This window comes from Mercenaria mercenaria, chromosome 4 (genome assembly GCF_021730395.1).
Source record: "Mercenaria mercenaria strain notata chromosome 4, MADL_Memer_1, whole genome shotgun sequence".
In the NCBI taxonomy this organism is placed as follows: Eukaryota; Metazoa; Mollusca; class Bivalvia; order Venerida; family Veneridae; genus Mercenaria; species Mercenaria mercenaria.
The window spans coordinates 53873596-53945684 of NC_069364.1; the positions used below are offsets into that span (position 1 = coordinate 53873596).

A 72089-nucleotide genomic window follows, 5' to 3' on the forward strand; every position below is an offset into this window, starting at 1 on the left:
CGCTGGGGACAAATAAAAAAGGGAAACCCCGCCTTTATTCAAATTTGCCCTGTAAATACTATCAGAGAAATTGTAATGCAAACAATTGTTTTAAAAGCAATGGCATAAACTGTACGCGATTAAATTTTAAGGTATTGTTTCCCTTTAATAAAATTTTTTGTACTCCTTTAATATCTTAAGGGATGGCTTTTGAACTAGCGTCCCCTACATTTTTGGTACTTTATTTACCCAAAAAAGGGCATATACACCTTGCGGTTATTTTTTCCATTTTGTAAGCTAGCCTTGTGGTCATAGCACTTTGATTTAAAACCCGGGGGATTGTACGGGCCCCTTAATATATCAATTTCTAAAATTAAACCATGAGCATAAAAGTTTTTGACTGCACATTATAGCAAATCATTTATTATTTTTAAAAACAAATTTAAATTGGCTCTCACCCCCTTTTTTAAAAAGTCATGTAAAATATTCCAAGGGCCAAAACCCTTTTTCATGTTTTAAATTTTTTAAATTGTAGTTTTTTAAAGTGTTTGGGTTTTTAAATAAAAAAAGGGAAAACCTTTAAAACAGCCTGTGCCCCTTTTAAAAACCGGGCTTTTTTCGAAAACATTCAATAAGATTTCTCATTTAAAGAAGAGCGAAGTTTGCTAAAAAAAAAACCCTGCTTTTATTGTTCATAAATTTTTTATTATAAAATTTTATGTCCCAAAAGGGTAATTGGAGTTTGGAAGCAACCATTCTTTTACTTTCAGAAAAAAACCTTTTTTTGTTAAAAGATAAAATTAATTTTTGACAAAATAAAGCTACAATTATTTAACTGTTGCCTGAGGTTTTCTCATCATGTTTTAATACTAAAAGAGCCCGACAAAGTAGTGTTTTGTAAACCTGCTTCATCCCAGCGTTTGCAGTCCGGATCCCCAACGCCGAGCAGACGCCGACGCCGACGAAAGATGGCAAAAAAAGCTCTTTGTTGAAAAAAAGAAATGTACTTTCCAAAAACTTTTGAAAGTTGAAGCTTTGCTTTTTCCTTTCCAGAAGTTTGTACACATTACGGGTCGTATCCCCTAAAAAACGTGTAACCGTTTTTACAGAAAAAGCGTGGCTGTTTTGTCGAATGTTGTTCCTTTTGGGGGCGGGGAACTTGTCCGTCGGGGAATTTTTTGAATTCCCACAATCTGTTTAAAAAGTCACTTTAAGAAAATTGTTTTAAAAATTAAGTCATCTTAAGGAAGACATTATTTTCCCCTTTTTCAAAAAACCCGGCAGAAACACGAAAACGATTTTTTTGGCAAAATGACTGTGGGGCTTATGTCTCCCCACCTGTATCCGCCGAAGCGGAAAACCAATAAAGGAGGAAAAACATCAAACTTAATTTCCCATCAACTTTTTAATCAAAAGGCCCGTTCCGAGAAATACTTGAAAAATTTTATTCCTCTGAATTTTTTTTAAAAAGTTAAAAAATCCCCCCCCATTTATCTATAAAAAAAGGAAAAATTTCGGAATAAATTTTTTAAAAAAGACCGGTTTTACATTTTAATTCCTACAGTCCAAATAATCGTTTAATTTGACCCCACAGAATAATTTCTGTAGACGGGAATTAATTCATAAATTATTTCTCGGGAAACGTTTCCCTACACCACTGTTTTTTAATTTATTACGGAACAGGGTTTAAACGTTACTTCAGTCAACGACTTTTTAAAGGTCGGCCAGTTTCTGCATGTTTTTTATTTTTTTTACCCTCCAAAGGGAGGAATTTTATTTTTTAAACTTTTCCTTTCCGTTCGTTGGGTTCTTTTGTTGGGAAGTTAGGTTGGGTTCTTTCTTTTGGCCCACTTTAAATTTTTTTTTTTGAAGGCACTTTACTGGGAAAAACCACTGCCCCCAGGACCTTAAAAATTTTCCGTGTGATAGTACTTAAGAGTACACCAGCCCTACTGCTTTGGGTTAACCATGAAAAGGTAAGGTAAACAGAGGCCAACGTTACTTTTAGCTGGGGGCACTTTACCCCGCAAAACCATTTCACCCGGGGCCCTTTAAACTTCACATACTGATGGGTACAATGAGTACCCACCCCTACAAAAAATGGGGTTCCCCGGTCAAAGGTCACGGTCTAAAGGGGTTTAAGTTAACTTTTGCTTAAAAGGTAATTTTACTCCCCAAAACCAAACTTCACCGGGGACCTTAAAAATTTTTCACATGCGGATAGTACTTATTGAACACCCCCCTACGGACTTTGGGGTGGCCCGGGTTTAAAAGGAAAAAGGTCCCGGGTTTCAAAGGCCCGGGGGTTGTGCGGGGGCATATGCACCATTAGGGGAAAGCTCTTTTTTTTAAAAGTTAAAACCCTGGGAAATTTTTCAAATTTTATCTACTTCAGTCAAAAACAAAGGGTTCTTTTTGGAAATGTAAAAGGGCCCCGGATGTCATTTTCACCATTTTCAAACAAATTTTGGTTAAACCCTTTGGGGTATATAAAAAATACGAAATTTTTTTTTCTTTGAAGTTTTTAATTTTTGGCTGTTTCATTTAACAGTTTTTTTTTGTGGCATGAATTTAGGGCCCAAGGGCCCCCAAACCTCACGAGCTTTTTTTTTTGGCATTTTTTAATAACAAAACAAAAAAACCAAAATAATTTTTTTTAAATAGTTATCTTTCAAAAAATTATTTATGATTTTTAAAAGTTTGGATTTTTTTCATTACAAACTGAAATTTTTGGGGTCAGTTATCTTTAAGGCCCGGTCCGTGCTTTAAAAATTGCAATACATCCCAAAAAATAGCCGCTGTTTCTCAATAAACCGACCCTTTTTAAAGTTAAAGAATTTAAAAAACTTTCCCTAAAAGAAAGTGTAAGGAAACGTTTGTTTCTTTTTTACAGATTCAAAGAGTACTTGATAATCTTGACTTGTGTCCCCGAAAAGGTTTAAAATGTAAAATAGTTACGGTCAAAAAATTCCAACTCGTAGAAGCAGAGCTTTAAAAAACCCAAAAACGGGGGCTTTGAATTTTTTATTTAAATTTAAAACCAGGGTTTCCCTGAACAGACCCATGTTTTGGGGAAAAACTATCATTGTCAAAAGTGGGTTTAAATTTAAAAAAACAAGATGAAATTCAATTAAAGATAAGAGTTTGTTCTTGATTTTGCCTAAATAAAAGGGTTAAATATTTAAATTTTAAATGTAGATCGGTTACAATGCGTGCGTTTCCCTGAGTATGTTCGCCTTTCACTAAAAAAGGAAAAAAAAAAAAGAAAACTGATGGAAATTTAAAGAATTGAAACACCTTTCCCCTTTGGGTTTAATATAAACTTTATTAGTCAAATATCCCAAAAAAATGATTTCTGTTTTAATGTTAAACCAACCCAAAAAAGCATTGAAATCCCCAAGTCATTGGTTTTGTTTGCGTTCAATGTTAAAATAAAAACAACGTTATAAGTTTTTGGTAATTTAAAGCAAGGACAATGTACAAGTTTTATTTTTCCCTTGTTGTATTTTCCAATGCGTTTGTGTTTTAAATTTTGATTTTTAAAAATGAAGATGATATTTGTTTTCAGTTACCTTATCGATTTAAAAATTTATGTTTTTGGGAATTTGTGATGAAATATCTTTTGATATGGGCAGGTGCAGCATGGGATGTAAAAATTATTGTCACTTTGGTAAACATTTTTTTTTGAAAAACTTCTGTTCTGTGACTGTTATGTTTTTTAAAATTAACACTGATCTGGGGGATTAAAATTTACAAAAGGAAGTAATGTTTTCCCCCATTTAACAAAAACACATAATGGGAGTATCTGTTTTTTTCTTGTTGTGATATCTTGGTCTTTTGAAATATAAAAACAATCTTTTAAAAAAGGTTAATTAGTGCAATAAAAAACTTCTTTCTAAAGAAAATAAAATTTTTACCAAAAGTTCAAAAACTGCTTTTTTAAGGTTTTCTCAAAATGGGTGAATTGACATTTTTTGGTTTTTTGTTTGTTTTTATTTCATTTAAATTCCCCAAATACTTCCCTCTATCAAAGGTTTAAAAAAATTGAATTTAAAAGTTAAAATTTAAAACCTTTATTTTTAAATTTTCCAGAAAAAACCAGAAAAATTGACGTTTTGGGTAAAACAAAACCCCCTTTTTTCTGAAAAAAAAAACCGCCTTGCTATGAAATTAGTTAGGGAAATTTTTGCAATCACCCAAATTTTTTTGTTTTTCCCTGAATCTCAGTAAACATTTTTATGATCGCGAGGTCTAGAAGGCCGAAAAATGGGAGTTTAAAATTGCTTTGAGAAAATAAAAATTTTTTCCAGTATATGGATGTTTTTCCCCCAGGTAACTTTTTGGTTTTTGCTGGTTTTTTTAGTGGAGATGTTTGTAAAAAATTTTTAAAAAGTTCAAACTTTTTCGACCAAATAAATACATGGAAGGAAAAATGGGGAAAGTGTGAATCATGACAGAAAAAAAAGGGAAAATTTAAAATTGCTTTGTTAAAGGGTGGGACCTTGGGGACTGAGTTCATATTTTACATTTTCTTTTTTTTCTCAGAAAAAAAATTTTTACAGCTGGGATAAGTGTTTGCGTATTCAATTGTTTTATTTATGAAAAAATTGCTTTACAAATTCTGTTACTTTGAATGGTGATCTATAAAAGTGTACTTTAGTGTTTTCATAAATAAAACCCATTTTTAATTTTTGGGGAAAGGGAAAAAAGTCCCCAATAAATTTGAATTTGTCTGAAATTTTCTGGAAAAATTAGGAAAAATGTTTTAAAGATGGATATTTTATGGGTTTTCCCAAAAATTACTGCGCCCCCCAAAACCCTGGCCATTTGAAGTGATGATGGAGAGTTAAATTTTCAACTGAAGATAACAATAGAGATTTATATATTTTTAAAAAAATCATGATGCTTTTGAAATGCTTTACATTAGTCCCTTTGGTATAGTTCAATTTTCACATTTATTTTGATGTGTACATATTACGTTTTTTTTTTTTTAATATTTGGAGAAAAATATGATAAAGCGGGGTCACCCCTTCTCCACTTAGAGGGTCCTATGTAGGTTGGGCCCCTCACTCAGGGCTTTGGATTCTCCGGCTGGCTTACCTTCGGAAGGTCGGGGGGTTTTCTACCCGGGCCCCCGGGCCTCCCTGATAAAAAAAACCTTTTTCATTTTTGTTTGAAACAGGCAGGGGGTTGCAATGATGTTACAATTGAGAATTCTTCTTAAACCCCCAAAACTGCTCAATGTTTTACCCGTAAAAGGGAAAAAACCCATGGCAAATTTTGGGAAGTTTACGAATTGAAAAAATTTTTATCAAGGACATTGACGATTTATTTCTTTACAAAAAACCGCATAAAGTATTTAAAGTACATTATATAAATATCAATGACAGGTGGGGAAAATTGATATTGTCAATCCGAGGGTGAAATGTCACCCGAGGCGAAAGTTTCGGTTTCTTGACATCCCCCCTTTAAATTAAAGTTTCCTAACAGATTCTTTTCCCTTGTGTCCCATTTAAACTTTGCCTAATTTCGGGGGTTACGACTTTCATTTTTTTTTTTTTGGTTTTGGCCCCGCCCATTTAATACATGCACTTTGAAATAGTTTTTGGGTGATTCAAGCACTTGATGAGGGAAAAAAGACTTTGGGAAATTTTAAATTAAATATATCATATCAAAAATCTTGTTTTTCGCAATATTTCCCAGAGGTTTGCCTCTTTTTTATAATATTTTAAAATTTTTAAAAAGTATTATTTTTTTTAAATGTTTTTTTTAAAAGAATAACGGGGCTTTTTTAATTTTGAGGATTTTAAAATTTAAAGGAAAAAGTTTTAAAAACGCTAAAACTTAAAAAAAAATATAATTTATAAAAAAAACATTGAATATGCATTGGGTTTCATCCTCGAGAGGATAATATCTTCCGAAGAAAAAATTAAATGATTATTGTTCAAAATTTAGAGGAATCTTTTCTTTGCATTTTGGAAAGTTTTCCAAATTTTCAAAATAGATCCCTTTTTATTTACAAACCTTTATGGTTTACATGAGGGTCGACTGCACTCCAAATTCCGCCACCCTGGAAAAACCATCGTGACTCTCTTAAGACTTTTTCCCGCATTAATTTTATTCTATCATGAACCATTTCGTTGATTGTTGAATTTTTTGAGGGGATTTTTTGGGGTGTAGGATCACCAAGTCTGAAATATGTAGAAAAAAATTGAAGACGGGGTTTTCATTAAATGTTTTAAATATTTACATTAAACTGAAATACAAAGTAGTTAAGAAAAATATTCAAAATAAATTATATAAAATTTAAAATTCCAAATTTCCTTTTTTTTTTTTTAAATTAAAATTTTTTTTCCCTTCTCCATTTGTTTGTACATACAAACCCAAATGCAGGCTGCTCTTTAGGGAACAAATGTTGGGGGAAAGGAAAAAAAATTTTTTAAAAAGCTTTTTGGAAAATTTTGTTGGAGTCCGAACAAATCGGGGGCTGTTCGAACAGAATTTCGAATTGAAAAATAATATAAAAAGGGTTTTTGTTCGTAGTACGAACACAATTCTAATTGCATTTTTTTAAAAATTAAATTTTTTTTCATTTCTCTCATTTGTTCGAAAGTAGGGAACAAATGTAGTGAGAAATGAAAAAAAATTTTTTAAAGGCATTTTGGAAATTTTTTGTTCGTAGGGCGAACAAATCTGGGCTGTTTAAACAAAATTATCAGAAAAAAAAAAAAAAATTTTGGAAAAGGTTTTGTTCGTACGTACGAAAAAATTTTCCAAATTGCTTTTTTTTTAAGAAAAAAAATTCTTTTTCTTTTTCTCTCTTTGTTCGTCGTACGAAAAAAAATTTCCAGACGTTCGTACTACGAAAAAAAATGATAGGAAAAAAATGAAAAAAAAATTTTTAAAGCGTTTGGAATTTTGTTCTTTAGTCCAAAACAAATCGGGGGTTCGAACAGGAATATCAGAATTAAAAAAATAATTGGACAGGATTTGTTCAAAACAGAATTTTCCGAATTAAAAATAATATGGACAGGATTTTTTTCGTACATCCGAAAAAAATTTCCCAAATTCCCTTTTTTTTTTTAAAGAATAAATTCTTTTTAAGTTCTCTCTTTTGTTCTTTAGGTACGAAAAAATCCGGCGGGTCGTACGAAACGAACAAAGGGATAGTGAAAAAATGAAAAAATTTTTAAGCAGTTTGGGAATTTTGTTGTATTTTCCGAACAAATCTGGGTGTTTGAACAAATTTTAATTGAAAAAAAAAATAGGGACGGGATTTGTTCGTACGTACGAAAAAAATTCCCAAAATTCCTTTTTTTTAAAGAAAAAATTTTCTTTTTCAGTTCTTTTCATTTTTTCGTACTTTCAAAACAAACCCGGGACTGTTCGAAAGTCCCGAAACAAATGATAGTGAGAAATGAAAATTTTTTTTAAAGCTTTTGGGAATTTTGTTCTTTTACGTCCGAAAAAATTTGGGGGTTTTCGAACAGAATCTCAGGAATTAAAAAATTTAATTTGGACAGGATTTTTTCGTATTTAACGAAAAAAATTTCCCAAATTTTTTTTTTTTGGGAAAAAATTTTTTTTTCGTTCTCTTTTTGGTTCGAGGACGAACAAATGATAGTGAGAAATGAAATAAAAAAGGGAATTTTTTAAAGCATTTGGGAAATTTTTTTTTTTGTTTTTTTTACGTCCGAACAAATCGGGCTGGTTTGGGAACAGAATTTTTCCAGTTTTTGAAAAAATAATATGAAGGATTTGTTCGTACGTCCCGAAAAAAATTTCCAAATTGCATTTTTTTAAGAATAATTTTTTTTCCGGTTTTTTCATTTGTTCGTACGTACGAACAAATCCGGGGGCCGTTCATAGTATAAACCAAATGATAGTGAAAAATTTTGAAAAAAAAAATTTTAAAGCTATTTTGGAATTTTGTTCGGATTTGGGAACAAATTGGAGCTTTTTTGCAGATGTCGGGAACTGAAAAATAATAGGGGAATAGGGTTTTTGTTCTTCGTACAAAACAGCCGGGAAATTTGTTCGTACGTACAAACCCCAAAATTTCCCCAAAATTGCTTTTAAAAATGTGAAAAATGAACAAGATTTTGAAAAATTTTTTTGGGGGTTTTGTTCGTACGTCCCGAAAAATTTTTTGATTTTTGTTGCTGGGGGTCTGCGTTTTCTTCAAATTTTTGTGTGATTTTCCCGGGTTTAAAAAACCCCTTTTAGCGGCAAAAAAAGAGGGGAAAAATCCGGAAGATCCTCTTTTTTTCCGGAAGCAGATTATTTTTTATTTTTTTTCATTTGTTTTTTCCCAGGTTTTATTTTTGTGGGGGTACTTGGGATTTGCCTTTGTCTGCCCAAATCATCCGTATGTTTTTGCCGTACAAAACTTTTTAAAAACGTTTTTTAGAGTTATCAAACATCAAAAGATTGACATTTAGCGTTAGGTTTTTTGTTCGTTCCTTTTGCATTTAGTACACTAGATGTTCAGCAGTATTTCAGTTATGTAACAGCTAGCAGAATACCTTCCCGTTTTTCTCCCCGAAGCGGAAAAAGTATTTTCCGCAAGTAATTACCTACTTCTCCGATGATTTAGAGATGGGGGACAAATAATTTTAGACACAATGTCTTTTCACAATCGTCACAGAGAACATATACCTCGCCAAGGGATCAAACTCACGAACCCGCGATTCGGGGGGATCTGCATTTCCCCTTTATTGATCTGAGCAGGAAAAACATTTAGCAGGTAAAGGTTGTGCATCTCAAATTTATTTAAACAGGGGTTATAAAAACTGTATATGAATTTATTAAGGGTGAGTTTTGCATTTTGGGTTTTTTTAAAGGAATTTTTTTTGCAAAAACCAGATTTATGGCGCTTGATTTAGTCAAAATATTTAAAAAACCCCCTTTAAAAGGTTGGGGGTCGCACCTACCTCAAAAAAGTTTTTGACCTAGAGTTTTAAAAAGGGTTTTTTAAAAATGATGTTCTGCATATGAAGTTTAAAATTCCCCCAACCCCCAAAATTAATAATTTACTCTTTAATTTTTTTCCCTGGGGGTTTTTAGTGCCCTTTGCCCCCTCCCTGCATTCCCCCCGATGCTTATTGAATTTTCTTTAAATTTGTTTAAATGTCAATAAGTAACATACCTACCTACGGTCCCAGAAAAACGGGGAAACCTTTTTAGTTCTTAGTCTATTTAGAAAACAGCCCCATTAACCCAAATTTAGCCCTTTAAAAAAACCAAAAAACAAAAAGTGGAGATTTTTGTAGTGCTTAGTAAATTTATTGTTAAAAACCAGCAAAAAAAAGAAAGGTTTTTTAAACCACCACCCCAATTAAACAGGTTAACATACTGTTTTTTCAGTTTTAATGGTAAAAAAAGGACCTTGAAATCACGTGACCTTCTTACATACCCCATTTTTTTTAGAAATGATAGTATACTTTTTTTTCCCAAAAAAAATTTTCCAAAGGGTATTTAAATAATTCAAGGGCCCAGGTTTTTAAATTTTTTAAGTGCCCTTTAATTACTAAACATTATATTCGGTTTTTTTTTTGGGGTTAGCTTTTTAAAATTTTTAAATATTAATATTATTATTATACAGATTTATATTTAAGTTTGAGTATTTGAGTTTTTTAAATTTTTCAGTAAAAACTAAGTATTTTCCGAGATACCTGCTTACGTAAAAAACCTTGTTTTTACAAGGAAACTTTTTCCCCAATCTTTTTACTCGTCCTATGGGGTTAATTTTTTTAAAAATTTTATTAAAGACATATTTTTATATTTTAACCCCAAACCCAAAACGTTTAAAATTTGAAAAAAACAAAATTTCGCATTTTGCATTAGTGTTTTCCCATCCAGTGGCTGGGCAAATTACGTAAAAAATTTTTTCTCCAAACAAAGGGGAAACCCCGTTATTGCACACAAGGTGGGGGGTTTTTTCCAAATGGTTTGTTCCCTTTGCCGCATTAAATTTCCCGGGTTTGGTTTTGGCCCGGATGTCCACAATTCAATTGAAACCCGATGACCCAAGGAAATTCGTTAAGGCATAAATATTGTTATTACCCATTTACCCGATTAATAAAAGGAGATTTTAATTTTGACGTCAAAAGTATATCCCCGGGTAAATCAGCTTGAAAAATAGTGACACTGAAAATTTAATTTAATATTCATATCAAGTCATGCATTCGTGTTTACTATTCCGCGATTTTTGGGCCTCTTTTTTAAATAAATTTTAAAAATATATTAAAGTATTATTTTAAAATTTTTTTTTTTTTGAGAATAACGTGCATTTATAGTTGGGGTTTTTAAAAAAGTTAAGGAAAGTGAAAAAACGAAAAAATTAAAAAGTTAAAACTTTTTTAAAAAAAACATTCCAATATGGCATTAGATACATCTCGAGAGGATAAAAATTCTTCCAAAGGGAAGAAAAAAAAATGATTATTGTTCAAAATTTTTGGGGAAAATTTACAGCATGATGTAAGCTATTTCAAACTTCAAAATAGTTTTGCGTTTTTATTTAATACATTGGTTTACATGTTGGTCGCTTGCATTTCCAAATTCCGCCTCCTGGAAAACCACTGGGACTCCCCTGTAAGACGGGCCCCCGTATTACAGGGGGGATCTCTTTCACTGAACCATATTTTTGTTTGTTGGATTGGGGAGGGGGCATTTTTGGTGTGGATCACCACAGTTGAAATATTTTGAAAAATTTTTAAAAGACGGGGTTTCTTACTATGGGGAAATTTGTTATTAAACTGAAATACAAAATACGGGGGATTTTTCGAAATAAATTTGGCCATTTTTATCTGGAGACTTAAAATTTTAAATTTTGAAAAAAGGGCTCATTTAAATTGCCCTCGAAGTACCCCCCGTGGCTAAAAATGAAAAGGGTTTCAGCCGTTTGTACCCCATTTTTCTTAAAGGGGCGTACGGTACGCTGTTTTGGGGCACAGTAATGGTACTGATAAATTGGCAAAATCCAAGTGCCTGTGGGATTTGGTATTTCCCCCCAGCAAGGAATGTTTTTAAAAATTTCGGAAACAAAAAAAAAAAACCCACTTTGGGAAAAGGTCGGGGGAATACGAGGGGTGGGGAAAAAAACATTTATTTTTTCTTTCTTAAAAAAACGCCGTAATCCGGGGAGGGTTTTGCCCTTTTTCACCGGAACTTTTATTGCGATTTCCCTTTACCAGAGAAGAAGAAATTGGGATAACCCCAAAAATTTTTGCACTCAAAGAACGTTTTTTTCAAATTTTTGGGCGTTTGCTGTGTTTTTGTGGCACAGATCTTATTGCTAACCTTTTTGACGGGCTCAAAAAAAATGGACCCCCCCGGGTTTCCAAACCCGTGGGCGGACATTGGAAACTGCTGTTTGTCATTTTTGGGAAAAATTTTGAAGCAGCTTTTGGCACCTTTTAACCCCTTGGGCCCCTTTTGCCCCATCGGGCAAAAAGAGTGGCACCCATCTAGCAGAAATCTTTCTGGGCTTTTAAAAACTTCTTCAAAAAAAGGTGAACCCTTGGTGATTTGTCTCCCTTTTGGGGGCAAAAACCGAACTGTAAAAATTTGGATTTTCCTTCAATGAAATTCCTTTATTTTGGAAAAAGATTTCTTTTCGGATGCGATTTTCGCCTACCCGATTTCGGTGCTTTTTGATGGACCCCTTCACCGACTCAAATTTCTTTTTCCACCCCCGGGAAATGTGTCATAAGATTCAAGAAGGGCCATAAGCAGTAGAAAGTTCAGTCATCGTTTCTTCAAAGAACAACAAACTTTGAAACCCAGCTTTGGGTTTTAAAAACCCCTATTTCATTTTTTCTTTTTCGCGCTTTTACCAACCATTTTTCTACAGTGGTCAATGATGCGTTTTATTCAAAAGGGGAAATTTTTTATCTTACACTTAGTCTTTAAAATTTTAAATTTTATACACCGTTTTTGTAGGTATTGAATAATCCGTTTCAGGGGAGGTATTTGGTTTTTTTTCGTCCCACGAGGGTTTCGAGCTAGAGGGGCAATAAGCAATTCATATCGAAAACTCCTCCCTAGTTTTGTAATATTTCAAAATAAAAATTTTTATTTTATTCATTTGTGTTTCCCCTGTTTTATTGTAGTGGGGGCACTTTGATTTTTCCCTTTTTTGTCCATCCCTCCCAATGTGTGCCGTTCATATCTTATTAAAAAGTTTTATTTTTAGTTTTCAAACATCAAAAAATTTTTTTAGTTTGCGTTGATTTTTTTTTTCGTTCCTTTTGCAAATTTTGTTTCGGGGTGGGCAGCAGTATTTTTGGTTTTGTTTAAAACTAGCGAAAACCTTCCAGGGTTCTCTTTGAAATGCTGTAAAAATATTTCCCAAGTAATTTTCCTACTTCTCCGCATGATTTTGAGATGGGGGACAAATGTTTTTGACACATTTTCTTTTTTCCCAAACGTCAAGGGGAAACATATACCTCGCCAAGGGATCAAACAAAGAACCCCCCCGGGTTTTTTGTGGTTTTGCGCTTCCCTTTTTTGAGCTGGGGAGGGGAAACATTCAGCATGTGAAGTTGGCATCTCAGAATTTTTTTGCCCTAGTGTTATGAAACTGTATATGAATATTATTAAGGGTGAGTTTTGTTTTTGGGGTTTTGGTATAGGAATTTTTTTTAGCAGAACCAGAAATTTTGGCGTTGATTTTTGTCAAACCCTATATAAATAGGGCCCTTTAAAGGGGTTGGGGTCGCACCCACCTCGAAAGTATCTGAAATAGAGTAATTTAAACTTTGTAAAAAATGATGTTCAGCATATGAAGTTTGACATTTTCCCAACCATAAATAATAATTTTCCTTTAATTTTCTTCATGGGTTTTGTTTGGGTCCGGTCCCTACCTTTCACTCCACCCCAAGCTTATATGAAGTTTCATTTAAAAGGTTTTACTGTCAATAAATAACATAACCCACTATGTCCAAATAAATTGGGGGCAAATTTTGTTTCTTAGGGTTTTTAGATAGCGCAAAAAGTTAAATCCAAATTACTAATTTGGGCCTAAAAAAAAAAACAAAAAGCTGGAGTTTTTTGTAGTGCTTAGTAATATTTTTTGTTTTAAACCCCGCAAAAAAAAAGAAGATTTTTTAAAAACCATCCACACAATTAAACATTTATAAGCATTCTGTTATTTTCCCGTTTTTAAAGGGAAAAAAAAACCCTGTTCTCACGTGAACCCTTTTACATACGCATTTTTTTTTTTAAAAATTTTACGTATGCAAATGTTTCAAAAAAATCTACAAATGTTTTTAAAAAAATTTTCAACGGCCGTTTTTCAATTTAAAAATGACATTTTTACTAAAAAAATTTTTATTCGGTATTTTTTTGGGGTTTGCTATTTAAAAAATTTTAAATTTTTATTATTATTTTACCCGATTTATATTTAAGATGAGATATTTGGTTATTAAAAATGTTTTTTAAATAATAAAATCAAATTGTTTCCCAGATACCTTTCCCTTTCGTGAAAACCTTGGGTTTAAAAGGACAAATATTTCCCCGTCTTTTTTCCGTCCTATGGGGTTTTAATTTTTTTAAAACTAAGAAATATTTTAAAATTTTTTAAAACCAACCAAAAAAGTTTGAAATTTTTACAAAAAATTTTTCATGGGAGCATTAGGGCTGTTTCCATCCCGTGGGTGTGAAAAATTTCGTCATGGTTTTCCAAAACAAAAATGTAAAAGATAAATTTCACACATGGTGGCGGGTTTTTTCCAAAAGTTTTTTTCCCCTTTTCTGCATTGAACTTTTTTCCCTTAGGTTTTTTTGTCCGATGTCCCCCAAATTTAAAATTTTAAATCCAGATGAGCAAGGAAATTCGATTTTTTGCATGATTTTTGTTTTTTTAGCCATTTTTCCCATTAATATAAAGGGGACTTAATAATGACGTCAAAAGGATTTACACGGTTTAAAGGGGTGAAAAGAATAAATCAGAAGGATCCCCAAGGATAACATTTATTTGGGTTATCTCTTAAATGTGGGAAAACGAATTTTCCCGGCAAAAAAAGTTTCCAGAGCGTGAAAAAAAAACAAAAAAAAAAATTTTGTGTTAAACAACCTATTTTGCTACTTTTAAACAAAAATTTATAAAAATTTTCAGCAACAAGGGTTTTCACTTTTTTTAAGTTATAATACTGCTTGATCTTTAATTTTTAAATCCTCAAAATATATTTATAATCATTGTTTTTTATTTCCTTAAGTTCAAAAGGGAAACCCAAAACGTCATATTTTTCCTTTGACGTATGGGAAGTTTTTTTTTGGGTTTAAAGTGTGTCGGGGCGTTTTTTTTGTATTTTAGTTTCGTCCGGGATTTTCAATTTTATTCGGCTATAGAACGATTATGTAGACCGTATGTAATAACAAATTTTAAAGCTTTTGGGGAAATATGCATTCGTTCTTTGCGGAATAAAATCGTGAAACATTTTTGCTGCAGAACTCTTGCATATTTTTCCCTTCAAAGCTAAGGGAAAGTTTAAACAATAATATCTGCTAAAAAGAAGAAATATCAAATTTTTGTTGCTTTTATTTACAAATAAGGAAAATTTAAAAAATATTGGATATTACGGCTGTTATAATTTAAAAAATCTGTTAAACTTTCCCTATGGTTTTTCAGGCTGGCGGGGGTGGGACTCCAAGAGCCCCCCAGTTGACAAAAAAAAATAAGTGATTTTCCCCTTTAGAGTATAGCCCCTATTACATGTAAACTCTATTACGGAAACCAAATTTGAGTTTGGGTTTAAATTTTCAAAAAGGCCCAAAATTTTTTGGTTTTTGGATTTCACAGTCTGAAATTTTATTTCAAATGTTTTGTTTACTCCCTAAAAAAAACATTATCCCCAAAATAGAACCCTTTGGGAAATTTTGAAAATATTTTTAAATTTAATTTTAAAAAAAACAAATTTTTTATGTTAAATTTTTTGATGTTTTTTGTTATGTTAGGGGTTTTTCCGGGTATAGTTTTGGTGAATTTCGCCTCTTTTCGTTTGCCCTAGTCCTCCTATTTGGATGATGGGGGATAAAAAAGTTCCCTTTAAAGTTATTTCCCAAATTACAAAAACAGATGGTGGGAAATGGAAATTTGTCGTTTAAAACCTTTCTTAGTCTTTCCCTTTTAAAATTTTAAATGTTGGGCTTTCCCACTTCAGGGCAAGTGTTTTAGGACATTTGGGGTTATATTAAATTTTTATTGACTCTATATGCATCTTTTTTTTTATATATTTTCGTATTTTGTCACTTGGGGGAGAGACTTTCTTTAGCGGGAGTTACTTTATTTTTCTGTTGCCCCCTTTTGTCTAACTTCTTGAAAATGTATACGGTTTAGGGTGGGGGCCCCCCTAAAAAGTTTTTAAACCCCCTAGTTTCCCAAAAAACCCGATAAATTTTTGGGGGGGCCGTTCCAAATGGGTTTCCCCCTGTTTAAAATTGTTTTCCGTTTCGGGATCTTTTTTGTTGGTATTTTTTCCCCACCCCCCCCATCGGCCCCCGGGTTTTACTCCTGCTTTTCTTTTCCCAAAGTGTGAGGGGGGGGTTTTGTTACCATAATTTGGCTTGCTTTTTGGGGTGCTGTGGTTTGCGTTTTTTATTATATGTAGACTGGCGTTTTAGAGAGTGTCTTTCCCCGGTTTAAAAAATATCCCTTTCTTTTTTTCCACCTCCTAAATACCCCACCCTTTTTCTTCCCCCTTTTCATTTTTGTAATTTTGGGGGTTAAATTTTTAAAGTACTTTGGTTTGGTTTTTTTAAGAAATCCGTCAGCTACATTTTTTTTTTGTTGTTGTTGTTGTTTTCGGGGATGGCTCTTTGGGTATGTTTTGGGGGTAACAGTGCCCCGGGGAAACTATCCCTACCCTTTTAAATTTCTTCAAAAGTTATGAAGATAAAGGGGGTTTTTTCCCAAAAACCCTTAAATAGCTGAGGGGTATTCAATAAATACCCGGAAATTGCTGGCATTTTTTCATATATCTGAAAACTTGGTTTAACGTTACATTAAGTGGGAAAGGGGAAATGTTTTTAAATTAATATGTCAAAAAACGTTTTTTTATTTCGGACAAAAGTAAAGAAAAGGGTAGTCATATGACGTCATTCGTTTATTTTTTTCTTTCCCGACTTTTTAAAACAAAAAAAAAATTTAAAGGAATGAAAAAAAGGCTGGGAAAAAGCTTATTTGGGGGTCTTTTCATTAGTAATTGATCTATCCCGAATGTACATTTCCCGTGAAAAAATTTTATGTATTGGATTTTCATACAGTAAAATGACAAAAATAAAATTTGATATAAACAAAATTTTAAAACTAAAAGGAGAGGGGGAGAGAGAGGGGAGGGGAGAAAGAGAGAGAGAAATGAGGGGGAGAGTTTATAATTTGGAGGGAGCTATTTGCGTTAAGCTAATTTTTAGCCCGCAAATATTAAATCAATTCACCGTCCCTTCAATTGATGTATAATAGAGTTCCGCTTAAATTGGTTTCTAGGGGGCTTTAGAGTTGTTGGGGATATTTCATTTCCTGTCGTGAAAAGGGCTTTAATTTTAAAACCCAGGGCGGGCCCTTTTTTGTGGGTTGGTTTAAATTTTTCCCAAAGGTTTTTTTTACGTTTTTTTTTTCGTTTGTTTTATAAATTTTTTTTAATATAAAAATTTTACTCCCTATTATTTCCGGGTACCCATATTCCGGGAAAAATTCCCCAAATGACGCCAAAAGCACACACATGCGCAGTTTGTTTTCGTAAAACTTCCGGTTTTGCGTTTTTTTTACTTTTTCTACCGGAACGGTTTAACCGGGGTTTTCAAGGGCGATTATGTCATTTTTGCGGGTAAGTTATTATTTGAATTGTCCAAATCATATTAAAAAAAATTTTTCTAAAACTTTTTGTATACCTTTTCTTTTTATTTAAAACAGAAAAAAAGGTTTTTATGCAAGTATTTCTGCAACCCGAAGTGCCGTTTTATGTTGATGACGTCATTGGGTATCCCCGTCAAAAAATTTTTTATCTTTTTTTAAAAAAAACTTCCGACCCTTTTAAAATTTCTTAATTTTTTGGGGTTTTAAAGGGCACTTTTCCCTTTTCTTTTTTTTTTCATTTTTCCCAAACCCCAAAGGGAAGCCAAAAAATTTTCAAAAGAAAAAGTCCTTATGACCCCCAACTACTCCCCCTTAGGGATTCAAGAGAGGTGAAAAAAAAGGAAATGAAAAACCATAAGGAAACTGTAAATTAGGGGGTTCTTTCCCGCACTCTTTGTGCCCGGGTTTTGTGGCCCATGCCGCCGCCCCGGACCCGGGAGATTCAACAACCCCGGCCCCAAACCCACAGCCGGTTCTTTTGATGTTTAAGAACAGGGGCTTGTGGGCAAAAATTTAAATATATGTCTTTAATAGGATATGGGTACTTCGTGCAAAAAAATTTTTCCAAGAAAGGCCCATCTGATCCCTTTTTTTTTCTCCCGTCGGGGATAATTTGGTTTTATTTCCAGACAGAAAATCTGACCCCGGCAAAACCCCCGAAGTTTCTTTAGTTCGTGCCCCGGGGTACCCCAGAAACTGTCCTGGATGCCTATTTCAAAGGGGCTTGACTAAATTCTTAAAAACCTGGCCCCGTAGGACAAAAACCCGAAAAAAATATCGAATGTTGACGAATTGGGGGTTTTTTATGGGGCAATAGGCCTACCCAAAGTCCCTTTTTGAAAAAGGTTCTGTTTCCGCAATCTGTACCGTAGCAGGGGGCAAACAGTTTCCATAATTGCTGCTGGGAGTGTTGTTGGCCCAAAAAGGGGCCCCCCTACTTTTTTCTTCCCCGGGGAAAAAATTTGGGAAAAATTATTTCCTTTATGGTTTCTTGCCCTGGATTGCAGGAACAATGTTTGACTATGGAAAGGTTTAATTCTTTTTATTTTTCTGGACTATTTTAAAAATGTTCTTCAGCAAATATGTACCCGCCAGTAATGAACCGGTTTTTACTTCTGTTCCCATGGGCATAAAATTTCCCCCCTAAAAAGGGCCTTGAAAAAAATGGGGGGAATAAGAAATTTTTTGTTCTTTTTTATTCCCCCACTTAAAGTCGCACCCTTACCGCCCCTGGCGTTGGGGTGTTTTTTTGGGCCCGAAAAAAGGGGGAACCAAGCAGTGTCAGGCAAAACATGGGAGAAAAACCTGGTATGCAGATAAAAAGTGAATATCGCTTTAAATATCTGGGGGAAGGCTTTTAAAAAAGCTGTCACTCCGGCCAATCTTTATTGAGCCCTTTAAACAGTTTTGGATATATCCCATAAAAAAGGGGGGGCCAATTTAAACCCCCACAAACTGCCCCCCTTTTGCAAACTTTCAGAAAGCGGGTCAAAGCAGTAAAAAAGCAACTGAAGAAAAACACAACTGGGATGAAAATGAAAAAAAATTTAAATTTCTGGATCAAAGAAAAAAAACAAAGGTTTCTGCCCCAAAAAAAAAAAAAAAAAGTTCCACCAGGGCCCTCCACGGTAACCCATGTCACCAACCAAATCTTCAAAACAAAGGCCCTTTTGGAAAACAAATCTTCAAATTAAAAACCCGAAAAAAAAAACAAATCCCGCTCAAAGAAAACCCGGGAAGGGCCTCTAAACATGTTGAAAAAAAAATCACCCTGCCTGGAAAAATCTGGCTTTTAAACCCGAAAACCACAAGTGGTTTACCAGTGGGGCACGACTCAGACAGTGTCAGTTTTGTCGAGGTTTATGAAACCAGACAATTTGTTTTAAAGCAAAAAAAGCTCACCAGATGCATTAATTTTGTGTTTTCCATTGAAATTACAAGTGGGGAGATGTGCTCTTGCTCAGGATGGGGACACCTTTAAAATATTGTACCCCAAATTTGGGTTTTTAGGTGGATGACACATTTTATTTGTTTATTATGTGACAGGGGGAAATTTTAAAAGCAAGAAAATTGCTTCAAATTTTGGGGCGAAGTGCCCAAAAAAAATATCGGGAACATTTAAAAATTGAAAAATTTTTAAAGTAAAAATTTACCTTATTTGCGTTTTTAAAAGGGGGGATGTCTTGTTCAGGAGTATTGATCTGCCCTGCCGGGTTTTTTTGTCTTTGATTTGCTAATATCAAGTTTTCACGGTAAAAAGGTATATTGACTAAACAAAGGTTTGGGCCCACGTGGACTCGGGGGAGTTGTTAAATATTAGAAACATTTTTTTAAAGTTTTTTCACTTAATTTAAAAATTAAATTTCGCAATGTTATGATTTTTAAAATTATTTTAAGTTATTTATGGGCCTTGGATATATTGCGAGCCTGTTTTAAAAAATAAGATTCCCGGTAATTGGTTTTACCCAGTATAGTGAATTGTCCTTCTCTCTTAATTTCCATGTATCAAACAAGAGAGTAAATTCAGGAAAGGAAGGGTAGTGTTGTCGTTTTTTAAAACTTTTTTTTTTAAAGCTTTAAAATCTGCATTTAAGAAGGAAAAAAGTTCGTACCTTCGATATCAGGGCCCAAAAAGTGCAAATTTTGTTTTCTCAAATTTATTTCTATATAAATCCGAAAAAAATTTTTATTTTTTATTACGATTTAAGCTGGGAAGTGAGTACAGCTTTTTACAAATACTACAAATGTTTGGATACAAAGTAACTCCCCCCCCAAAATTTTTGGGAAAAGGATGGCCCCGACTTCAGATCCCAAATGTAAAAAAAAAACGTTTTGGTTTGGATTAAAAAAATTTTAACCAAAGTTTGAACCATTCAGCTTTTTAAATTTTAAATCGTATTTGTGCATTTTCCTGTAAAAAAATAACAGAGTTGTAGGCTGCAAGGGGAACTGTCGTCGTAAAACCTTGTTACTTTACCCCATTGAATAGATTTTTAAAAATATTAAGGGTCTTTTCTTTCCCTTTTTCACTCCTAAATAAAAGCTTGGAGCTTACTTTTACTTTTTTACAATATTGGGTGAATTTTTATACCAAATTTTATATCAAATTTAGCCATTTTTAGGTTTCCCCTGAATGGAAAAAAAAACAAAGCGGTCGATTGTGCGCTTTTATATTGATTTTAAATTTCGTTTACCTGCGCACAAAACACTTTATTGCTTAAAACAAAGTTTTTTAAAATGCTTTTTTTCCTTTCGGTAAAAATGGTTTTAAATTTATAAAAAAAATATTTATGTGTTATGACAAATGTTATTAAAAGAATTTTTGCTCCTTACCTTTACCAAAACAACATTTGTAAAGTTATCCCTTTTTCTATATCTCCATTATCGTGACCAGTCGAAAACCAAAATATTTGGGTACTCTTCCCAAAAATGATTTTAAAATTTCAAAGATATATATATTCCCGTATAAAAATAAGGTATTGGGAAATTTCAAAAGGTATAGCAAAAACACGGAAAAATTTTTTTTATTTTTGTTCAATAAGTTCTGTCATTGGTCTTTTTAGGGATAAAAAATTTTCATAAGCCCAAACAATTTTATTATCCCTTTCTTAGAAACACATTTTTTGGTCTTGACACCCTGCCTAAAAGTAGTATTCTTGGAAATTGTTTAAAAAACAAATTTGCAGAAAAAAAGGGCCCCCTTCTAGTGACGTACCGTTTACCTGCGGCATTTTCTTTAGCAATGGAAAATAGGAATAGGAAATTTGGGGGGGGGCACGAGGGCCTTGGGGGCAAGGGAATAAGGTTGGTGTTCAGCTCGAATAACCTTTTCTTCTTCTAAGAACGACTTGTCAATTTGACTTTAGTGGGCGAATGCATTGTCATGAATAAGTTGTTTGCCTTTCAAACCTTTACTTGTGCTTTTATTTTGACCTTAGTTTTTAAAATCTGTAAGAATTTTATTGTGTAAGAATTGCCTGTGATGTTTTTAAACTCTTTGCAAGGAATTTGTACTTGCCTGACTTTCACTCAGCCATTTTTATGCTTCGCCCGGTCTCAAGATAAAAAAACCGAAAATTTTTTCCCCGTGGCAAAATCGGAAATTGTTTTTTGGAATTTCAGTTTTTACGTTTGTTCCGGAGGGTTTGGTCAATCTAAACCCTTGGACTTTTCCTTTCGTAAAGAAAACGGGGGGGGCCCCTTAATGTAGCACAAACTTTTTATTCGGGGCGGTCGGTTTTAAAAAATGGAGACCGCCCCCCTTGAAATGCTTTCTGTGTGTGCTATTTGGGGAAAAAGGGATATTGACCATCTTCTTCTCCCTACCCTAACGCCAGCTTGTTTTTCCTTTTTTGTTTTAGGGAACAGATCTTCCCGGATGGTTATTTTCTTATTAAATTACTAAATTGTTATTAACGTCACTACAGAACTACCATTAAGAATATACGTCTTCACGTTTTATTAAAGCTTTGAAATGGAGCCATTGTATATATGAGTGTGTGTAATTCAACCTTGATCAAATGTAACTGGATTAAATCGATATTTCACATACATGTTGCGTAAACATTCGTTATCATATACATGAAACTCACGTGCTGTCATGTAACATTCATTCTATTGATGACCATTAGAGACAGAATTTACTGCCTCACCCACCATTGTATGAGGTTAATCTAGGTATGTCAGTGTGAAAAGCATGCATGCATATTTGTTACTCAACATCAATCATCAAAGAAGAGACATTTCAACAATTTTTGTTTCTTTACCTTAAAGTATGTCGTAGTGTGTACAAATAGTTGTTTTCAAAACCATTTTCGACCTTGATTTCCTTTTCTTCTAAAGACTACTTGTGCCGTCCCATTTCTATACCATTGTCCTACCGCGAGTCTATCCACATCTTCTCCGTACATGTAGTACCAAAATGAGAAACAGTACTTCCCTGCGTTCTGTAATGGACTCATCAACCAGGCTACACCACCTTTAGTTCCTTGGCTCGAGTCAATGTAGGCATATTGGCCATCTAATAAAACATTGGATAAAACTATTACAACATTGTTTCAAATATTTGTTGCCCACAATTCCTCTGCTGTTTTGGTTAATACTAATTTATTTTCTGTCGATTTTGAAACAATTTCTACAACTTTTAATCACTCTCGACGCCTCATTTCCGATGGAATCCATCGCCACGATCTTAGGAGAGAAGAGAATCCATCTACTCGTTTTTTTGTTGTTTTTTTTTTTGTGTGTTTTTTTTTTTGCTGTTTCGTTTTGAATATTCTTATCTACCAAATGTTTACAAGATTGTCATTTTCAGTTATATCTCACACTGGCTTCACATGCCTGTTCTAAATGTTACTGAGTTTTAGCATTGACAGTACGATTTAATGTCTAATTTAAACTTTAAGAAGCCGCTGTACACTCTTTGGAGTAAACAATTTTAAAATGCAAGCCTACATTGTTTACATGCTTGTAATATTTGAAGTGAATCTCGAACAAACACTGTTAGTTTTCTTTTGATAACCATAGCAGTCAAACAAATAACAGACATTTACTGCTGCTGACCTAGCATGACAACAATATTTCCATTTCATACATTTATTCTAAGACAACATACACAAATATTTCTGTGTACAGCTTTGAATTGAACACTCAATACATAGACAAACATATGATACGCTTGTGTAGATCGTAAAATAGAAAAAGTGGAAAACCACACGTCGTCCAACACGACATAAACGAAAATGTTGCAGGCTCGATTTGATTGTGCCTGTTCAAGGACGGTAGTGGAAATGCAGGCTACCGTCCTCGTCCTCAAGACCCGATTTGAGCAGAAGTAAATCCAATTAATAACGTTCAAGGAAACACTATATACATTCGTTTATCTGCTTTTTGGAAGCGTATTACTGACATAAAACAGGGCAAAATATTAAGTGTTCTAATAGACTGTACTAAACAATATTGCCAAAGTCAGTATATTCCACTATAGTAATGTTATATTTTTGATAGGATTTAGGTAACACTGTAACGACGACATCGGGTAAAGCTACACATCTTTTGTAACGGAAGAAATCATCATCAAATACACAACAATCTTATCAGCTATAGCCCTGATGGTAGCCGCCGGTTTCTTTTTGCCACGCCGGTATTTGGCAAATTCAGCCCATATTTATACGCGCTTTACAAAAATGAAAATTGCCTTAAATTGTTACATTAACCCACCTATTTTAAAGTTAGTATGTTTTGATATGATATCATTACTAGTTTTTTGTTAATCAGTACGAGAAAATTACATTTGCCATGGCAAAAGCGGTTTTGCCATGGCAAATCGGTCTTTTGCCATGGCAAAATGTGTTGCGATGGCAAAATAATTTTGCCATGGCAAGAAAATTCATGATTTTGCCATGGCAAAATTGCCATGGCATTTTTTTTTTCATTTTTCTTAAAAAGTGATTTTAACTATTTCCAAACGAATGTATTGGTAGAAATATGTTGTTTCATATCGATAACTCAGTTTTTTTTATTTTGCCATGGCAAAAACTGGCCATGGCAATTTTGCCATGGCAAGGTTCTGCCATGGCAATTTTGCCATGGCAAGTTTCTGCCATGGCAACTTTGCCATGGCAAAATTTTACCATGGTAAGTTTGCCATGGCAAGATTTTGCCATGGCAATTAATTTATTTTCTCAAATATTTTAAAGGAAGTTTGATAATTTAGTGATTATGAAATACAATACTGACAGGAACAGAGAAGATTTTAGATTTCTTGTGTTGGCACATTTAAATCAGCAAGCACAGAATCTTGCTACATATGTTGTTTCACCATTACTGGGATAAATGCTGATTGATATTCAGTGGCAAGAAGTAGTTTTTTACTTCCTTGTTTTAATGAATAAAAATTGATGAAATGTAATTGTAATATCATATAACGGTGATCATATGACATATATTTTTTCTGTTTAGAACAATACATATATTTCTCGAATTACATATATAAAAAGTAAGTTTCTTTCGTTTAATATGAAATACGATATTAATTATTATCACAGTATCTTAATCTTTGATGTTATATGTGACTCGAGGATTTTTTTAGGCTTGGATAATCTAAGCCGCGCAAGAAAAGAAAAGAAATCCGAATAAAAAGGTTTAGCGCTTTAAAGTTTTCTGTCAATCTTTATCTAAATTTAATTGCGAACATTGAGGTACGTAAGCTTTCTGGAAATGATTGTGAATACATCAATTTATAATAACGAAAAAAAAAATTTGTATCAGATAGTTTTGTGCAACATATGCTATGTTACTAAATGAGCATTTTGCAATACCCGTAGAAAGTCACCCACCGGCTTATAATTGTCGCCGTCAGTGACCCCGCATTATTATTACGTCACTGTCATACATTTAATTCAGGGATACCTATCGATGGCAGATAGCTAGCATTTGTTCGGAAGTTTAACGTGTCAGGCAAGTGAATTTTAAGTGCATCGGTGCAATTTTAGTTGTATTTATATGAAATTATTATTAAATGACAATACTTAAACACAGAGACTATTTTTGCGGAGAGATAGAGCTCTTAAATTGTTGTTTATGAATGACAAGGGAAACCTCTAGTTGACAAATCGAGCTATGTCCTACACGTTCTGCTGGGAATCATTAGTATTTAAGTTGGTTTTTAGGCATGACCAAGTTATTATTATTATTATCATCATTATTATTATTATTATTATCATCATCATCATCATCATCATCATGATAAACACGTTAAAACGGCGCTTCACTAAAGAAACGCAGCCACACATGGCGGAAATTTGAGATATTATACTTTCGAGTGTTTAGCAAGTTATTAAAGATTTCTGTCTACATTTTCAAGATATTCTCTAAATATTTGCATGCTCCATGTGATTTTCTTTAACAGTGCACCGTTATGACGTTACGCTTGGCGTAATGATTCTGACGTACGATCTGTATGTGTTTTTGAATAATAATAAACAGTTTCAGTCTTCTTTGTTTAGTATGGAAATAAATCGGGGCGTGTTAGAATGTGCTATATAACGAATGTGAAGGTCATATAATGACCATATTTATTTTTACAAGTATCAGAACATGTGTTTTTACGTCAATTTAATAGAATAGACATATGTATTTTCCACAAAGCAGCGGTCCAACATCTATATGATTTTTCACTGAGGAACTGACGTAATCCTGCATTTAACATACGGCCAAAACAACGTAACTAATTTTAGCACTTTTTACTTTCGCACTAGCGTTAAGTGTCGCAAGTACAGTTAAACGTCGCAAGAATGAAATTAAATGTTGCATCCACCGTTAGCAAACGTTTTGCCGCAAAATCATCTGCCACTAGAAGTTGCACTTTTGACATTAAATGTTGCAAGAATTTGTACACAGATATATATCGTAATATGAACTTTTAATGTCGACAATGCCTACTGAAAACTAAGACATGTATTTATAATCAATTATGTAATAGGCTTGGATCTTCAATAGTAAAATAATGTGGTATTAGCTTTAAGCCCATGGAAGTTATTACATTCTATTACATGTATACTTTCTGAATACAGCAGTCTTAACATGTATAATTATCTAATTTTACTTCCTTGTACATATTGAAAGACGAGGACCTTGCCCACCTTGCCTTTATAGTTGGCTGTTTTGATAGAGGGTCACGCAAGAAAAAGGTGAAATTATTTTGAAATAGGGAGAGTGTTTGTGACAGGGATATGTTAAAGTTTCCACTTAAATGATACGGGATGGTAATGTCGTGCATTTGAGGCGTGTGGTAGGGATGGGGTAAAGGTGGGGAAAGGAATGAATGAATAATGATAATATTGTTATTATTAATAATGATACAGGAATCTAAAATATAGTAGAGAAGTAATTTTATGGGAAACAGAAATTGATTTGTGGGGTGAGTGTAGATGACTAAGGGATCAATTTGGAAATGTAGAATGATAATGTGATACTAGGAGGCAATGCCAAGAAACTAAAGATATGCAAAATATCAAGGCACCCTGCTCGGTATTTGAAATAGTGCAATGAGGACAACACGTGATCTTCAGCTGGATAGTCGCCTTATGACATTTACTAAAATTTCAACACAGAATTAGAACCCATGATCACTTGGCAGGAAATCATTCGTTTTCCACAGCTTCACTGGTACACAGGAATACTTCATGGACAGATTAAAGTCTCATTTGTGCAAAGGCACAGATGTTTTCAAGATCGGTGCAGTTTACACTTCTTGCATATCAATCAGTTTGCCATTGGTTGTCTATCAACATATTCGAGTGTGATCCCTCGGTGGCAAGGCCTTTCTATAACGCATATATCATACATTTTCAGTAGATATAAGGTGTAAAGTGATCGAGACGTGATTTCGTGCGTTCGAATTAACATGTCGAGTGCTGGAGTTAAAATGTCATGCTCTCATGATGGGATGTTGTGCGATTGAACTAAGATGTCTTGCGCTCAAAATATAATGTCATACTGTCGAGATAGATGTCGACACTCGTATATAAATATCATACAGCAGCGTGCGTGAAATTGAATTTGTCAACCCGAGGGCAGAATGTCAACCGAGGCGAATGCCGCGTGGTGACATTCTGTTCCGAGGTTGACAATACCAGTGTCACATACGCTGCCATATAGTATTTGTTTTATTATACCGAAAAAAACTTTTGTACAAGATGTTTTAAAATGTTTTTAATTAATTTAATTTAACAGTTTTATCTTTAGCGCGGTTATTGCCTGTGTACACACTAAATAGTGACGTCACTACTATAATTATGTGTACAAGGGAGGCAATCATTTGGCTAAACGATGAGGTTATATAGCAGTTATTCGTACAATAATGTGCTTCCGTGAAGTAGTCGAAAGAAGTTCCTGATAAATAGATCCTCGATTTTCCGTTTTTTCGCACATTTGCGCGTATAATCAGGGCCAAATGGGCATTCAGTTGTGAAATGAATTTACATAAAATAGTACATTTTTCATCAGCTAGTATTGCATGATTTCGAGTTGTTTACTTGAAAGTAGAGTGCTTATTCTGCGGACCGCTTTCTGAAATGCGGCGAAATGAGGGTACCTGACTTCAGTTGACTTGCATTTCACTGCATACTACAGGTATTCAACATCCCTTTTTCTTTTCGTTTTCTCGAAGCAAATGTATGGATATGTTGTGGAAAACAGGTCTACGTCAGAGTGAACATCTAAAACTGTAACAAAATTGTTCTGAAGTAGCTGAATTTTATATGTAACAAAGAGCAATTTCTTTTATTGGTATATAGCCATGAAGCAGTTAATTGCCCTTATATGAGATTCTAAATATCAGTGCGGTCACATGACCTAACGGTCACTTTCGCTTAGTCACGTGTTATAAAGGTTGAAAGTTTTCGATAGTCAAAATATCTCTTTCTCGGGTAATGGGATTTTATCATTGTAGACAAAAAATAGGTATAATAAAGATGTTCACATCTCGAAATGAGACATAAGATGCCATCGAAGTAAAATGTCTCGCGCTCGAGGTAAAATGTCATGCTCTCGAGATAAGATGTCGTGCCCTGGAGTTCAGATATCATGCGCTGGAGATGTACAACGCATGGGATACGTTTTCCTTTAAACCGGAGAGTTATAATGGCCTAGATCGATCACTTATGTTTCACAACTGGAAGTCTTGCATCAACCTAAAATTTGGTATATAGATGATTTTACACAAGTAATTGGTAACTATGCTAACGGGCGGATGTCTTGATTTTAACGGGCATGCGCTCTTTACGTGTGGCAAAAGAACCCTCAACCATAAGAAAACCTACATAAAATTATCATCATATTACGAATTGTTTTGTTATTATAAAGATAATTTCATTCAAGTAATTTATCATACAGTATACTTTGATTAAAGACATGTGTGTTAATTAAACATATCTTACTTGAAATGTCTGCTTTATTCTTATTTTCGTCAGAAAAGAACAAGCATTTCCAGTTTTTTTCCACACATCATACAAATATAAACTTGTTCCTTACGTTTAAAAGTTCATATTTTTTTCAGAATATCTATTTTTACCACAACATTAAATAGTTGTTATATACATTTTTTCCGCCTTGAATGACATGTCGCGGCTCTATGTCACTGAGGTTGCTATTTTAAGTGATATACCGGAAATCATTGCGTAATATTATGTCATGATAAAACATAGGTCACCTGGGTAATCAAGACCGTAACTTAATTTCGAGAGTGTCCCCTAATTAGGGTGGATTATAAAAGTTACTGAAGCTGATGTGATATACATTAATGCTTTCGGTCATCAATGCCATAATAAAGAACGCACACGGATAAATATATCACGTGGCGGAGCTGTTTTGTGAATAAAAAAATAAACATTTCACGTGATATCTAGTATCATAAAATCTATAAGAATATATGTTATGCTATATATTTGGAACTTTAATGGACATTTCCTTTTAAAAGGATGAAAGTGTAGTTACAAAAAATCTAAATTCGTAAGATATGAATCAACTCAAGGACTATAACTACACACTGAAGGAAAATGCCTGATATAAAATTCTATTTTTTTTTATGTTTTCATGCTGGATCATTTTCATATCGAAAATGTACCGCGCAAAGAAGTCATTATCCGTGATTTAGAATAATTGTGATAAACTTGAATTCCGCAAAAAATAGAACAGATAAAGAATGTAAGTGTAAAACACCCCTCCCCGCTACCCGCTCCCTTTCTATCAAATGTTACCGTTGCATTGACCATTCGGCCACTTTGATAATGTCAAATTAAAAACTTTCAAATTCGAAGAAACAACAGAAATAAAAAATAACTTTTTTAAGATGATTATTGTTATTTTTGAATACTGAATGAATTGATCCCCATTGGAGTATTTATTGGATATAAAACCATAGGCTGAACTTTGTTAACTGAACATTTTATTTTCAAGTTCGACATTTAACTACATATGTATTGTAACTGCGACACTTTGTAAGTTTTGTGAGATCACGTTAGGAAATGAAAACCACGGACTTTTCCGTGCGGAAAAGTACGGAAATACAGCTTTTATCCTAAATTACATACAGACGGACGAACAGATGTTGTCTTTTTGTCATAAGTTTTCAGATTTTGTCACTTTCTATCAAAACAAGTTTTTATTTGCAGTTATTTACCCATAAATAAATATTTTATAAGCACTTTTCCTCATTTTACGGCTAATATTTTAAGCCAAAAATGGCAAAGTTCAGCAAATGTTCCCGACGGCGTGTCCGTCGGAGAAGAAAATTGTTTTTCATATTCGATTAGACAATATTTTCAACTACTTATTAAAAGAATTGTAAGTTTGATACCTTACTTTTAACGCTTTTTACAATAAAATGAAATTAATAATTTTTTTTCGAAAACAGATTAGCATTATACAGTCCCTATAGCAAGTCTGCAGATCGTACAGACGGACAAAACTTACCTAAGCTATTTATTTCCATAGAAATAATTGATATTTACCAAAGTGTGTTGCTTTAGAGCCTTAGTTGATGTAAAATCCTTTTTTGTAGGAAAAATAAGGTGTATTTTCGTGCATTTTTTCTTTTTTACATCATGGCACCCATGTTCGAGCCAGAACGACCCTTAGGGTTGCGTTGGAGAATTGCGCTATACTTTTTTAAATAGTTCCATAGTAGTTCTACAAATGCATGTAACTTTTATTAAGATACCTTAAAATACTTGAAAATAAAAAAGGAATATATTAACAACATCTGACCTAAATTACCTCGACATGTGACAATTCCTGTCGAGTGTCGTTGCCCGTTAAAGTGGCATTATGCGCATCTAATACTGCACATAGTGTGTTTTGGGTGAGTGTTCTATAAAAGCAATTTTCGGTTGCTGTGCAATTAGATGTGTTAAATTAATGATAATGCCGCATTAGTATTTGAAGATGATGCTTTAAAAATAAAGAAATCGGACAGATAAAATAATAGATATTTTTCAATCTTCTGCGCAATGATCTCCCTTACCTGAAAATGGAAATTTCTGAAGTAGAAGGGAAGCAACTCCTGCTTGCAGTTTGGCGTTTTTTAAAAAGACTGTCCCAGCCAAAATAAGAAAAGTCATATCTTGAAACTTATTATTTTGTACTGGTAACAGGAAGAGTTTGGTATGTTGGGTTAAAAGCTATAATTTCCTCCACCCTTTTTACATACACATCTATTTAAGCTTGATTTTTACTTGAAAAATGCATATAATTCCACTTTAAACTTTGAATCTTCAATCTTGAATCCCGTTGTCGTGTGTCGCATTGAATGTCGTGTGTCGTGGTTAATGTTGTGTGTCGTTGTACATTGTCGTGTGTCGCGGTTAATGCCGTGTGTCGCGTTTTCAGGGCAACACACATTCAAATGTTAAAATATCGTGTGTTCTTGTACATTGTCGACCGTCACGTTGAATGTCATGCGTCGTGTCGTGTGCCGCGTTGATTGTCGTGTGTCGCCTCAATAAAATTACTTCGTACATGCGACAATTCCGCTACATTTGCGCAATAATGTCGAGTGTCGTTGTTCATTGTCGTGTGTCGCAACACTCAATTTTTACTGTAAACATTTTTGCCAAACCCTAGCGCGACAATGAGAGATTCAAATGTTAAAACGTCGTGTGCCGTTTGTAATTGTTGTCCGTCGCGTTGCAATTTCGTGTGTCGTTCGTGTGTCGCGTTGATTGTAATGTGTCGCCCTTTGATGTGGCATTAACCGTATTCCGTAATACAGCGATAGAACTTATATAATATTGCATGTGCAGGTAGCTGTATGGTCAAAACCTTTACCTGCCTTGATTATGAATTCGAGACTTACGTCTTCCCGTATTATTTATATAATATCCTCCATATATATATGAAGATTACACATATAAATACAATTTCAGACAATATTGAATACCCGTATATCCAAGTAAACACATATAAACATATTAGCAAAATAACTGATCTCTGGCTACTAAATTCTACGTATGTACATATACATAATTGCAACTTTTAATCAAGCATTAAATCTTGCTTTTTTCAAACTTTATCTGTAAAATTAATAGACAGGAAAATTCTCACATTTCCGATCAAATTTATACTTCATTTATTGAGTGAAATACGCTTGTTATCACTACTGTTATCCAGTTAACCGTTGTAGATAATGTCGATTAAAAAGCGTCTTTACTGACAAATTACTGGTCACCAGCTTTCCCAGAAAATAAATACTACAAGAGAAATCATTAAAATTTGTGAAATATGTTCATACTTCGCGCTTGTTATCACTACTGTTATCCAGTTAACCGTTGTAGATAATGTCGATTAAAAAGCGTCTTTACTGACAAATTACTGGTCACCAGCTTTCCCAGAAAATAAATACTACAAGAGAAATCATTAAAATTTGTGAAATATGTTCATAAAATAATGTAAGTGTAAAAGCAATATTGTTAACATCACATTACAGTTTTTAAAATGTATTTGAGTTGATTTCGAACCCGAGATAACATGCGTGGAAGACTGACACTTTACCACTTCATCGGTTAACTAACTATACTAGTATTTTTTTAGTAATACAGGTACAAATATTACGTAAACTAACAAAAACGCCGGAAAAATAATGGCTAAGATCAATGACTGCGATGTAAATACTTACGCACAATAGCTATACTTATGATTGACCCGATATATCATGCCACTCCCCTGCTTATAAGGTTGTCTATTTCAGCCAATCAGGTTCAAAAGACAAAAAGTAAGTCACACCTCTAGGCATGTCATAACAGGTGTAATTAACCCGTTATAGTTCGGCAGAAGTCAACGGAATTAAGTCTGTGTATTGTCTATTGTCGTACTCAGCAAGTTTATTTATTTAAAATGTAGTTACGCAATCAATTATTTATGGATAATCGTAAATGAAATGAAATGTTATTTAACTTGTCAACTATCATTCAAAAGTACACAACATATTAACTATTTTTATGCTTACGAAATTTTATGGTATTCTGTTGGTGAAAGCTATTTTGACCTGAACATAAGAAAATAATTATCCTCTAATAGGTTATAATAAGTTTATCAATGGATGCTGTGGGTAGATATTTTGTAAATAAATACAAACCTGTACTAAGAAATCAAGGTTTCCTAACCATAAAATTAGGTCATATGAAAGATTTGTCAAGTATTAAATTATTCTTCAAAATATATGATTTAATGAGAGCTAAAGAGTTACAGAAATAAAGAAAAACAATAAAATAAGAATGTAAAACAATGTATCCAGTCGGTTGTCGGGTTAGTGAAATAACATTACATCATTATTGTTTTTAAACTTATACAGTAAATTACACGTATTCGGGATTAAACTTGAACTCAAAAAATATAAACGTACAAATAATCAGTAAATATACATCAGTAAAGGCGAAGACGTATTTAAATACCTACAAAAGAACATAGAGGGATGCGCTCCATCGTTCTAAAAATGGCAATGAATTATTAAATTTTTTATAGATGCTCTAACCAGGATTTCATGTTTTCAAATGTTACTAATTAGTGACTTCATGGTTATAAGCTCATCTTTAAAGATGAAAAGATACCCTGACTTTGAATTTATAAAGTATCAGTTATACTACAAAGATTGTAATCTGTATTTTACTTCATTTTAATATGAGTATGCACCGCCTGCTTTGCTATGTCAATACAAAAACGCTGGAGACATGCGTTCGATCCTATCACTTCTGTTTTTTCTTTATTATTATAATTATTATTATTATTATTATTATTTTGTCTATCTCTGATACAAAAAGGTCAGATTCCGTAGAATGTGTACATGTAATCATTGTGACATAAAATTTATTCACTTGATGAAGACAGCCATATTGCAAGCGAATCACTGCAAGTTTTTAATGAGTTCATAATAGCAATTCTATTCAACATTATCTTTTACCACTCTGCAATTAACGTATTAATACAATACACAGAATGGCAACTAGAGATAATCTCGCGTTAAAGCGCCTCAGGTCAAAAATACCCCGCCGCGATCACAGCGTTACTGTTATTTGTGTCACTTTTAAGCGGATAATTAGTGAGAGAGGAGCTTAGGGATTTATGCAGGTTTGTTGTCTCAAATATACGATTTCTGAACATGCACTTAAATTTTGCGGGACATTTACCAGACAATTTTTGATGTTATGTAGAGAATATGAAAAACTATTACACTAAACTTGAATTTCTTACACTTTACAAAGACTAAGAAGGGGAGGAGGGCGCCTTAATTAATGCTGGGATTATTGTCACAGTCACAATCCTGAAATCATACAAGATATTTTCAAAACGGGAGAATTAAGTGTGTGAATTTGCTTCTTCTCTTTTTTTTTTTAAAAAAAACTGTATAATTATTTATGTGCGTCATCATTTTTACTTTTCTTGTCTTTCATACCTAAAATTTTGTCTTTAACATAGTTTCGGACGGACTGTTTCTCGAATATTGTCGCGCATAAAAGCGAGGTTATGATCGTTAAGTTAGTCAATTATTTTTTTTTCTGTTTCAGGATTGCTTAACATAAAATAATTATTACACTCTTCCAAATACATATAAACCACTGTTAGATTGTTTTTGCATTTGACTTGCGTATATTTTAATAATATATTGTACGAAAATAAAGACAAAACCTGAAGTAAAATGTGAAAACTACTTCTACTGCAGTGAAGTAAACGCTTTCTGAATGTTAGTAGTCAAAACTATTTGCACTCTGCTCTATGAACCTCGGGTAATAGTTTTTACTGTTAGCCGACATGCCATTCAATCAGGTAGTGGCCAGGGGTCCGGTAACCCGACCTCTAGACCCTGAGTCTAGATGTCCGATTACTTGTCCTCCAGACAACCCGTGCATGGCAGGCTAGAGGTCTAGTAATCCTTATAGATACTGAGACTTTTCTTGTATTACAAAGAGAATAAAATCATGATAAAGTAAATATCAAATTACATTCTATTTTATTTAAAGTTAGGCCAGAAGTTAATATTATATGTAGTAGGGACCTATGGTGGCATAAACAACGCCCGGACCGAGAAAGCATGCACTAGAAAGACGCCACCATAGGAAAATTCAAACGCAAAATTTCGTACAGCGCGATCGTAAATGTCTTTTTTATACAATATGTAAAGTAATTAATACGGCTATAATCATTAAATATAGACTTTAGGCTATAAAGTGCAAAAAACAGATCTGAAAAACATTAAGAAATGACAAAATGACAGCATTTTAAAAACATAGAGTAAAACGGTAGCGGTATAGTACATTCAAAGTTTACGAGAATATAGAATAAGCATATTTATCGAATTTATCGATATGACACATTTATGCAGTAGGCGTGGCGTGTAATCTATAAATAACCTGTGTACTGTCAACAATCGTACGTATATAAATGTTATGTTTTATATGGGTTTTTAAAGTTTTAAAGTTTTGAAAGTTTTCTGTTAATAAAATAAAGAAGTAGAGTGTATATGTAGTTCATTGACTGTGGCAGTTTTCCTTAGGCGTATCAGAGTGTAAGTAAGGTAATCGCGGCTCTTACCCTGGATGACTAAATTTAATAAATTTAAATATAAATCTCATAATTTATTTATTATTTTGGCAATTTAGACATAATTTAGGCGGGGGGTGTGGGGGGGGGGGGGGGGGGGGGTATAACATTTCAAACATTACAATAACATAAATACTACAGCCAAAATCCAGACATGTTCCAAAATTAACACCGGGGCTTTGAATTAAGGCCCCCTTTTAATTATATAATATGAATCTAATTCTTTGGAATCAATCTAGGCGCCGACCTGTATCTGGCAACGGGTCTCAAAATTCATATTTCGCTGGGCCTACGATTGATTAGTTTGACTGGAAACAGTCATAACTACGCAGCGCAGCGTAAACAAATAAAAATGAATAAAACAAAAAGTATTACAAAGAGCAGACTTGTTTACAGATGATTTAAAAAAAAATGTTTTCATACTTTCCTCGATTATTTGAATGGTTCAGTCACAGGAAACAGATGTATTTATAATTCTTTAACCCCGGGAAAAGTACGATCGCATATTAAAGAATTATAGCACTCTCGCTATTCATATTAATTACCGGACCTCAGCCTGTCCTGTACGAGTTACCGGGCGCCTAGCCACTTCCATTCAGTAAGCATATAATGTTACATGATTCTTTATAAAATTCCAATCAATAATTTGTGCTAGTGTTTGTTTTTTCTGATGCCGTGCAATAAAACACGTGCAGACCTCAAACATATTTTTTGACCACTGACCTTCAAGTCATTCGATCAAAGGTTGAATAATATATTTTGTGTGTATATTTTCTTATCTCGCCTCCTACAAGGAAAATAGGCGTCACGTACGCAGAAAACGCGTGAAGAGCATTCATTAAATAATGATTTCGCTTCAAACTTTCAGTATCGATAGAGAATAGACTTAACTCGAATCTTAGAGCATTTTTAATGAGATATTAATGTAAATAGTACACAAAATCATACAAAAACAGTCGATTTGCAATAAATTACCTGTAAAATTTCATACAGTGCATTCGTAAATAGATATTTTGTTTTATCAGAAAATGTATTTAAACCGCTGCGACCATTAAATTCCGACTTTCGGTCAGATAATGCAAGAAAACAGAATAGAAAAATATTAAATAATAAGAAAATGGCATCAGTTTAAAAAAAGGCCAACATACTTAGAGCGGCTAAGTAATACTAATAGTATATAGAATGACACATTTATCGATACAACATATGAGTCGCGCCATGAGAAAACCAACTTAGTGCATTACCAACTTTTAGTAACATCGGTCTATCGGAAAATCGATAAAGTTGCCTGTATAAATAAAGAAGGGAAAAAAAACTTAAACTTAAATAGAAAAAGTTCTATTTGGAAATCAAAAATTCAATACACCACAAATTAAAGTTTAATTTATTCCGGATATTATGAATATTTAAAAAAAAAAAAAAAAAAAAAAATAATATTTGGTTGGTCCTTTTTTACTTTAAACAGACCCATTTCAGTTCATATAGACTCTGTAGGAAACGGGTAAAAAACTGACTTTTTCAAATATAACAGATCAAATGAGATATTTTCCGCAAATAATCAAAAAATCGATTCCCCTAAAAATGTAGAAAAGTTATTCAATTTTCGTTATGTGTAATTTATTTTAAATTTTATAATGGTTTGTTTGGTCCTTTTTGCATTTTAGTGTGTACAGTGAACATTTCTTAAAAATTCCGGCTTCTTCCGCCGTTATCCGTAAGTACTCGGAAGCTGTTACGGAAAATATTGTCATCTGCTGGACTGACTTTGTCGGTGTATGAATTGTAGACAGCTTCACATTGAAAAAAATCTGAGATTGTAATTAGACAGATTAAAACAAATTAATTGTTGAACTGAGAAACGCCGAAACCTAGATCCGCTGTCGTTTAAAATAACGCTATGGATGATTTAGTATTCAATTCGCATTTGATAAACAAATGCTTTTAATTTTCATCGCAAAAAATACTTAAAGCAACTATTTCTCACGTGTTTCCATAAAATATAGTCTGTCAGTAATTGTGTTTCAAAGCATTCTTAAGAAATATAGCGATGATTAATTTCCAGATACATATATTAGTTTTTTGCCGATCGATCTGGAGACTTCTTTATTGCCGCGGCGGTCCGGGTTCGATCTCCTACGCGGTCGTCTTTTTTTTCTTCATGTGGGAATTTTTAATAATTTAGAACCAAAAAAAAATTGTTTTTTATTATTCATGAGATGACCAAACTTTAATTTGAAAGATAGCCTTGATGAACTGATAATTCTGCTTCTTTCCGAACCTACTTATATATTTTTCTGTATTCTTAAATTAATGTTTTTTTGTGGTTTTTTTTTTTTTGTACATTCTTTAATCATTCGTTTTAAAAAATTGCGATATCGATTATTTGTTTTAGTCTCAAGATTGCACAAAATCACATTTAGCATAAACTTATTTTATTGTAACAAATATCTTAAAATTACCCTTTGACTTTATTGTGTATTACAATATTGCCTAGGGGTAAACAATATCCGGTCAGTGTTGTTTCAAGCCGGGTCATAAAATATATGTTACCCCACTTACTATAAGTGATAGGTATTTTTATGGTTTTATGGTTTTTGCGTTGTAATATATATCTTTCACTTTCTTCTGTCTTTATATAGTCTTTCCCCTTTCTTTCAGGATTTTTTTTACGATTTTTACCCTTACTTCGTGAATCGTATGACAGTAGGAAGAATCAGTACAAATTTAGAATTCACATCGTTAATAGAGTTGTAAAGATCCAGGCCGAAATTTCACGAAAAATCTTAAGTTATTACTTAGATAAGTCTGCTATTCTAAAATTAAGATATTGATGAAGAAATTTTTTATTTTTCCCCTGTAACAATATATTTATAGTTCAAGTATACTATGGTAGTAGTATTTGTCAAGTATTCAAGTCACGCAAATATTATATTTCTATTTAGGCACGATATAAAAAAAACTTAATCCTTGCCATGCTAAACTACAATAATGAACTTGTCTATCTTTCAATTTGGACAGTACAATTAATTATGAAAAGGGGTGCATACCCAAAAAAATACTGGCTGAATGGCAGACAGTACAGATCATGATCAGTCTACACGGATGTGCAGGCTGATCATGATCAACACTGATTACAAAGGAAGAACCAATAGTGTCTAGCATGGTAAGGGTTAAGTATAACTCTATACTTATTTTTCTTTAAAGCGACCGGCCGCCAGATCGTTCGGCAACAAAGATACTTTTTAGATATCTTGAAAAAGCTATATTTCTTATCTTAGGCTTCAAAACTAATTACCGGCAAAATTGATGTTATGGAAATACATGAGAATTTGCTGTTTTACTACCTTTTACGATGAAAATCGAAAAACGTCAGTGCTTAAGAATTTTGAAAATATTTAGAAACAAAAGCTTATATTCTAATGTCCATAATATGTGAAAGAAAGAGGAAGTATACGCTTTCTAAATATTCTAGATAAAACATTCATATTCTTGAATATTTATTTCATTTACAGACAGTTTCTTGTGCGTAAATATTTCTTTTCTGTACATAGATATTCGTTAGCATGATGTTTCATGTACTAATAAAGTATTATATAAATTTTCGACTTGTTCCGATTTTCACTTAAATAATTATCTAAACTGTTATGTAATATTACAAATACATTTCATACATTCTCATTCATTAAAACAAGGAAGTAAAAAAACTACTTCTTGCCGCTGAAAATCAATCGGCATTTATCCCAGTAATGGTGAAACAATATATGTAGCAAGATTCTGTTCTTCCTGATTTAAATGTGCCAAGAAATCTAAAATCTTCTCTGTTTCTGCCAGTATTGTATTTCATAATCACTAAATTTATCAAACTTCCTTTAAAATATTTGAAAAAAAAAAAAAAAATTGCCATGGCAAACTTACCATGGTAAAATTTTGCCATGGCAGAATCTTGCCATGGCAAAGTTGCCATGGCAGAAACTTGCCATGGCAAAAACTGGCCATGGCAATTTTGCCATGGCAGAATCTTGCCATGGCAAAATTGCCATGGCCAGTTTTTGCCATGGCAAAATAAAAAAAACTGAGTTATCGATATGAAACAACATATTTCTACCAATACATTCGTTTGGAAATAGTTAAAATCACTTTTTAAGAAAAATGAAAAAAAAATTGCCATGGCAATTTTGCCATGGCAAAATCATGAATTTTCTTGCCATGGCAAAATTATTTTGCCATGGCAACACATTTTGCCATGGCAAAAGACCGATTTGCCATGGCAAAACCGCTTTTGCCATGGCAAATGTAATTTTCTCGTACTGATTAACAAAAAACTAGTTATGATATCATATCAAAACATACTAACTTTAAAATAGGTGGGTTAATGTAACAATTTAAGGCAATTTTCATTTTTGTAAAGCGCGTATAAATATGGGCTGAATTTGCCAAATACCGGCGTGGCAAAAAGAAACCGGCGGCTATTTTTATTCAATGATTTAAGTCCTCAGTATAAAAAAACAACTTTAAAGAGGAACCGTGGCTAGCATAATCTTGTTTTCTTTAAGATAAAACACCAACAAAAATGCTAACCAGAGCTGAGTTATAATAATATACCCATTTATGTGGTTGTTTTATTCTACACTACAAGTGGCGATACAATTTGACATATATGCAATATTTTTTCTTGCGACATTAGCTCTGAAACAGAGGACTGCTCCGCATATTTTCTGAAAACATACCGTTCAAGGCGTTCATAATAAATAAATAAGAAATAATAACTACAACATGTTCACAAAATTTCATAGAAGTACTTTCTACTCATCTGATATTACTAAATATGAATATATCTACTTGAAGATTTTCCTCGGTATATTTTATACAATTAAAACATCAGATTTAACTAAAAGCCTTTCCCGTACGAGATCAAAATTAATGCACAACTTTTTCAAAATATATAAAATGACATAGCTGAATATAAAAACTAGATGAGGATGCTATATTACAAAAGTCAAATGATATTACCCTGATTTAAAACAGCACATTGCAAGGTAAAACACCTGTAAAATTCAACGTGATGACGTTTAAACTATTTTAACTGCCTGAGATGCTTTAAAGTATTTTAACTCTTTTCATTGCAATGAGGTGTATTCTTCAATTTCTGTATTGAACCTTGGAAACAAGAGAGCTTGATGGCTCTATTTCACTTCCGTGAACGCTTGTAAAAATTAGATTTGCTTAACAATATGTTGTATGATAAATACTTGAAGTTTAAATATAGCAATGATGGTATGATTGAATGTTCTCGGGAACAGACAATCGAACAGTCTGGTATTAATTTGCTTGATGGCTTTCTATGATTACAAAATACCTCCTAATAACTTTAATTGACGTTTTAATTTTCCTTTCTTTTGCGGTAACTTTGACACAAAATGTCGCTGTTCATCATATTTTAAACTTGAAAACAATCTAAAAAAGGCACATTCAATTATCTATATTCTTCGAGGTTTAGTTCCAGAAGTCATTTTAAAGCACATATTTATCATCGTATAATTATCAGAGAAAGAAGGCAAATACTCCATCATCTCTTTGCACAAGGTTACAAATACCGTAAATTATGAACGACCAACTAAATATTAGGTTCTTGTTAAAAAGCCTTATTTCTTTATTATACTTATAAACATACATCCCTAATGAAACCGGAGAAATTTCATATATTTGCAAGTCGATATTAAAAGCAAACAAATATTTGCAAACTTTTAAATGATTGTGAGAAAGGAGATCATTATATTCTCAGTAATAAAAGTAAAGGACAAACACTATTTTACGTCTAACGGGTAACTGAGACATTTATATGAACATTGCGGTAGAAACAGAACATGATATGAGTCACCTGCATGTTAGACACAAAATAATCATAGATATAATGATAGAATATTTTAAAAAAAAGAAGTTATATATATTTTTTTCCAATTGGAACCTGGACTGTCAAAGACGTAGTGCATATGATATTAGACAAAATTCGCTGTTCCAAACAGACCAAACTCTATTAAAAGACTTAACAGTGCTGTATAAGTTTTAAAGAAACCGAAATCCTATAAAGAGGGTTATAAAACGTAAAGAGAATATAACACATTACATGAACCTTAAATTAAATTTTGTATAAATGGAAAGGCCTTTTCATATCTGTATCATATCGGTATTTTATTGATTAAAAAACTGTGTCCGTTTGCCTATACTAAACGCAATCAGGGAATATTTTGTGAGACGATATCGCCTGAACCGTCTTTATATTTCAGTATTACTGTTCAAACAGTTACCGGCAGTTAATTCACAAAACATCATCTACCGCATCTCTTTGGTTGAGAGAAATCTATGGTCCCGAATGCAAGAGATAACATGATACAAGTTTAACAAATGCAATATGCACGTTTTTGATGCTTGTCATTTTCATGTTTTTTTATGGTTATTTCTAATCTGATTAGAGCTTTATCTAGATACATACTTCCAGACGTGTGATCTGCTTCAGGTCCTGTATCACTTGTTTCAGTTGGTCCTCTCTGCAATGTCCAGTCGAAGTTATCACCATCATATTGCATCCAGTTACAAAACCCATCGTCATAATCACAATCTAAAATAGAACATTTTTATTATTGACCAATACAAAGTTTTGTGTATTTTTATTAATTTGCTAAATCGGTACAGCAATACATTACGTTACATGTGACTGAATGCTCTATAAGGCATATATAATAATTTAATTTCATGGCAAATGCTGTAAGTTATTAGTACAACAAACATATTTACTTTAAATTTGCAAAATGAATTAGGTAATGCATATTCTAAAATCAATAACAATTACTTGTAATAAGAAAAAAGAATCAAATACCATCAATATTTCAATCGTTTACGTAGTAAAGAATATAAAATTAATATGTTACATATGTATTGTTTGTAATATATTTACACCTTCACTCAAGTCACCCACCAATGACGTAAAGTTGAATATTTGTTTTATTTGATGACATAAAAAAACAATTTTGACTGGTCAAAATGCCATATTAACTTTTGTTATTTTTGTATATAACTATGGTAAATACAGTTGCGTTTTATTACTATTGTAGGAATAATTAAATTTGACTTTTTATCACTGATATATGAATGCTCTTAGAAAAGCGTCCTGGTTTGCAATTTATTTCGAAGTATTACGGTGGTATATTAATAAGGTTGCGTGGCTGTATACACTTGCGAAATATAAAATTACATAAACGATAAATATACAATTTTCTTCATTCTTATATTAAAATACTTTGTTTATGTACCTAATATTAAAACACGTGGACAACAAATCAAAACTGAAATTTCACTAACTTTATACACTGTATAATAACCAACAAAGTAAGTCACCTTACCTAAAGAACACAGTGTAGGTATAATTGAAATGTCATCAACAGCAATATCACCTTTGGAGCCATCACCTCTTACACCTTCAAACGCAATCTTCGAATAAAATAAGCAACATAATATGAATAAAAACATTCAAGAAAAGCACTAAACACGATTCTGAAAAGGCCTGATAGAATTTAATATCATAATCTTAGTAAAAAGCTGATGATAGATTACAGAACGATACAAAATTTCAGTTTATTAAATTGCGACTACAGATCCCCTTAAAGCTTGATAAGTTTGAGACACATAGGTTTGATATTTGTCTTTGTTTTTTTTGTTTTTGTTTTTTTTTTGTGCTCAGACATTTTACAGATGGACGCTGCACTTTCCTCTTTGATTGCGTTCGTAAACACTCTAGGGTTTATCTGTTTTAATACATTTCTTCCTGGCTGTTTCCTCAGGCCTTTAACATTTCTCTTTTGCTTTCTTCTTGTTCTGCCTTCTGTACAGGTATTGAGTACGTGCGCATATGGCTATCTACTAGTATGCTTTTTGTATACTTCTACTTTTTTGTTTTTAGGTGTGTTGCATAATTCTTTACTTGTTATGAACAGACTCAGTCAGCCAAGTCAGCTATAGTTTTGTTTGGCTGCGATCCCTTGCTTCCAAAAGATTTTTTTTATAAATTTTGATAACTATCTCAACAGCTAAGTGTCATGCATTTCACACGAAAATAAGTTTTCGTATCTGAACTACTCTCGAGTCCGCGATCCCGACCCCCCTCCCACCCCCCACCCTCCACCCCCCACACACACCCCGGGTTGAGCGGCCGAAACCTTAACCACTGGATTACCGCTCCTCTCATGTGTGAGATTCATATTGCGGATTACACTGTTTCGTAACCTTGAAAAAGGGTAGCGATGGTGCGAACCATCTAGAGTAAACTGAAGCGACATTTTTGCCACAAGTAACAAGTTGTATTTTTGTCATAAAATCTATATGATGATCCTTGTCTTAATTCTTTTAGTTTATTTTTGTAGTCATGTCTAGATGTGAATCATTTACACATTCATGCATTTACTAGTAGAAATTTCGTTTCGAGGAGGCTGTGTTCTTTGGGCATGGCTATTCTTGGCAAGCTATATATTTTGATTTATACATAATTCATCGTAAATTGAAATTAATACTAAGCACACTATTCATGCATGTGTTATTTTGATCATTACTTTATACTTGAACAACGTTTTATATATGATGATTCACTTGTTTATAAGTTGTTATGTACATGTCATTCCCCGTTATATTTACTGTATCAACTTTTCATCTTGATGACTCGTTGTTTACTGATAAATCCTATCTTAGTGTCGAGAAATCATACATGTCAATAAGTTATTTACAGACGTTAAGTTTAAGAAGGTTCTATAAACAGTTTATTTACACTATTTTAAAGTTTGGGCTATTCTGGATTTTTCCAGAATCTTCTTTATATTCTTGGTGATACATGGAAGTTTTGGAACCTTCCATGAAGCTTTAAATAGAAAGCTATCTTAGAAAAGGGGCATAACCTACAATTAGACATGATTTGAAAACATTCATGTATTTCTTAATAACAAAATATTACTACTTTGGACATTTAACATCTGAAGAATTTACATTAACACTGCTGATTTAAAAAAATATTTTCGAAAAGAGGATCTATATTCGTTCAGGAAAATATTGCAAAACTGAGTTCAGCATCTCCTGCTAGATGTTTATTTAGGAATAACAGGTTTAACATGAGAAAGATGAATTTAGGTCACTATCGCACTTGCAGCGATGGCATAACCTAAAACATTAGTAAATTAAATAAGTTGTAGAACAATATTAATGGTATATAGACTGTTGCTCGTATTCCAGATTTTTTTTTAAATCAACCGATTTTTTTCAAAAGGCAGGTGTTTCTGACTAAGACATGTAAAGTTACTAATTTCTGGTGGTATTTGTTTTGTATATATTTAAGTGTTTTTTTTTCACTCACTGCGAAACTAGTACAAATTGCATTCAGTCGTAATAGATGCAACTACTTGGTGTTTGTTTATTTAACAAATTGTTTTTTATCTGCAAGGAACATCTATGTCAGCTCAAAATTGTGCGAAAAAAGTAATATGAGACTATTTCCTCTTTATGTCACAATTACTGTTTACCCAAAGCAGAACTCTGAAAATAAAGTGACAACATTATCCCAGAAAAAAGTATCATGGTTGCTTAAGCATTTTCATTTGATCTCACACGTCAAAAGTAATACGGGTACTTACTAACCAAAAGCAATAAAAGGTTGGCGGTAAATCGCAAAACTCAGCATACAGCTATTAACAGGACACAAAACGTTCTATCTTAGTCAAACGGAGCTGAAAGCAGACAAACTGGCCAACAAGATTAAACAACGGAGCTTTTATAGGTCACTTGTTTATCAAATTTCTTTTTTTTTCTGCAAGGATCATCTGTGTCAGCTCGAAACTGTGCGGGAAAAAAACATGATAACTTAAAATATGTGTTTATTGTTCTTAATATCACAAGTACTGTTTAAATCTATTCTATTTTATTTTCATAACGCAGTGTGGTTTCTCAACAGATGGTATACAATTGTATAATTACACTAGTACTAGGCATAGATAATTATATGTATGCGCATTATTGCAACAGAGTCAATACATACAGTAGATAAAATGTATCTATTTGTAATAGCAATAGCAACGGTGTAATTAAGGTAGTTCTGCACGTTCCGATCAAAAATGTTTTCTTAACAGTAACTGTAAAAATGTATTAAACTCTGACTTTCCAAAATTTCACAATACATTTGAAATTCGCCATATAAAAAGATAGGGTCGTGTGCTTGATCTTTTGCTAGACTGACTTAAAAAAAAAATCAACCTTACACAAGTTTTCATAATTGGAGTGTATGGGAAACATTGTCGAGAACAGATTTTTTTTTCTAGATTGTAGATGATTCTAATGAAACTTCTCACAGTCGTAAATAAAGATACGACCTATAATATGGTGAAATAAAATGTACAAATCCATGTGCTTGTTTTTAAGATATTTGCCCGCGATTAAAAAGATCCGCGCATTTCAAATCGACTTTTAGACATTTTCGGTGTTACATATTTTAATATCATATATTAACTTAAGAAAGATAGTTACGTTGACACTAACATGTGGCCATAAATTCATAAAATGATTTTCATTTCCGTACGCCGAACCAAAGCTTTATTCTATGTTTTCTGGATAAATGACCTTACGCCATCACTTCCAGTTTATCAAACGTGCAGAACTACCTTAACTTAGCGCATTTACTGCAAATAGCCAGACAGGTACGCCTCATGTTATCAGAATGGTGGACAGTAATAGTAGTGACATTTATCTTTAGACTATGGGAAAGTGGAATTGACAGTGTGACTTTAAGGCAAGAAAACGTTTTCGTAGGTCAACCTAATGAATTTAATAAGATTAGACAGATATTGATAAAATATGTATTATGAATGAACTAAATCACGTTTTGTAAAACACTTTTATCATATCAACACAAAAAGTTATTACCCCATTGTGACCTGGCGGTGATGATATGATTATTGTGGTATGACATTTTGCAGTCTTAAGTTATACGTAATCGTTATCAGCCTTCTGGAGATCATAACAAAAACATATTAAGGAGTAATTTAATGACCATTGGAAAACTGCTTCTGTTGTTAGTCATTGGAACCGTCATGGATCTGTTTCAAACAGATATTCTTTAAGTTGCCTAAAGCGTCCTAAATGTCAAAATAAATTTGACTCTTGACATGCTAACCCTTAGAACAACTCTGACAATTAAGTAACATTATCATCCCAGAAAAATGTTTGATCGCTCTTTATTGCTGTAGTATTGCAAATTGACCGCAGACGTCAAAAGCAATACGAGTTATTATCTAACAAAAAGCAATAAAGCAATAAAACTCCAAAGTTTGACAGTAATTACAGTTATTAACTGGAAACCAAATTGTCTACCCCGGTAAACGGAGCTGAAAACAGACAAACCGGCCGACAAAAGAAAACGACAGGTCCATATTCTTTGTAGGTGTCATACATGTATACAAAGTAACCTTAAAAATGTTTGATACATACATACACGTTATCAAAGTGTAAACGCACATACCCGATATGTATCCTTAGCGTTATTATTTATTACTGCTTTCCTCCAGTCGTTGTTACCATGGTTTTCATCTTTTGTAAGTAGGAGAGTTATGTTACCACCACTTAATATCATATACACATTAAGGGCACCTATATCTTTGCCATACATATTGTACCAGAATGTCAGGCAAAAAGGACCCGAGTGTTGCACTGGACTGATAATCACTGCTGTTTCATCTTTAATTTTATTAGATGCCTCTATGTAGATGTAGTGACCATCATCTAACAGAACATAAATTCCAATTACTATAATACTTAATACTTCATTCCATTTTTCGTTGGTCGTCAAATATTTAACTGAACGATTTGCTGTATGTTTTCACGACTTCACAAATGTCATAAATCGACGATAGAAATTTTCCTTTGATGAAACAACCTATTTCTGTTTCCTTTTATTGACTAGGTAAAATAGTATAACTAAATGCTGGATATATTTCATAAAAGAATTACCTGAATATCCCTTTAAATGAAACAAATACTATAGATATGTCATAAATAGTTATGACATCTGGCTAAGGTAGTTTTAAAGTTCCGTAAGGCTTTAGATTTTATATTAAAATCAATGAAATAGCTGTCCAAATAGATAATATACACAATTACATGGTCAAAAAAGCGCTTCTTTTAATACCTACAAGAACGTTTACAGTTGCAGCCAAAACGGGAGGTAACCAAAAACAGTAAATTCAAAACACACTTTCTACCATATTCATCAAGATTCAAACCTTTCACAAATTTAAGAGAAAAAAGTGATCGAAATTAGGATTGAACAACATATTAATAGTTTATTATTTATCTTTGGCGGAAAATGAAGTAGCCACATTTCAAACAATTTCAATACACTGCTGAAAATATGCTGCAATGTAAAATTTTTGGAATATTCTATTACGGACATTTTATATAATAGAATAGAATATGTTCAACAGCTGATGTATTTTAATTTGAACCTCAGACCAGCATGAGCAAGGCATTTTATATTCCAGTCACATAGTCACTGTTTTAGATATGCACATAGAACATTTCTACACTATTAACACAGCAAATTCAAATAAACACAGTTACCAAATTATAAAAATAAAACAGAATACTTGCCAGATAAGCTTGTTCTTATATTGAAAAAAGCAACCTTTGATTGTTTCTAAAAATTGGCAAACAAAATAGATCAGTAATTTTCAATGAAAATGATACTACTTGTAACCAAAAGACGACATGTTAATATCAAGATAGATTATATGTATTCTAAGAATAAACCTGCTTTTATTCTCGTTCTATTCAATTTTGATGTTTATGTATGCAGCTAAATTTAGGTTTATAAAATCTCAATGAACACGTTCAAATAAGAATATACAAGGTCTCCTTGTGGTTTATCGCTTGATTTACCATGGTATAGGGTTTAGATGCTTGGATAAAAAAGCGTTTAAATAAAAGTTGGCCGTAAAAGATGATGGCTCTTACGAAAACAGGTGTCAAATTTCCTGCAAGAAATCATCCTTAAAAACAAGCAAGAATTTGCATTTAAAAGAACACAATGCTAACATGCAAAAGATTCATATTCCAACACAAATAACCTTAAGATTTGAGAGAAGCTACGATAATAGAAAACGTAGTTGACCTTAAAATATCAGTATTCATAGTCATCGGCTAATGTAAGGCATCTGGTCAATTATGAGAGAGAAATGTTGGAAGAAGAGTTTCCCACAATGGCAGTAGATTAAAATGAAAATTAAATACCCTGGACAGATGAGTATTTTAATGGCCAGAACAAATGACTTACCTCCAGTCGTATGGTCAGAATTTGGCCCAGTGTAACGAGACCGAGTATGACCGGATTCTCGTAGCCAGTCAAAGTCTTCAGATATGTCCTGTTGCCAGTTACAAAGTCCATCCTCAAAATTGCAGTCAAGGGAAGCCCAATCTTTAGGACAAAAGAGAACATTGTATTTAGACAAACTGATCTTATTTAAATTTTGTTTTTATTATAATTAAATTGTAGCCTTAAATTTTCAAAAACATGTTACAAGTACATATTAGTACACGCTTAAGTTGAAGCATACTACGAAATATTTTTTTAATAAAAGAATAAAAGGTAAGAAATCAATCCTCAGAGTAGAACAAATCAAATAAAATTAACATTCGAGCAGTAGAAACGTTTATAACTCATATCACACCAATTTAACCCGCGCAGCGTCGCGTGCATTGCACTTTAACTATGCTGGAAAATTGTCAAACGGTTGAAATTGTTTTACACTTTATTAGGGTACAGCGTATAGCATTGTGTACGTGTAAATATTAATGTTCATTTATATCTTCATTGAATTACATTTTTCAAAGCATTTCATTATTAATGATTCATATTCTTTCGCATTCAAATGTAGTTCCTTACCAGTAAAAATAAAAATTATATTTTCACTGCTTTGAAAGAGTAAAAATTTCAATTTATTTCACTGATACAACTCAGTATTTAACTGACAAGCGTAACATAAATCATGCAATTACACTATGAATAATTATCAAAACCCTGAGTTTACTTATTACTCCTCGAAATAATTGCTTATTTTAAAACGGTTAGGTGACAGTTGTTAAATGTCTTACAAGATGATAAAAGAATACAAATTCCATAGTACATTTCCTACTTAAACACAAGGGATTAAAGCTGGAGTTAGATAATATAATATTATGGCCATTTCGGGCATTCAAGAGACATATTATTAATTATCTCACTGAAGTGAAAGAGCATGGAATTTCACCTCTTTCTAACTATTGATGAAAAAGGTTACTTCCAGTACATGCGAGTATCAAAGGTTCACAAAACTAATGACAGATATATTATGTAAATGAAAAAAGTCGAAAACTGTCCATTATGTGAAAGAATGGAGATTGTCCATTCTTTCAAATAATGGATAGTTTGAGGCTTTTCTCTGACTTAAAACATGGTCCTCACGAAAAAGTCTAGATTGTCGTGATATTATATAATTTCTTTAATACTGGCTTCTTTAAGGCGAAGCTATTCATTGATTGTGTCTCTGAATTAAACTAAAAACAAGGGACACGAAGTCAAAATTAAATTGCACATAAAGATTTATTGCAATTAGAAGATTTTTTTTTGAAACATTTATGATATTCAGTGCTGTTTTTAGAAAATTTTAAAATAAATCTCGTTTTGTTATAAATGTTGAATGTTTTCAAGAACTTTTACAAAACTCAAATTTAACTTGGCCTTATGATATGTGCATCAGTAGTTGTCAATGCCTTTGTACAAGCTGAGTTTACAGATTTATATTGATCAAGTAATTTGATACTATGATGGATTTGAAATGTATGTATATGTTTTTCAAATATCACTCGGTATTTTTAATCAACAATGGAACAGACATGCCGAGAAAATGCTATTTACCATTAGCATAGAAATGTTTCTTATTCTCTTTAGTATTTAGTTAAGAAAACGATGAAAACGGATTTTAATTTGGATTTATTTCTGCCTTTGAAATTCTGTCTTTGATAAGTTGGGGAGGAAAACCTTACTACTTATAATTAATCAAAGGCCTGAATGGCCTGAGTCGGCTAATGATTGATGTACTGACAGTATAGTCTACCAGTTTCAGTTTGTTTTTAGTTTTTTTCTTAAAATTTCATAACACAGCTCGATATTTACCCAAAATATTATATCCGGATACGATTACACTTTTCTCCAGTTTGAACAATATATTTTACAAATTGTGATGATACGAAGACATTTAGCAGCAATTGGCAGTATCTGACATTGAAGTTTACGGTTAAATTACCTATTATTTAAATCTTTTCATAAAAAAGTTGTTTCGTTTCGCCAAACATAGACGATCTACTTTCGATTTCAAAAACTACAAGAAAATACAATTTAATGTTTCGCCGATTTGTTTATTTCTCGAAAAATAAGAATTAAAATCATTTTTAATATCAGTAGTAACTAAACAAACCAGTAAGAGCTTCTTCTTCCGATAATTTATCCGTTTACTGACTGCAAAATTCAACCCACGCAAAGTTTATAGAAATCATACGATGCGTGTTTACGTTCAATGTGGGAGAATTAAGGCTGATCGGCTATGTTACCTAACGCATCCGGACGATTCAGATTTTGTTTTTAAAAAAGCATTGTGTGCGTATCTGTAATTTTATATACGTTTTTATACGCTTAGAAATTATTAGACATGCGTATTTGCATTATTTCTATACGTAATTTACGCTAATACGCATCTTATCTGGAGCCCTGCTGGAACTATTTTTTGTCTTTCGCTGGATGTTACCCAAGCTTTGTAAGCCTGCGCAATTCTTAAAATGCACATTTATGCTTAATGAGTTACATTCGAGAATTGCACAATTACAAGTCATAAATATGACAGATTACATCGTATATTGGTCATAGCAAAGGGAATTGACACAACTTAACTTCATTCATGCAGTGAACTGTTTGAAGTTTGAGAAATCTAATGGAACTACATCCCTTCACTGCGTTATTTGGTCCGTTTAGAGAATCGTTGGATAGCAAGGACTCGTCAAAAGGCTTTCAGCCTTTAGCCGACTCAAAAAAGTCTACCACAGCATGCATGCATTTTCCTTCTCTTATTTAAGAACCAAGTAAAATATGTATTATTCTTAAGGTCTCCCTGAATAAAGGAATGAAGATCTTCAATGCTGGAGACGTCTTTTATATAATATATCATAAACAAATAAACTTTTAAAAGGAAATCTCATGAAAATTGCAAAATTATGTTTTACAAAAACACTACAAACGTTTTACTTGTACTTTTGACTTTTATGACTGGTATGAGAAACTCCTGCATAACAATGTGCAAATCTTAATTAATCTGGTGTTTACAAAATAGAAAATGGAATTTTTACATCAATCTTCAAATTACAAAAGTCGAAGAGATTCATTCGGAATAAATGTCTTATCCCGTAATTACGAAATATCATTATTATAAGAAAATTACATTACCCTTATCACATTACTTCGAGAACTATACTCGCTATGATGGCTTCATGCCTCGTTTTTACGAGATAACATTTCGTAATTACAATAAATTACATATATCGTATATCGTTATTACAAAACGAAAATCGTTCTTATCGCGTAATTACGAGATATTCTATCATTATTACAAGAAAATTACCCGTATACCCGTTTCACATAACTACGAAATCTTTACATGACGACTTCGTATCTCGTTTTTACCAGAACTGATTTCGTTATTACAATATCTAATATCGTTAATGCAAGAAAATTGCATCGTCAAATTTTCGGGTAATACCGAAACGTGTAGCAAAACTTTAGGACATTTGACTTCTTTTTGTTATCTTTGTAGTAGAAAGGTGAATTTGCTCATTTCTGGGTAGGACTTTAATTAATGTATTTTATGACATTTTTTACTCGAACACTGCATAAGAAATGTTGGTATGCAGCATTTAAAAAATAAAGAAAAAAATATTTTTTTTGTAGTTGCCTATATCCAGCTGAAAATGCCATACCAGTTGTATTTTTGTGATACTTTTTATAACGATGTAGGGGTAACAATTGAAGATTCAAACTAAATTTCTGTCATTACTTTTGGCCTATTCTTTGATTTTCATTTTACTGATAATCTCGGAGGCGATTTGAGTCATACGTTCCCCTTCAGAATCTTTATTGCAGCTACAATTTCTGTAAAACGTAGTTCATATTTCGAAACTTTTGAATTTCATAGGTTGATGTACTCACACCTCCCAACGTACAAGATTGTTACTATGCATGTCAATTATTAACCTGTACCTGTTCATTCTTAAAGTATATATTATTTTAAGAATGGACAGTTACAGGTTAATAATTGACAGGTATAGTAAAATAATAATGTGTATTATTAGTTACACTGCTTGTTGGTGACAGGATACGGGATATACTCTCGAAGAAATCCATATCAAGCGAGAATTATCAGAGGTGGAGGACGAATGATTTCATACACAATGTCTTTTATCAAATCGTCACGGAGAACATACACCCCACCCGGGGATCGAACTCGCGACCCCGCGATCCGTAGACCAACGCTCTACCTACTGAGCTAAGAGGGCGGGCTACATTGCCTTTTGAAGTTTGGGTAAGCAACACGTTGTCCTGATATGCCCATCATTTGAATTTTTTTTTTTGAAAAATGGGCTCTATACAATAGTATCAATCAAACCGAGCTTGTACATGTAACATTTTCATTTATATCGTGTTGGATGACCTGTGATTTTTCACTTTTCACTTTTTCTATTTATTATTACACGTTTAGGAAATGGCCATTATTTTAATTGGAACTACACTCAGTCTATCATTGAAGGTTCCATCTACATCGCATATGAACACATTTGCGGTTGTCTAAATTGCTTTGGTACTTGTTTAAAACATACCGGTATGTATACAATTTTGTTGCTCGCTTCAATGGAATTGTCGTACCGGTGAACGATTTGCTCACATTAATTCGACAAATTTACAGTCGGTAATTCAATTTTCTTTGAATTATTCTGTTTCTGAAATAGGATATCACTAATCGGTCTTCGTAGTCCGACCTGTATATAAACAAAGACTTACCGTGGAAAATATATGCTTGATTAGTGAAAGAACAAGTGTGAACATTTTGCAGTGCTACTGATCAAAATATCGTAGAAGGATATCTGTCAATCCGAATGCAACTTATATAAATGTTTTGTTCTTCCTGTCCTTTCCATTCGGAAGCAAAATATAGCAAATGCATCACAATTTTATACTTAAAACCCTTACTTTAAGCAAAAGACAAGACTGAAATGTCAAATTGTACCCGATGTTTAAATTGCGGCACCGGGCAATTATGCATTTACATTTTGTAAAAAAAAAATCTTTGTTAAATTGTAGTTTTATGCTTTTTTACTTTCTATGGCAGATCATGATATCAGCTTGCCATGTCGTTCAAACAAGTGAAAAATGAAGTACAACAAAACTGATTTTACACTTCTCAAGTTGCGTTACTCGAGCCTGCCCATATACATTTTGTAAGACAGGATTTTTATGGCTTGGATGCTATTGCCATATTTAAACGCACCCTGTATAATTTAGAGAATAATGAAATAATAAAAAACGAACAAAGTGAGTAATTATAAGTGATCTAAACAGTGTGTACTGGAGGTTATATTCTTCTTCCTGCTCTTACTTATATCATTTAGATCTTGATTTGTGCGTGGATAGCTTGATTGTATACCATTACATTAATGATTTGATGCTGATTTTAAACAAGAGAGAAAAAGCGGCCATCTTGACATGTTCTACTTATTTTGTAATAAAATTCCCGATACGACGGTCATATATTCAACTGAATCTTTGTAAGTAGGAAACAACAAAATACCCCATTTGAACAGGCTAATTGGCTAAAATATGTAAACTAGAACTTGCATTGAACAAACACCTAGCACTATACACAATTTAAATTTTACCAAAATAACTAATATTTTCTACTTTTTATACACTAAAATACTTCTTATAAATAACACTCTGAAATACAAAAGATGTTATATGTTTCTGTAACAATAGATTTTAGCTTGTTTGTATTCAAATATTAAAGCATGGCTTCGGTTAGATTTTATAAAAAAACGTTCGACGTATTTGAAAAGAAAATAACACGTTCACATCTAGAGAATCTATTTTTTTCGTAGACAATGAAATAAGCAAACACTATTTAAGCAGATATTTTTTCAGGATAAATCTTTGTTTATTTACAGGTCGGACTACGAAGCCCCGTTTTTGATATCCTATTCTAAAAACATAAAGAAAAAGAAAAAGACACCACTTGACGTGAACTTACGTATCTGTTTTGTGTGCCGGAAGTGCTAAAGGGCACTGGTGGTGCTCTTATAACGCAATAAGCAGCCGTGGTATCGATTATTAATTGAGCTACAGACTGAAAATTAATATGTAAAAATACTGTCCACAACAACTCCGAGACTTGTGAATTTATCAAAAATTAGAAATTATATAAATATATATTATACATACCTTGAAAGCCATGACAAATAAACATTAAGAGAGTAACACATTTAACACGACATAATATCTCCTTCAACATTTTTGTCCTTCTGCACACACAACAAGGAAGTTAAAATGAAACCTGTGTTAAAATATACTAAACACAAATATGCTTAATATACAATGTATATGGTCTCAAGATGAAGGTTACCCTACCCCTATCGTATTTCAGCAAATATGTTATAATGTAAAATACATTTGTCCGCTTAACAGCTGATTAATTGTAATGGTAAACATTGAAACACAGTTGAATTGAACATGAATAGCCTTAACCATCCGTTTAAATACTGTCAAGTATTTACGTAGTAAATTATAATATGAAATAGGATGATTTTGACATTACCATATACAAGGAATTTAGCGTACTTCTCATACGTAAAATGTTGTGGTACACTTGGTATTTAAGTTTGTAAATTCAAATTGTATCTTTGGTATCCAAAGATAATTGTGGTAGCGAACATAATGCATTTCAAATGTTAAATTCAGTAATAATACAGTATCCTTAAAACATTTATGCAATGATTGATAAAACTGTTGCTGTTTGTATTTATCTGGGGATAATGTATAAACAGCATGCATATATTAAACATAAACTCATAGCCGTTTGGTTTACAACGACTGAACAAGTTATCATCATTGACAGACAGAAAAATATTTAAAAGTTTATGAAATTTCATTCGCTAAATTATCCTAAGTTTTTATCTTTCATAAAGGGTTCAGTGTTCTTTCGAGAAATAATGTGTTGTTTGTTTTTTAACAGGCACACAAGCCTATATCTTCTGCTAAGTCATTCCTGTTAATGTGATATAACAAGCCACGATTAATAAGTGTTCACGGGTGAGGTCATTTTTCTGTTTTAATTTTTTTCATTTCTTCTCTAATAAATTATCAGGCAACTCGGCACTTTACGTACAAGAATAAGATACAGCGCGTATTTCAAGAGCTCGCAGTACAGTAATGTTGCCATAGAACAATCAATGCCCTTAAAGGACCGACAGCCAGTGCGTATTGAGTGATATTTTACCCAATACACCTAAAGAATAGACGTTTCTTTGTGCATAGACCGGACATGATTTGAACAATGTTGGTAGAGGCCTACTAGACAATGCTACTTTCCAAATATCTAAGCTCTGTGCATTGTAGTTCACGACAAGAAGATTTTTAAAGGTTTCCCCTATACAACATACAAAACCTTAAGTTTGCCCCAGAGTGGGGCCAATTTCAACCCTAACCCTAAAACCTAAACCCTAACACATACCCTAGAGCGGAGTGATTTCATAATCATAATAGAATTCGTTGATGCTTGTTGTTTAAAACAGTAGTCCTCCGTTGCTGACACACTCACACAATACCAAGATTATAAAAAGTAAATATAGGACTATTCTTTACACGTCCAGGATATTTGTGTGATGCGGTCACAAAGAAATAGAAGGAAAACCAAAACGACGCGAGGTTGAAACTTGGTAGTTGATTTAGAGCTTTAGCCATTTGCTAAAGGACTGACTAAAAAGGAGAGAGGATTCAAGCAGATATTGAACAAACTTTGTCCACTATAGTGTATTCTTCTTTCCACAAAAGATTAATTATTGTCCGCACAACCTCATGAATTATTTCACGAATTAATATCTGCCTTGTTAATGCCAAACAATCAGTGGTTATTCAATATTACCAAAACTGTTCAGATGTCAAGAGAAATCCCCCTTTACTTTATTTTTTATCATGTTGTGAAAACTCTGTTTTGACGTTAAATCAGCTGACGATTTTACATTTAACGGTTGGTTTAATTGATATCATAGAATTAATATGTCACACAAGTTTAATGATTTCGGATAAAAGCGCATATTTGTCACACTATACGTACTATCAACCCTGTAAGACTACCCTTGGCAAATGAAAAAGTAGATTTTTGATAACTGGTGTTCTTTCTATGCGGGTAAATTTACTCTGCATTTAAATAGAAAGGGAAAATAGTGGCTTTAAAGTAAGTTTTATTGTAGTGGCTGTTTAGTTGGCGACCTGTTGAGCGGGGATTACTGTGTATGTTTTTGTTAATCGATTACCTATAAAATATAACTTCGGTCACGGTATTTGAAAATTAAAAGATATTCTTAAGCTGTCTAATCAACAACATTTTTTTTTGTATCGTACACTCTATTACAAATAATATGCTACAATCCACAAATGATTGAACGTTTGACAGATAATCTTCGAAAGTGAAATAAATGAACTATTCTATGGCTGTTGCTACTCTCAGTTGAGTATTTTGAAAGCGTTGGTGATAATTCATGCTGTTGATTATGGTCTTGTTACTGTCGATGCTGATACCGTATTGGCTTTACGTACAGAAACAGATGATGGTTTTGAAGGCGACTGGTGGTCAAGACAATTTTTTAGTAATGTCGAAGGTGAACATTTTGATGATGATGACGATGATTATCATTTCATTATTGCTATAGTTACAACAAGAAATATTGTTCCCTTATTACCCTACCTCCGATAGAACTTATAAATAAACAAATAACACAATGTTATTTTTTGGTATAAGCCGTGGGAACCGCAGACCGACTGTTATTTATTTTATACTTCAAAATATAATTATTCATACTTCACAATTCATTATATCATTCCAAAACAATATAATACATAATACAATCAATTTCATATACATGTATCATTATATCAAAAAATGTTAATGTTTGATTTAATACATTCTAACATTAAATGTATAGCATATTAAATTCTTTTATAATTACTGTACAAATGATGCCATTTTCATTAAACGCCCTTCATTGAAATACTGAAATAACTCATTTGACACGATTAATGTTTAAAAAGAAAATCACAACCAGCCGTCGGTCGTTCCCAAAGCTGAATGACTATTTAGCGCCAAACCTGAAAACTTCGTGCACCTTCTACAGCGACACCTATCGGAGCTAACCTATCAAGGGAAATCAATTTTCGTCTAATTCACTCCTTTCAAACGACGAAAATTTCATTTCCCTTATTACCCTACCTCCGATAGAACTTATAAATAAACAAATAACACCACTGTTAGCTGCAGCCGTAGCACCGCCTGACCTCAATGAGTGCAAACAATACTGAGTGATATCTTTCACATGAGGTTTAAACGCTTCTAAAAAGAGTGTCCGAAGGTTACTATAAACTAAATGTTTACCATCATTTCTAAGTACGTAACCAGTCTTGGTTGCACTCAAATGAGAAAATATAATATAAACATCTGAATGACATGAAATATCTGTCCAGAATAAATAACGTTCAAGGTTCAAGACCGGGCACAATACAGTTCCAGTTCTAGCTATGAGGATCCATGCCCCATCACGATATTTATTCGTTTTACTCGATTCTATTAACACACTCATATATATACTATTAATAATGATGTCACATCTACGTAAGTTCAAAAGTTCATCACTTCTTAAAAAACCAGCAAATGAAAGTAAACACGCGCAAATAGTTCTTTGATTTTTTACATTCCTTTCTTCGTATAAACGTGTAAACATTTTAAACATCAACTCTATAGTAATAGGTTCTTTCTTTTTAACCGGCTTAGCTAGCTTTCTTTTAGCCGCACTTAACACATTTACAACTAAATTAGAATTTGTAGGTGATTTGAAGTCAAACAGTTCATGAAAAAATTTAATGCTATAAAATGCATTTGAAATAGGACTGTGTGTATTGGCGGATTGTGCCAAGGATGCCAGATACAACGCTACATGGAACGCCCTAGCGGGCAATGTATCCTTACTCTCAAGTCCTTACTCAAAGCCCATGCCCTACAACGTTTGAATCCTCCTTTGTAAGCCAAACAGGTGTTTTCCGCTCTAGATTCTTTGAGTATTTCCGGTAGTAAGGAAACCTTGTCCGCCAGGACATCCGGCAGCTGCTCTATGTCATCAGCATAACTCTGGAAAAATAAACGTGTATAGAAATATTTAATATATCAAATGTAATTTAAATATTCATTATTATATATCAACTATTTTCTACAAAAAATTGTTAAAAAATTAAACATAAACAAGACTAGTTTTTTCCGGAAACTTTTCAGTTTAAATATATTGCGTAAATTCTAAAAAAGCATCTAGTTACATAAGTATCTCTATTAATTTTATTATCCTCAGTCAAACTCACATTTAGTGTGATGAGATACAACAATCATTTAACCATAATAATTTATATTGATAGCTTAAGTATTTAAACCATGTGTACCACACATGTGTATTGTTTCCGTGTCATATCGCACAATTTCGAACCAATAAATCATGCTTTTGTAAACTCTATCTCTAAATATTAATACAACCCTATGCGCAATAATCACACATAGCACCCAGTTTACTTATAAGCAAACTGTTAAAAGGCATATGCCTATCAATCAATATCTCGGTGCTAAACCCATATTTACATATAACCATAAAGATACATACATAATCATACCTCATCCCTATGTGTAACCATAGTACCAGACTTAAGTCTGAATTAAGCAATCATCTATAAACATGATACAAGGTATCTCCATCAAATACAATGTGAATATATCCACACATAATTCCCAACATGAAAAAATAACATGTTGTTCCAAGGCATGCGCCTAGACAGTTTACTGCCAGCTAATTCTAAAGGCAGCCACGCCAATATACCAAGGGAGGCCACTTAGTTTGTAATATACATATATGTATAAATAAGTTATTTCCCTTACTCTATACAAGGCTAACATATTGAATTTCAAATTTTCATTTCTAAACATTCCTTTCCCATTTTGACATGCAATATAGAATTCTTTATCTGTGGGTAAATACATCCAGTCTTTCACAAAAAACTCCCAAATGTCATTTGTTAAGCACAATAATGGCCAAAAATTGGCAGATGTCCACTCGGGAATAACCAAAATACCTCTGGCTTTACATTTTTCCATTTTCTTTAAGACCCTGCTTACTAAAATGACAGGAGGAACATATAATCCAAACTTTTTGCCCCAGTCAAAAGTAAACGCATCTACACCACCAAAATTTTGAATAGAAAATTGGCAATTTCGCATTATGTTCTGACGCAAAAAAGTCTATATCTAATGTTCCCTATCTTTCTTGTATCATTTTTAAGATTTCAAAAGATATCCCCCAGTCATCAGTTTCTACCACTTTTGATAAATAATCTGCCCTTTCATTCATACTCCTTGGTAACCACTCTACTTCTAAATGAATAGAATGTATCGAGGTAAAATTGAAAATCTTTAAGGCCAAGTCTTGCAATTCTGGTTTCATAGACCCTTTTTGAACTATAGTACATACGCCTGTATTGTCTGTAAACCACTTCACTCTTTGATTTCCTAATACATGAACTAAAGACCGTAAAATCCTATAAACGGCACATAGTTCTCTCAACGTGGAGGACTTAAGAGACTCTTCTTGAGACCAAGTCCCGTGAGACACCCCGTTTACAGTACCTACTTCATAGCCCGCAAATGCTGTATTCGAGGCATCGCTATAAACGATCCTAGAACAATAATCTGAGGTATTCAAGTGCATAACATTAAGAGAAATCAAAGTATTTTCCCAGAATGCTAACTGCTGTCGACTCTCTACGGACAATTTTATGTAAGAATTCCATGAACGGGCTTGCAAAATATCCATGCTTATATTACGAGTCATAATTTGTGATACAGGACCTACAACAATACTCATTGAAATAATCTGTCCCACAAAACTGGCGACCTTTCTAACCGGGACCCATTTTGACATTTTCAGCTCATGGAGCATTGACATTGCTTTATCAATCCTGCGCTGAGGAATACTAATAGTAAATCCAATAGAATTTAAAATAGCACCGAGCCATTCTAAAATTTGTACCGGGCACCACTGTGACTTATCAGCCTTGGGTATTAAACCCGAATCGATTAAATCTTGCTTCACATCCATGGATAATTATTTAGTTAACCCCAGATTATCTGCTACACCAAAACCGTCATCAAGAAACATAATTACCCTTTTTCCTTCTTCCCTCCATTTTGCTATTAAAGGGCGGGTCAATTTTGTATACAAATAAGGTGCTACTCCTAATCCAAATGGGAGTACTAAAAATTTATAATAGCGAACTATACCTTTCATGTCAACGAAAGAAAACCCTAGAAATTGTGTGGTAAAAATATATCCACAAAATGATATGCAGAGTGAATATCAAATTTTATCATCCAACTGTCCTTTTTGATATACATGAGTGCTATTCTCAAATCTTCATATTTCACCGACTGTTTCCATACATGTTTATTGACTAATCGTAAATCTAAAATAAGACGTTTTTTGCCATTGTTTTGTGTAGAAACAGACAAAGGATTAACAACTGTAGGTATATCTGCACACTGTTCAATTAAACCTCTGTCTAATAAATATAGCCTCTTTAACAAAATAACTTTCTTTTAAAGCAGACGAATTATTACTAGAAAAAGATCTAACGAGTAAAATGGGATTTTGTATCCATAAAAAATGGTGTCTAAAATAAACTGACTTGCTCCTATAGCCTTCCAAAAATCGATATGATCTTTTAATCTGTTTTTAACAATAATATCTTTCTGTCCCTGTTCGTATTCAAAGAAATCGTCTGTAAACTTATTTTTATCATACTCAAAAGATCTAAAAATAGAATACTCATCTTGAATATCAATATCTGGGTTTTCCCTAACTGGGACACTCTCATTTTCTTCCGGGTAATTCAGGTTGCTGCGCATATGCCATTTTTCCATTATCTATCGCCCAAAGTCCTTGTTTCAAATTTTCCTCCAACTCAGAGTTAAAATCAAATTGAATACGGTTTCCATCGTACTTCCAACGTATGTCTTTCTCAATCCTTAACTTTTTCACTTCAGAAGATACTGACAAAGAATTACCTCTAACCTCTTCTCTCAGCGCGTTCAAATCGTGTTTTTTGTCCTCTTATTTCACCAATAAGTTCTTTAATATCGTTTTTCAAATCCGAAGATAACGAACCGCCATTACCGGTTTCTGCGTGTACAGGTGTATCAGATTTATCCATTGTCGCATAACAAAGAAAATCACAACCAGCCGTCGGTCGTTCCCAAAGCTGAATGACTATTTAGCGCCAAATCTGAAAACTTCGTGCATCTTCTACAGCGACACCTATCGCAGCTAACCTATCAAGGGAAATCAATTTTCGTCTAATCCACTCCTTTCAAACGACGAAAATTTCATTTGTTATTTGCCAATGGTTGTCTTTCCTCAAAGTGGCGTTATCAAAATGATGATGATGATGGTGATTTATTTACAATTTTTATTAATCATGCTTGTTTATGATATATTTTTATATGACTAGGCAATGCTTGTATCATCACAACAATATTCGACGTGATATTTAGCGCCATGTACGCATCGAGAAATAGCGCTTTCAAATTTGATCAAATATTTTACTTAAAAACACGTTTCAAACAAATTGTCACATAGCACAACTGTCTCAATTTACACACACACTGAGTTGAAAATTCTCTGTGCAGAATAATTCGCCATCATTTTGCGCTCTAATCGAACTATTCCGCAAGACGTATTACCATTTCCGGTCCAGGCGTGCATAAACAAAAGAACGTGACGACCTATCATCTGGCACCATACATCCGCGCAGAAACAGTCCTATAACATTTGATCTGATTTTACAATAAAAACGTATTTATTCCTAGCAAGCCCATGTTTTAACACTATTTATTGTAAACAGAGCATGTTTTATATCAAATAAGGTTAAGAAATTCAACAGTTTTAGTTGTTTATTTCAGCAGAACACCAGGGAGAATTTAATGTCAATAATAGTCTAAAATCATTTACCAGAGATTTGTCACAAGTTTTCACGACCTTGTTTGTCAACCAAGTTGAAAAGTGTCCCAAATGACCAGTTTGGCCACTTATATAAGCTCTGAAAGTGCCAGGACTGTCAGAATTGACCAATCATATGGTTCCATTTGTCCTGTAAGTCTGGCAGGATGACAGGATTTTTATTGGAATGGCGGCCATATTGCCAGGAATATTTTAGAAAAAGTGAATTTACATAAATAATATGAATGATAATATGCTAAAAACACTTAAAATACAAGCCTTACTAGTAATTTCAAATGTTTAACCAAAAGCTTTAATAAAAACTCATAAAAGGAAAGAATTATTAAGGAATATAAATTCCTAGCTGCAAGGATTTTGAATATTCCCGCCTGCCAAACTTAGAGGTCATAGCTGGACAAATCATTATTACAAAATACTGCAAGAATAGCTGAAAGATAGAAAAGTTCATAGTTTCTAGATGAGAAAACATTAAAAGGTTTCATGTGACACATAATATGTGAAGAACTAGCAACTAATTATTTATAAAGAGGCCTTGGAAATTTGACCCAAGGTAGACAACTCTTGTCGGCCATTTTGAAGCCAGTTTACAAAAAGGTAAGAAAATCAATGATTTCTTCAAATATAACCCCTTAATAAATGTCCTATAAAGTCCTATATGTTCAAGATGTCCTATAACATTGTATTAATATCTTAATTTGTGAGATATTCTCTTAGAATACATAAAATAGTGGAAAAATGTCACAGTCTCGAGAAGTTCAGAAATCCTGGCAGGTAAGTGCCTTAAATACCTCCGAATATAAGATTCATTATCAATTTATTCTGTTAGTAAAGTATCCTACATTGTCATCCAAAGTTTATATATTATGCTTCATTTAAGATATACTGTCTAGATTGTTTATTTATAAAAATAGCCATATGTAAGCTTGAGGTTAAATTTGGTATTGAAATTCTGAGTCTATTACATTATACACTTCGGTGGTTATACGTTGCACTAATTATAAATAATTCACTCGGGCTACGCTCTCGTGAAATCAGTACGCTGGACGTATACCCGCCCATCGTGTATAAGTAATAGTTCTGCATTGTGTTTATAGACCTGTGAGGGATTTGTGAACCGAGCGAGCGTAGCGATAACTGACTTACCTACATGCTTCTTTCTTTTACATAGTCCAGATTGGTTTCGGATTTGAAGAACATTTTGTAACGTGTATGTATGATAAAAACAAATAGTTAGAAGAAAGAACAATTAGGACATGACATTTTGCATTGCATGAAAAATCCGTGCATATTTGGGAAATAGTCTCTCTCTGAGATCATCAATGCGTGTCTAGTCAATTAGTCAGAATTTGACGCGAATGGTATTTTATGGTGTTTTTTTTTTTTTCATTTTTGTTTTCAAAAAAAAGTTTATTTAGCTCTTTAACTTGATTTTACTTTGCCGTATAAAAAGTATTGGTATAGATTTATCATTACGTTATCTCATGAAATGCGTATCAGAATATACCCTGATTGGCACAATGCAATGTGCTAAAAACTGCGCGGACACCATAGAGAAGATATAAAAATCTTCAGTTTTCTTGACAATGAAAGTAATGAGTACAACTAATTAAGAAGTTTGTAGTTAGAGGCCTCTGTTTTGATTGACATGGCAACGATCTGAATAAACATTATAAAGTTTAAGATATTCCGCCATCTTGAATTTAGAGTGACCTTCATTTGAGGTGTGAAAATATAGTGAACAAAAGCTTTCAAACGCAGCTGTTCCAGAGTACAAAAACAGCTCAGTTTGCAAGACCTGAACTAAAAGTAGCTGTATAAAAAGTAAAACTAAAATTTGGAAATAAACAAAGAAGATATTTTACCTGTATTTTTCCAAATTTTTGGTTAGATTTATAAATCCTTTCAAAATTCTTTATTAAAAATTCATGAGTGGCAAAAGTTAGTTCAAAGTTTCAGATAGTGCATAGGAGAATTGTCTTACTGAGTAGAACTATACTTAGTACAAAATCTGTTTTCAAAACTGACCACCTCATCTATTAAAACGAAAATAAATCTGTACATATTGCTATTTTCAGCATACATGAAAGTAGTGCTATGTGCGGACAATGATTTTTTACGTATGGTGTACCAAACTGCCTAGAATTGTAAGACAAGTCTCAGACTTAATGTGAACAAGATTTGGCAACGAACCAAACTTTTTTTCAAGGATTGTGCAAGTATAAGAAAGGTTTAATTTATTATATGGGAATTTATGTACTTACGCGCTGCTTATCACACGGAAAATTTGGTGGAAATGGAATTTTCGGCACTTCCTTCGGTAACTACCGAAATTACTTAACGTAACTTTCTCACACATACATGATTGTATATCTATAAATTATAAAAACAATCGAAATATTTGCTTTATCACGAATTATGCAAATATTTTTAGACAATCTTGAAACATTAGGCCACAGTATTTCCGCATATTGGTCCGGGACAAGCTCGATGTGTATAGTGATTCCTTATTAGATGTTTCAATGCGTCGTAAACTAACCAATTTTGATCTATCGGCATTTTTATACAATATGAGAATTTATGCAGCATGTTTTTAAAAACACAGTGAAATAAATCGCAGAAAAAAATGTACAGCCAAATATGTTAGGAGGTAATACAATTTGTATACAATTGTAGATAACTACGAAACATTTTACAAAATGCAATCAGTTAAACTTCTAACGCGAAAACCTGATGATTAAAATCAGCAATATCTCAAAAGTAACTTTCTGTTTCTTGGTTCTTCGTTAAACAATAATATTTTTTCACACTTTCATAGATTTAAACTGATAATAAATGTGTATTGAAATTCCGGCATAGAAATGGACACTGACTTTACATTAGAGATTACTGCGGTGTTGACAGCGGAAGCAGCGGTCCAGTACTAAGACTGTCTACGAAACCAAGGATAACGAGTTCTTTATCTGAAAATTACGAACATTGGGATCAATGTTCAGTATACACCTGAAAATAATAGACTTGCCATTTGCTGAGTGCACACTTGTTTTCTATCGTCGTTAATATAAAGTAGACTAGTAAATATTCGTACATATGCATAATCTTATAACACTTCTTTAATGTATGTTCTCTGAAATTAACAAATAACTGGCTCAGAGACACCATAGTTTAAAGTAAAATCAGTTTATTCACCACGAGGTTCATAATGCACGGGAGTCTCGTGATAGTACATGCCTTTAATTTCACACGGTTGAAGTGTAAACAAATAGTTAAATTTGCTTCGTTTTATTTCTTACGGAAAAGATCAGACGGTTTTTGATATTGGAATAATTAAAGAATATATATGCATTTAAATTTGAAAGTTGGTTGTTTTCTACAGGACGTAAAACTGAAACAAGTAAGCACTTTTACTTTTTCAGCAATGTTCCTCAGGTGAACTTTGACATTGTTTACAAAGAGAAATCAGTTTTGTGTCATCTTGAAATGCGTTGTCCGGCTGAAACGTATAGTTCCCGGAAAAGTTCTAAAATGGTTTATTGTGTGGAGTTTTGTTTTATTTATAAATTCAACACAATGTGCAATATTTCCAGTATTTGAAAATGATTGAAATTCAACAATTCCGCTCTTTCATTAATATTTTGCCAGCGGATGCTTACAAATTTTAAGTGAAACGGCTTTCTTGTCCAAGAGAGGTGTGTAAAGCGAAAAACTATCATTACACATTGCGTTTATTCTTTACATGTGAAGGATCGGTAACAGATTAAGGAGATCGGACAGTGAAAAACTATACTAAATGGATACCTCTAACCATGAATAAGGAGACATACATATTTCAGTAAGGAAATCTGAGGTAAAAGAGCAATCATATACTTTATTCCTTGAAATAAACATGGCGGCGAAATATTTTAGAAAAACCGTGCACGTGTTTTGCGCATTAGAATGTTTAACGACATTTTCTTGAAAAAGTAAAGCTCGTGTGCACTATTTTGGCATTTCTTTAATTTGAAAATAAATATTTTATAGCAATTTAGGTTGCATACGATACCAAAATTTTGCACCACAAATGTTCACTCATTTTCTTCCAAAGCACTGTGGAGATAGGGTTCAGCGTAGCTTTCATGCTCGCAAGTTTACCTACAGATGTATCTTTTCAACTTATATCAGATATATTTTATGTCCTTGCATTTCGAAAGCTGTTTCGAGGATTCTGATTTTTCACATAAATTTCTAATTTTAATTTGCGGAAGTACCTTAATGTCGTTTTGGTTCTCCACACTTGATTCACGTGTAGAAGTTGACAAATACTTGTGGATATCAAGTATAAAATCAATAAAACCTTGTACAGTGCAAAATATCTAATAATATTTAAAGGCATATTAAAAATGTCAACTGTCACTTCGATATGAATTAGAACATGTTTCAGAAAACAAATGTACTTTAACCAGTTTCCCACCAATTACTGCCTTTGAATATGTTTAAACTGTCAGTCTTATTTCAGACAGGCTCGGAATGTATCCCGACAATTTGACTGGGTTATTTTCAAAAATACAACTTCGTTACTTATGTTCCATGTTAATTGTACAGAAAATCGTCATAATTTTCATTAGCAGACTATTAATTAACTTTGAGGAAATTTGTGTAGTTTGTATTTTTTGCAATTATATCATTGTCAATATTTGTCTTTGTAAAATAAAATGTCCTGTTTCATGAAGCATTCTCCACTCTGACGGAAGAGTATGCCCGTATTAACTTTTAGACAAATATCAAGACCTGCTTAGTATTGAATGTTAGAACTTTACAGTAAAGTCATGTTTAAATCAATTTTCAAGATATGTAAAACTGGTCGGAATTTTTTCACTTATAACGTACTTTTTTGAAACAATTGATACTATATTTACGGAGTCAATCACGCGTTCACCTAAAATGTCATGCACGGACTTCTCATGATTTAACTGCATTGTTTCGGTCGCTAACGCATAACTTTAAATTTAATCTCTGACAAATGAGTAAGTGTATCGACAATTTGGCTTAGTGGTTAGATCATTGGACTAGCATCGGAGCGGCTCGGGTTCGATTCCCGCTACTGGCACTTGTGTAGACATTAGAAATAAGACAGGTCTGGAAAGTCTTATAGACCTCATAAGCGGTCTATAAGGTGTTTATAGACCTCATCGGAACAAAGAAGCAGGTAGGTAAATAGTGTTAAAACTCTGTTTTGCTATACATTATTTTTTACATATAAGAAGTGATGATATAAGGTGGCGAATGTGTGCTGGACCAACGCTTCCGCAGGAGACATTATTTGAAAGTGTTTTTATTTTAGCACTGGCGGCCATGCTCTTTTAATAAGAAAAGTGTCAACAATCTTTGGAAAAGGTCACTCAAGAAACATTTTTTGTAAGATCAATATTTAAAATCCTAATCAGACGTATCAGGCAAAAGTCTGTTTCAACTATATACATACATGTAAAGAAAATTGACACCTGTCTTCTGGCGTTCGTGTTCTATGACAAATGAGTCTTGAGAGAGAGAGGGAGAGAGAGAGAGAGAGGGAGGGAGAGAGAGAGAGAGAGATTTTGGTGTACCAATATGTACACATAGGTATTCAGAATGTGAACAGGGTTTGTGTTATTAGTGATTATAAAAGGTAGTTGACAATCAAATACATGTATGTATTTTATATGGAATATGGAAACCGTGGGGTAAATTTTGACCTTAAGCTGTGACATTGACCTTGAATGGACATGGCTGACTCATAAATTCTGCACAACGTCTTGATGAGGTGATCATTTGACCCAAGTTTCGTGAAAATTCTTCAAGGGGTTTCGGCGATACAGAGCTCAAACCTTTGACCTTCAGTGGTGACCTTGACCTTGAGTTGACATGGCTGACTCATGAGTTTTTGATGAGGTGATCATTTGACCAAAGTTTGATGAAAATCCTTCAATGGGTTTAGGAGATACATAGTGGACACAAAATTGAAGGCTCAAACCTTGACCCTAAGTTGTGACCATGACCTTGAGCCGGCATGGTTGACTTATAAGTTTTGCACATTGTTCTGATGAGGTGATCATTTGACCCAAGTTTTATAAAATTCCTTCAAGGGGTTAAGGAGATATAGAGCGGACTCGAAATGGAAGGCTCAAACCTTTCACCCTAAGTTGTGACCTTGACCTTGAGTGGGCATGGCTGACTCATGGGTTCTGCACATTGGCTTGATAAGACGATCATTTGACCCAAGTTTTATAAAATTCCTTCATGGGGTTAAGGAGATATAGAGCGGACACAAAATGGAAGGCTCAAACCTTTGACCTTGAGTTGTGACCTTGACCTTGAGCAAACAAGGCTGACACGTAAGTTCTGCACATTGTCTTGATGAGGTGATCATTTGACCCAAGTTTCATGAAAATCCTTCAAGGTGTTTAGGAGATATGGAGCGGACACGAAAGTGTTACGGACAGATGGACGGACGAACGGACGGAAGGACGGACGAAGACCATTCCTATAACTCCCCACCACTTGTGGCGGGGGATTAAAAATTGTGAACAGGTTCATATCATCATAGTGTTACAAAGAAATTTACCAAAAACATGTCCACGCACACAAAACTGGTCAATCTGTAATGGAATGTCAATGAAAAAAATCAATTTCGGCTATTATCTACTTTCAAAGACAACGCATGTAGGGCATTATCCATGGTCATTTTCAGCTATTATCCATTTTTCACGCAAGGATCAATATAAATGGTATTGACATGAAAAAGGCAATAGTAAACGACTCAATGTAAACTATGTCAGATAGTGAAATTGTAGAGTCGCAATACAGTGAATTACAAGCATGAAAAACAACTCTAAATATTTTTTATGAATTTTCAAACTAAACTTCATAGATTTTGTAAACTACTTAACATACTGTGTATTGTATTCACAAAATACAGTAAATTTTTTAGTTCCATGGAAACAAATCACCATTCTTTCTTTTTGCAACATCTGGTGGCTAAAATCTCTTATCAAGCCACAGCAACTTACCGAAAAACCTGAAATTTACAAATTCGTTGATTGGCCATTTTGTTGCATTTTGGAATTATCACAGCATTTCGAATTATACGGATAAAAGGGTGTACACAGTTTTCATGATTTCGCATAAACGCTCATGTTTGTCACACTACATGTATAATCATACCTGTAAAACTACCCTTTGTAAATGAAAACGAGTATCTATGACAACTGGAAATCCTTCTTTTCGGGTAAATTTACTCTATATTTAAATAGAGAAGGAAAATAGTGGCCTTTAAGTAAGTTGTATTGTAGTGGAATGTTCGTTGGTGACCTGTTGCGAGGGGGTGACTGTATGTCATTTTAAAAGGGAAATTTAACTTCTGTCCTAAATTTCAGCAAGGTATTTGAAAATAAAAAGATATTGTAAAGCTGTCTAATCAACAACATTTATTTGTATCTGACTTTTAAATATACACTCTATCATAAATAATATTAAAAAATCTACAAATGATTGAACATTTGACACATAATTTTCGAAAGTAAAATAAATGTACTTTTCTATGGCTGTTGCTACTCTAAATTGATTATTGTGAATGAGTTGGTGATAATTCAGGCTGTGGAAATTGTTCTTATTACTGTCGTTTCTGATACCATACTGGCTTTATGTACAAAAAAGATGATGTTTTTGAAGGCGACTGGTGGCCAAGACGGTTATTATAGTCGACATGACTATAATGACATGAAGGTGAAGATTTTGATGGTGATGATGACGATGATTAACATTTTATTACTGCTTTAGTTACAACAAGAAATATTTGTTAATGATTGTCTTTTACCATTAAGGCATTATCCGGATGATTGTGATGATGATTATGATGATTGTGATCTATTTACAATGTTTATTAATCTTGTTTGTTTACGATGTATTATAAGAAATGATGATGATGGTAATGATGATGTAATGATGATGGTTATGCTTAGACTGTGCATTTATCAATAATTATGTTAACCTTCGGAAACGGACATTAATTAGATATAAGGTGGCGAATGTGCGTTTGACCAACGCTTACGTAGGAGTGTTTCTATTTTAGCTCTGGTGGTCATGTTCCTTGAATCAGAATAATGTCAACAATCTTAGCTATAGGTCATCCAAGAATCATTTGTGTGAAATATTTTAAAATTGGGCCATCAGTTTCTGACAAGAAGATTTTAATGTTTCTTTGTATACATACAAGGAAATGTGACTATGGCCCCTGGGTACCTTGTGTATGTCAAATCGAAATTATTGGATCATCTTTGATACATTTATGTGACATAACTCTAAAATCAGATCAACATTTTGGGAAATGCTATATATTTATTTATTTTTATTTTTACCTCTGGCTGTCCCATGAGTAACCAAGCAAGCTTAGCCTTCTAAAACAACAGTGAGATGGAGCCACCCAAAGAACAACAAGGCGTAGTCGCGTCAGCCTCCTCCGTGTGAAACATACAAGACTGAATAGTTGATGCCAACCGATGACGGAGTGATGACGGACGGACGACGCACGTTAAGTGTCTATAATAATTCACACTCGGCACGATTTGGTAATAATTGATTCAAAATTCCATTCAAATCATTTCTTAATCTTCAAGCAGTCATAACTGTTGTCTTTATCTTGCGTGTCTTTTCGTAGAGATTCATAACACTGAAGCGAAGCGGTATTAGAACTGGACTCGCAATGGGCTTCAGTTTTGTTTCGTGATTCACCTCCAATAGACATCCATGAATTTTTCACATTCTCGTAGTTACGTTGAACTTCGAAGCCCTTCGTACCGTCAACAGTATTGTAATATGTGACACCTGAAGATTCTATCTTTATACGTTGACCATCTCTGCTACCTTTATATTCAGTGTCTGATTGCTGCGATCTCTCTGTACCCAATTGTCTGTAGTGTTTCGTGTTTTCATAGTAATTGGAAGCGTTCTGGTTAGATTCCTGTTCAACATCTAACGTGCGCAGGCACTTCAATGTACTTTTTCTGTATTATATAACATTCCAGAATTACAATAAAATCATCATTATATTCTTCTGAATGGAGATCAATGTAAGTGACCATATGAGTTATTTTTGGCAGTTTTAATTATGTCTACTGATGATAAATGTCAGCGAAATATATTTATCTATAGTATATGTATCAATACGATACAATATGTATTAACAAAACGCGATAACTGTGGCCTTTATTTACTAATACCGGATTAACCCATAACAATGAAATAGGGAATCAGGTGGACACATTATATGACAAATATCTTATATCACAAAACCAATGCAAGTTGCGACGTGGTCTAGTGGTTAACACGTATGATTTGTAAGCTTGACGGTGCTGGTTCGAATACAGGACGAGCTACTTTTTTTTATTTTTCCAGCATGTTTTTATCTGGAGAAGGAATTCATGTAAAACTATTTATATCACGATTTTCTCGTGCACTTATACTGAGTACTTATTGACATTTTTCAGAGGATCTCTTATTAGAATAGACATTGAATCTATATACATTGCAATAATAATTAAACAAATACATAAATAAAAAGAATGAAAGAAAAAATACAAAAGACGATATAAACAAAAACCTGCAAAATAGAATATGTAAAAATCATTTTAAAAAAAGAAGGGCTCGAACCTACACCATACAAACATAAAAAGAATAGATGTCCGACACACTATCCACTAGACTATAAATCTGTTTTGGAATAAAGGATCGTATTTAGAGTTAAGAATACTACAATATACAAATTAACACCACTTATCGGATAACACACCTGCTTTACCTGTTTTTGGATTTTACCGAATACCGTTAAAATGAAATTATCGCGATCCATTAATACTAAAGTTTCACTGCGATTTGTCTGCAAAAATATAACAACAACATTTCTACGCCATTTTAGTTTCTAGGGTCGGGATAAAACAGGTACTAGTAATATGATGAATATTCATTGAGAACATAATAACAATAACACTGTTACACAAAGCCTTCGTCTGGAGACACAGATTCGTAAATTCTATAATTACATTGCATTGGCATTCATCATTACGTCACATGCCGAACTGACCAACTTACCGTGAGATAAAAACTGCAAAAAGGATGGCTAGAGTAATTGCAATAAGTGGAACCAGAACATACACGGCAATCATACCATTATTTCCTGAATCTA

General features: G+C 33.1%; 2 protein-coding genes across 4 annotated transcripts in view; both read right to left on the reverse strand.

Annotated features, from left to right (window-relative positions):
- Positions 1-21338: 21338 nt before the first annotated feature.
- LOC128546238 (MAM and LDL-receptor class A domain-containing protein 1-like) lies at positions 21339-54344 on the reverse strand. Of its 2 annotated transcripts, XM_053541266.1 has the most exons (6): positions 54021-54344; positions 47781-47921; positions 45972-46231; positions 41824-41911; positions 40917-41042; positions 21351-21854 (listed from the first exon to the last, which is right to left on the reverse strand). In XM_053541266.1, the coding sequence occupies exons 1-6, from the start codon at positions 54088-54090 to the stop codon at positions 21637-21639; spliced, it is 903 nt and encodes a 300-aa protein (XP_053397241.1). In that variant the 5' UTR covers positions 54091-54344; the 3' UTR covers positions 21351-21636. The 2 variants fall into 2 exon arrangements, with proteins under 2 accessions (XP_053397242.1, XP_053397241.1); XM_053541267.1 differs by lacking the exon at positions 45972-46231 and having other exon boundaries at positions 21339-21854.
- Positions 54345-70226: 15882 nt separating this feature from the next.
- LOC123551753 (uncharacterized) overlaps positions 70227-72089 on the reverse strand; it is a 7124-nt gene continuing 5261 nt past the window's right edge. For both annotated transcript variants that reach the window (XM_053541264.1, XM_053541265.1), the window contains exons 6-7: positions 71996-72086; positions 70227-70911 (exon numbers count right to left, since the gene is read on the reverse strand). In XM_053541264.1, coding sequence (XP_053397239.1) covers positions 70506-70911; positions 71996-72086 — 497 coding nt within the window. In that variant the 3' untranslated portion in view covers positions 70227-70505. The remainder of the gene's footprint in view (positions 70912-71995; positions 72087-72089) is intronic.

What these genes read in the sequence shown, in the direction of transcription:
- LOC128546238 (XM_053541266.1), bottom strand. Translation starts at nt 54,090, where the DNA reads ATGTTGAAGGAGATATTATGTCGTGTTAAATGTGTTACTCTCTTAATG. An exon ending in TATTTGTCATGGCTTTCAAG is followed by an intron (nt 47,922 to 54,020) that starts GTATGTATAATA and finishes TTTGTCCTAAAG; the next exon opens with ATTGGGCTTCCCTTGACTGC. An exon ending in TTCTGACCATACGACTGGAG is followed by an intron (nt 46,232 to 47,780) that starts GTAAGTCATTTG and finishes ATGTTCTGTTAG; the next exon opens with ATGATGGTCACTACATCTAC.